At 41.9% G+C, this 72,089-nt stretch overlaps 1 long non-coding RNA gene across 1 annotated transcript; it reads left to right on the top strand.

Annotated features, from left to right (window-relative positions):
* Positions 1-39,462: 39,462 nt before the first annotated feature.
* LOC132655739 (uncharacterized) lies at positions 39,463-43,432 on the top strand. Its single transcript, XR_009593529.1, has 3 exons — positions 39,463-39,647; positions 40,002-40,087; positions 42,551-43,432. It is a non-coding gene; the product is annotated as an uncharacterized LOC132655739 (long non-coding RNA).
* The last annotated feature ends 28,657 nt before the right edge of the window (positions 43,433-72,089 follow it).

The raw sequence follows: 72,089 nt of genomic DNA, 5'->3' as shown, positions 1-72,089 counted from the left end.
GTAAATGTTCATTTACTCTTCGCAGGATCCTTATGGCAGGGGCACTGCAAGCTGATCATCCATACTGGCAAAACTTGAAATCTGAAATGATCTAAAACCAGAAGTTTTCTGAGCAGTGACATGACATAGAAATGGGAATTGGACATCAGACCCCAGGTGATAGGTTCGAGCAAATCTCAGACTTTCTGAAAATAATTTATACAATTACCCAATTACTATGTGTATAAATTATTTATGAAATGTAAATGAATTTTATGCTTAGATGTGAGTCTCATTCCAAGATCTTTCATTATTGGAAAAGGTTCCAACCCCCCCATCCCAAATCTAGGTTCCATAATTTCAGATAAAGTATGTTCAACCTAGTTATTATTTCCACTTAGCCAAGGTTGATGAGTGAGATTCCTAGGTTCATGATGCTATTGATACCAGATAACACATCCTGTTCTCTAAATTAGACTCAGTAGCTCCAGAGCCAGCACATCAGAAAAGGCCCAGAGAGACGCTCAACTGTGGACCACATGGGATCTTAATTGGCAAGAATGGCAGGCACCTATAGTCCAGACGCCTTCGGGCTGGAGCCTTTGTGTTTTTAGGGGAACAGGAAGATTTCTCCTGAGATTCTTGAGCATGCCTATTTGCAGACTCAGCAGCTACATCTTTTAATGTATGTATCATCACTGCTAAGCTTGAAGGTTTTATTAAGTTGGATCTGCATGAACATGATCTGGATGTTCACAACAGTCATTCTCCCACTTTACACACAACAGAACACTTCCCACAATGACCAAAAGGCTTACTCCAATCTTGCTCCCAGTTGCAGTGCTTCCGGGGAATGAGCAAAGAGATTTGATTAACTATGGCACCACAAGCCTGAGAACATTTTATCTGAGGAAGGGGCACATTTCCATGTGAGCATCTCTGAAAAAAAAAAAAAAAGAGTCTGAAAGGTATAAAGAAAGGCTCATATATCTACTATTTCAAACTAGTTAATGATTGGTTTGAGGGAAGCTATCTCTTGAGTTGTGGAAAACAAATTTTAAACTTAGGATTAAAAAGGAAAGGGTAAGTTTTGACAAGTAGGAGTGGAGAGGGAATTTCAGTTAGGAGGAAGGTACTTTGGAAAGTTTAGGATATGAATTTCATTTTAGTGACCCATAGATTTTGCCAGCATAGGTCTAGTCTTGGTGAGAAAATAAGCTATTTTGATGACAGCAAAGGGACTTCAAACCTATCCTTGAGGAGACATAAAGCTGCAGTAAAATTCTAAACAAAAGACTCCCTAGTGTTTTTGCATCGGAAAAGAGGGAGAGTGTGTGTGTGCTCTGAAAGAGAATATATTGAAGAGCCTATAGCAGTAATTTAAGGGTGACATAAAAGTGTCTTGATTAAATAGAGGCTACAGAATTGGACGAAGAAAGAGCAGGTCTGAAACGAGTTTCTGAGGAAATAATCAACAGAACTTGCAATAAATACAAAAAGAAGATCAAATGTAGGCCCTGGATTCTGAGCGGGGTGACTTTGAAAAGGAACTGGTGGGAAGGCAGAGCTCCACTTCTTAAACACAAGTAGTAGTTACTGGGAAAACACTCTGCCAATTGCTGAGCTACATGATGACTACACAGGAGGGAACAAAACAGACTTTGTTGTCACTCTTCATTGATCCAGCAAACAGGAAAGCATGAGTAAGACAAGTATCCAGATTTCAGATGCTTGCTGTCAAGAAAACAAACACTTAGATGATAGGAAGGCATCTTAGTAACTGTTCTATTGCTCTGAAGGGACACCAGAACCAAGGCGACTCTCAGAAAAGAGAGTGTTTAATTTAGGGTTTACAGTTTCACAGGTTTAGCCCATGTTCATCACGTTAGGGAACAAGGGATCATGCAGGACTCGGTAGCAGAAGCTGAGAGCTACGTTCTGATCCACAGGCCAAGAATGAAACACTTCAACAGGCCACGTCTCCTAATTCTTCTAATCCTTCCAAATAGTCCCACTCCCTGGTGACTAAGCATTCAAATATACGAGCTGATGGGGGACATTCTTTTATATATGTGTGTGTATATATATATATATATATATATATATATATATGATAAAATATAATGAGATAAAGCAAAGAGCTAACACAGTGGAATAAGACAAAACAAAAAGAAGGAGAAGGAGAAGAAGGAGGAAGGAGGAAGGAGGAGGAAAAGGAGGAGGAAGAGGAGGAGAAGATTCTAAGAGAGAGCACAAGGAACAGAGACCCACTTATTTGCACAGTCAGGAATTTCATAAAAACAGTAAGCTGGAAGCCATAACGTACACACAAAAGAACCTGTAAAAATATAAAAGACAAAAATATATAAGTAAAATAAAAATACAAACTCGTAAGGTATTTTTTTTTAAAGATGAGATCAGATGAGTTCAGGGTGGAGTGGCCATAGTAAGATACCTTGGAGTTTAGTTTGAGTTGAGTTTATTTTCTGTTGGCCATTTGCTTCTGGGCATGCAGCCTACCCTTAGAATTAGTTTGTTTCTCCAGGGAGACTTCCTTGGAGGAAAGTAAATTTTCATTTGCAAGCAGGTATTAATTGGAGAGAGCTTCTGGGTTAGGGATGTGGGTATGTGTCCACTTCTCTTTTCAGCGGTAGGGCCCCACCTGGTCCAGACCTTTGTAGAGCCTGTGCTTGCTGCCTTAGTCTCTGAGTACGTATGTGTGTTGGTCTTGTTGATACAGAAGGCCTTGTTTCTTTGGTGACCCCCATTCCATCTGGCCCTTCCATCCTTTCTACCTCCTTTTCCTAAGGGTTCCCTGTGTCATGAGAAGAGATAGATGAAGGAGTCGTTCCTTTTCAGGATGAGTATTCTACGATCTCTCACTCTTTGGATGCTATCTGGCTGAGAGTTTCTGTATTTGTTCCTATCTGCTGCAGGATAAAGCTTCTGGGATGGCTGAGCAGTGTGTTGATCTGAGTATAGCAAGACGTTGTTAGGAGCCATTTTATTGTTGTTGTTATTATCATTATATAATATATAATATTATGTAAATTATTATTATTATTATTATTTAGAACAGTGGTATTTTGTCCATGGCTATCTAGTTTCAGGTTCTTGGTCACCCAAACAATGTTGGGTATGAGTTCTATCTTGTGGAGTGGATCTTCTGTCAAATTGGATATTGGTTGGTTACTCTCACAAGTTTTTGCTGTCATTGTACTAACATATCTTTTAAGCAGGACACCATTGTAGAGAAGAGGATTTGTGGCTGGGTTGGTGTTTATAATTCACCTTTGGTAGAGTGAAAGAGTACGTTCATATAACAAAAAAGCTATCACATAGGGGTAAATGTTCTATGTAGCACTATCTTGAGTTCTGCATGTTCAACAGATGTAGGCATTGTCTTCAGCAATGGGCCTTGCTGTCAGTTTGTGGAGAGCAACCTACAAGCTTGCCAACAGCCTGAGTTGCTTGGGGATTCCCACAGTACACCGTTGGCCAACAACTCAATTACATGTAACCCAATTCTGGTACTGAAAACTTCATTTGGTGGAAAGAGATGGCCACTTGGGACTGTTTCCTCCAAGTATTTGGTGATTTCATTTAGATTGCCTTCCAATATGTATATATTTTAGGAAGCTTCTGTTATACCCCTCAAATAGCTCTTAATTTTAGCTGTCTTTCCCCATATTCCCTCCCTCATTCCCTTCCTCTCTCCCCTTCTCCACTTGATCCTCCCATTCTAATCCCTCTTCACGTGCATGCATGAGCACCTGCTCGCAAACACACACACACACACACCACACACACACACACACACACACACACACACACACACACACACTACATCTATCCATAACTGTCTATTCTATTGCCCTTTCCTAGGGTCATCTATTTGTCCCCTCCAAGTTTCTTACTCTATCATTAACTTCTGAGGTTCTACAGATTATAGTTTGGTCATTATTGATTTAACAGCTAATATCCACATATAAAGCAATCCAAACCATATTTAACTTTCTGGGTCTGGGTTACCTCACTCAGAATGATTTTTTTTCTAGTTCTATCCATTTACCTGTGATTTTTTTAATGTCTAAGTAATACTCCGTTGTGTAAATGTACCACATTTTCTTTATCCATTCATCTCTTGTGGGATAGCTAGGTTGTTTCCAAATTCTAGATATTATGAACTGTGTTCATCAATAAACACAGTTGAGCAAAAAAGTATCTCTATGGTAGAATGAAGCCTCCTTTGAGTATACGCTCAAGAGTAGTGCAGCTGGATCTTGAAGTAGATCAATTCCTTTCTGTGGAACTGCCGTATTGATTTACACAGTGACTGTACAAGTTTGCATTCCTACCAGCAATGAAGGAGGGTCCTATTACTCCACATTTTCTCCAGCATGAGCTGTCAGTTGTTTTATTGAACTTAGCCATTCTGACAGTATAAGATGAAATCTCAAAGTAGTTTTGGTTTACAGTTCCCTGAAGACTAAGGAGGTTGAATATTTAAGTGTTTCTCAGACATTTGAGTTTCCTGTTTTGGAGAATTTTCTGTTTGGATCTACACTTCATTTTTAATTGGGTTTTAATGTGTCTTCTTGATATATAGTTTTTAATATTTTGGATATTAGTCCTCTGTTAGATATGGAGCTGGTAAAAAATCTTTTCCCATTCTGTAGAATGCTGCTTTGTCTACATGATGGTGTCCTTTTCCTTAAGAAGCTTTTTTGTTTCTTGAGTTCCCAGTTATTATTTGCTGATCTTCGTGCTTGCACTAACGGTGTTCTGTTCAGGAAATCTTCTCTTGTGCAAATTAGTTCAAGGCTTTCTCCCACTTTCACTCCTATCAGGTTCAGGTTATCTGGTTTTATGTTGAGGTCTCTGATCCATTTAGAGTTGAGTTTTGTGCACACTGAGAAGTATGGCTATATTTGCATTCTTCTACCTATAGCCGCGCAGTTTGACCAGCACCATTTGTTGAGAATGTCTTTTTTTCCAATGTGTATTTCTGGCATCTTTATAAAAATTCAGGTGTCCATGGCTGGGCTGTTTTATGTCTGGATCTGTCTTAGTTTTCTTGCGTGAACAGACACCATGACCAAGGCAACTCTTACAAAGGAAAACATATAGTTGGGGCTGGCTTACAGTTTCACAGGTTTAGTCCATTATCATCAGGGTGGGAAGCATGGCAGCATCCAGGCAGACACGGAGCTGAAGGAGCCGAGAGTTCTCTATCTTCATCCACAGAGAGCAGAAGGAGACTGTACGCCACACTGGGCATGGCTTGAGCATAGGAGACCTCAAGGTTCATCCCAATAGTGACACACTCTTTCCAACAAGGCCACACCTACTCCAAAAGGCCACACCTCCTGATAGTGACACTCCCTCTGGGCCAAGCATTCAAACACATGACTCTATGGGGGCTGTACCTATTAAAACTTCCCCAGGGTCTTCAGTTTCATTCCACTGATCAAAATGTCTCTTTTGTGCCAAGAACATGCTGTTTTTATTACTATAGCTTGGTGGTACAACTTGAGGTCAGGATTTGTTTTAGCTATCCTGAGTTTTTGTGATTCCACATGAATATGAAAAGTATCTTTTCAAGATCTGTGAAGAATTATTTTAGAAATCTGATGGGAATTGTATTGAATCTGTAGATAGATTTTTGGTAGTATGGCATTTTTACTATATTAATCCTACTGATCCATGAGCATGGGAGAGCATTCTATCTTCTGATATCTTTTTCAATGTTTTTCTTCAGCATCTTAAAGTTATTTTTTAACATATAAGTCTTTTATTTTATATTTTATATTATTTGAGACTCATAACAAAAGTGTTTTTTTCCCCTGATTTTTTCTTTCTTAGACTGTTTATCATTAGGTGTGCTTGTGTGTGTGTGTGTGTGTGTGTGTGTGTGTGTGTGTGTGTGTACGGGCTGCTGATTTGGAGAAATTAGTTTTAAATCCAGATATTTTGTTGAAAGTGTTATTAGCTCTGGGATTTTTTTCAGTGGAGTTTTTAGGGTCGCTTATATATACTATTATATCATATGCAAATAAATATACTTTGACTTCTTCGTTTCCAATTTGTCCTCCCTTGATCTTTTTCAGATGTCTTAATGTTCCAGTTAAGACTTCAGGTACTATATTAAATGTGTATGGAGAGAGTGGACAACCCTGTTTTATTACTGATTTTAATGTAATTTCTTTAAGTTTCTCTCCATTTAAGTTGATGCTTGCTACGGGCTTACTGTAATCTGCCTTTATCATGTTGAGGTATGTACCTTGTATCCATAATGTCTTCTAGACTTTCATCATGGAGTGATACTTGGTTTTGTCAAAGGCCTTCTCTGCATGTAATGAGATAATGAGAAGATATTGTGCTTTTTTTCTTTCAGATTGTTTATATGGTGGTTTATATTTATTGATTTTCATATATTGAACCATCCATGCATCTCTAGGATGAAGCCTACTTGATCATAATGGATGATTCTTTTTTTTTTTTTTTTTACATGTTCTTGGATTTGGTTTGTAAGTATTTTATTGAGAATTTTTTTTTTTTTTTGCAAGAAATATGTTCACAAGGGAAATTGGCCTGAAGTTCTCTTTCTTTTTTGGGTCTTTATGGTGTTAAGGTAACTGTGGCCTTAACACCATAAATGAATTTGGCAATGTTACTTCTGTTTCTATTTTATGGAATAATGTGAGTAGTGGTGGCATTAACTCTTCTTTGAAAGTCTGGTAAAATTCTGCACTAAAACCATCTGGCCCTAGACTTTTTTTTTTGGAGGGGGGAGACTAAATGATTGCTTTTATTTCACTAGGAGTTATATAGGTCTATTTAAATTGCTTATATGATTCTGATTTAACTTTGGTAAGTGGTATGTATGAAGAAAATTATTCATTTCTTTTCAATCTTCCAATTTGGTGGAGTACAGGTTTTTAGAGTATGTTTATATGATTTTCTGAATTTCCTCAGTGTCTGTTGTTAAGTCCCTTTTAATTTGTTATTTGTTGGTTTGAATCTTAAGTTAATTTGAATAAGCGTTTATCAATCATCTTGATTTTTCTCAAAGAACCAGCTCTTCGTTTCATTGATCTTTCTTTTTTGTTTCTGTTTTGTTGCTTTCAGCCCTGATTTGATTATTTCTTGACAGTTGCTCATTTGGGGCATGATTTCTTCTTTTTATTCTAGATTGGGTGGGGCTATTAAATTATTAGTGTAAGATTTCTACAATTTTTAAGGTAGACACTCAGTGCTATAAACTTTCCTCTCAGAACCACTTTTACTGTGTCCCATAAGTTTGAGTATGTTCTGTATTCATTGAAATTTATTTCTAGAAAGTCTTTATTTTTCCTGATTTCAGTTTTAACCTATCTTTCATTCAATAGTGAACTGTTTTAAACAACAGTTTAATAGACTGAACTTTTAAAACTTTCTGTTGTTTTTGTTGTTGATGATGTTCAGTTTTAATCCATTGTGGTCATATATGATCCAGGGTGTTATTGCAATTTTCTTGTCTGTTGAGACTTGCTTTGTGTCTTATTTTGTGGTCAGTTTTGAAGAAAGTTTTCTGAGGTGCTGAGACGAAGGTATATTCTTTTGTGTTTGTGTGAAATGTTCTGTAAATATCCATTAGGTCCATTTGGTTTATATATATATCCAGCATTTCTTTGTCTGGATGACTTCTCTATTGTTAAGTATTGAAGTCTCCCACTATCAGTGTGTGAGGGTCCGTATGTGGTTATCCTTGTGTTTAGTGTATAGATGTTAATATTACAATGTCCTCTTGGTGGATTTTTTCCTTTGGTGAGTATGTAGTGTCCTTCCCTATGTCTTCTGATTAGTTTTGACTAGAAGTCTGTTTCACCAGATATTAAAATGGCTACAGCAGCTTAGGTCCATTGGCTTGGACTATCTTTCTTCATTGTTTTACTCTGAAGTGTTGTCTAGACTTGATGGTAAGCTGTGTTTCTTAGATGCAGCAAAAGAGATGGATCCTGTTTTCACATCCATTCTGCTGTCAGTCTGCATCTTTTTTTTGGGGGGGGGGGAATTGATACCTTTGATGTTGAGAACTATCAATGAGCAGTGTTTGTTGATTCCTGTTATCTGTTGTTGTGGTGTGTGTGTGGTGTGTGTGTGTTTTCATCTTTTGATTTTCTGGTCTGAGATTATTTATTCCTTGTGTTTTCTTGGTTGTTGTTAAATTTAAATTTAAATTTGTATTTTCCTTCTAGCACCTTCTGTAGGGCTAGCTTTGTAGAAAAATATTGCTTACCTTTGGTTTTATTATGGAATGTTAAAATTTTATTCATCTATTGTTATTGAAAGTTTCGCTGCAAATAGTCTGGGCTGGCATCTGTGGTCTCTTAGAATGTGTAGAACATCTGTCTAGTCTTTCTTTTTGTTGAGAAGTCGTGAGTGATTCTAATAGGTCTAATTTTATGTGCTATTTAGTCTTTCTTCATTATAACTTTTAAAAATTTTTGTTTTGCACATTTAGTGTTTTGATTGTTAAGTGTTAAAGGAACATTCTTTTCTGGTTCAGTCTATTTGTTGTTCTGTAGGCATCTCCTTCCTTATATTAGGAAAAATTTTCTTCTATGATTTGATTGAAAACATTTTTGTACCTTTCTATTATTCTTAAATTTAGTCTTTTCATAGTGTCTCAGATTTCCTGGTTATTTTGTACCAGGGTGGGGCTTTTTTTTTTTTTTTTTTTTTTTGGCTGAGGTATCTATTTATTCTATCATATCTCTCTTCCATCTTTTGTATTCTGTTAGTGAGGCTTTCCTCTGAGGTTTCTGTTTTCAAGCTCCTAAACTTTTTATTTTCAGAGTTCCCTCCGTTTATATTTTCTTTATCTATTCTATTTCTACTTTCAGGGATTGAAGTGTTTTGCTCATTTCCTTCCACTGTTTGCATTTTCATAGATTTCTTAAAGAGATTTATTCATTTCCTCTTTAAGGATCTCTACCATATTTATAAAGGCCATTTGGGGGTCTTTGTCTTCAGCTGTGGTAGAATTCTCAGGACCCACTGTAGTAGGGTGGCTGGACTCTGGTGGAGACACATTATCCTGCCTGTTACTGTCTAGGCACCTGTGTTTAGGAAGACTTTAATTCGAGGCTCTGGTCTTGTCTTTGGGTGAGCATTTTATTCTTTGGTTTTTGTTACTCTCTCTGGTTTGTAAGAGAGTGTGGTAGCTGTGTGCTGCCTGGTAGAAAATTCTTCAGAGATCCTAACAGGTGTGGCCACTAGGGTCCCATGTAAAATGTGTTTCCAAGTAGTGGGAACTGACACTTAGGGGTGGGAATGGGCTAGGAGGTAGAGCTGAGGGGGTCCCACAAGAGGGAGGAAAGCAGGGTGATCTACCAGGATATGCTTAGTCTCCTGGAAATGGGGGAGAGAATGAAAGAGGCCATAACAGGTAGTCTGTGACAGAGTCAGGGATTAGACTGAGGACTGGCTATAGAGGAGAGGAGAGAGAGCTCATCTACCTGTTTCCCTGAGCTGACATACTTGCCTCTATGTCATTCTTAACTGGTGGGTTCCCAGAGAAAGCCTACTTGAGTTAGTTGCTGGAATAACAAGGTGAATAGGGGGAGGGTTGGAAGGTAAGATCTGCTTGATCTACTGGTATTGGATTTAGAGGAGGAGAAGGAGATGTTAGTCTACCTGCTTTCCTGGTTGGAGTGGCCTCCAGGTTCCCAGGGAATGCTTGCTGGAGTTGCGGGCTGAGGTAAAGCAATGAGTAGAGGGAAGGAAGTTTGGAGGGGAAGAGCCTTGGAGATGGGAGCAGAGGAGTGGGGAGACAGGCTGCAGTAGGTGGTCTGCTCTAGAACTGAGGAGAAGACTTGGGAATGAGGGCTGGAGAGATGGCTCAGCACCAGAGGACTTGGGTTCAATTCACAGCACCCACATGACAACTCACAACTATATGTAGCTCCAGTTCCAGAGGATCTGACACCCCACACACACACAGACACACATGCAGGCAAAAACATCAATGCACATTAGAAAAAGACTGGAGGAATGGATTTGGAGAAGATGAGGGAATGGGCAAGTAACTGCTGTTAGCCTACCTGCTTCTTTGTCTAGAAGAAACCCTCATAGAAGAGGTTTCTTTTAAGAGTAAGTGGTCAAGTGAAACCTATTAAATGTGAGATGAAAATATCTGAAGGCTAAGCCTAGTGTCTCACTTTCTGTCCAAAGAGGATGGGGAGGAGGAAGCAGTAATGTTGAGACCTACGGACACTGGGAGATTAGCACTCTTATTACAGCGCTCTCCTTTGTAAAATCAGAAAAGCTTGGCCAAGGTGAGTAGCCTGAAGCATGAGTGTGCTTCTGTCAGCACCTAATGAGCACTTCCAAGGACAATGAACCATCAAAGAGGACAGTCCAGCAAAAATCTGGACCTGATATTGGCAAGAGAATCAGAACTAGAGAATGAGGGAGTATGACCACATCCAAGGAGTTCAAGTCTCTGGACTGAGACATGTTCTAGCTTAGAAGGAGATTGGGGTCCTAATGTAGAGACACCATCAGAAACCTCTAGGAAAGCCTTGGAAACACATTAAAGAGAAGAAAAGGTGTCCCCTTTTAAACAGAGATAAAGAGGTTACTTATGAAAGTAACAGGGCCATAGAATTGACACAGATGTGCTAAGTTCTGGACCAGCATGCCACCAGGATGCTTATAAGCCTAAGCCTTTGTGTCAGGCAGATCCCACTCCCCGCAGATTCCCAGCCGTGGGAGTGCCTTCCTTCACCTCCCCGAGCCTGGGGTCCTTCATTTGCAAACAGATGATAAAGATCACTTTATAGAACTGGGATAAAGGCGCAACAGGCTCCTGTATATCAAGCAAGCGTTCAGTCCAGCCCACAGTAGACAGAAATCTCTCAATAAACTATAATCATTATAGTTACAAATTCTCAACTATGTTATCAGGAAGAGCTTAAAGGGAAGTGGCAATAGTCAGTCAGCCCCTTATTCTACAAATACACTGAGTGCTCACTAAGGGTTTTCCTTAGAAAGGAAAGAGAAGGTGTAGAAGAGAATTGAGGCTTACATTCTGTCTGAAAAGAAAAAAAAAAGCTGGTTTATTCATTACCTATCCCGAGTTCCCATTGCTGATTTCCCTGTACATGGCTCTTTCTGCTCTATCTGGCAGGAGGTTGGAATTCTGCATTTTTGTGTGTGGTATTGCTGCAATCTATCTGTTGCCATGGAGAGATAAAGGGGAAAAAAACCCACAGACCCTGGCTTCAGCACAAACAGTACCAACGAACAAATATAGAAGAAAAGTATATGACAAAAACCAATGGAAAAGGCACAAATGGCTTTCTGCTTGAACATGTATGCGAACATATATGTGGCAGCATGAAATTCTGCTGGCATGAGGGGGCAGAATCAGTGCCTCGTCTTGTAAATATGGATTTGAGTTCAAATTTGTAAATGTATTAACACTAACAAGGAAGATAGTAAAGCATAATGCATGTTATATTAAGAATACATCTCTTCTATATGTCATTTTCCAAATGGTTAGAATCCATTTTAAAGGCATAACATTTTTTTTCAGTTGTGTTCCCAACACCTGGATTGTTTGTTTGCATTGCAAAAAAAAAAAAAAAAAGAAAAAGAAAAAGAAAGAAAGAAAAAGAAATGATGCTAGCACTATATAGCTTCTTTTCACTCAGATTTGAAAAAAGAAAAAAGAAACCAGAAATGTTATTGGCTATGAATGGATTCTGAGAAGCCATTGTCTTCATTTGTGTAACCACTGACCAATTTACACCAGGCCTCTAAGAATAACTCCAAGTCCATGGTTACACAAAAACCCTGGTTAAACTCAGTGGGTCACAAAACAAAAAGTCAAAAATATGGAAAAAGAACCTGCAGGAATGAGGGTGGGTGTAACAGAGATTGGAGGGAGATAAAAGCAGGCAGAAGTGATATAATCTGAATGCACTGTATATGTGTGTGACATTGCCAAAGAACAGCTTTAATAAGGAAATAAAAAGTATTTTAATTATATTACTTAATTTCATAGAAGCAGTCCAAATCCTTATCCTTATGAGGGAAAGCTTTATTCAAGGGATAGCACAAGACACACACGAGGCAGTCTCTGCTCATTAACCACCCATTACAGTCTGTACATTCTCCTATACATTACTTCACAGAGCAAACCAACAGGTCTGCAGGATACTTTCCACTTCACTGTAAGATGCAATAAATCACCTCCGACTCCTTGTCCAAACCATTTCCTTCTTAGAAGTGGGACATGCTCCAAGCATGAGTCCCTCTGGAGGCTGCTGCCTTGTCCTTGTTAGAGTCATGTTGATCTGAAGTAGACGAAAGCCTGCAGATTACACAAGGGCCCTGCGTTCGTCCCCATTCTTCTTCCTGTGATCCTGTCTGCCATCTTCATCTCTGCCTTGTCATCCAGTTCCAAAGGTCTTGAACGGCCAGATGTTCAGTTTCCATGGTGACTAAGCTCAGCAAGGCTGCAGTGAAGTTCTGTGACTGAGTCACTCACTGCCTGTGTGTTAGTCACCTTTGCATCAGTACAATAAAATCCTCGAGGCAGGCCACTTATGCAGTAAAAGGTTCATTTTGTCTCCTGTTTCTGTTAGTTCCCAGTGTAAGATTAGGGCAGCGCAGTCATTTAAGACTTCTGGTAAGGGCAGTACATCATGGTGGAAGTATGTGTCAGAGTGAGCTGTCAGATCTTGAGGCAGTAAGTGAAGGGAAGAGGGTAGGAATTTAAGAGAGAGGAGGGGAAAGAGTACGTATGAGAGAGAGGGGAGCTTGGAAGGAGATTCTACGATCCTTTTAGAGCTCGTGTGTCCAATGGCCTAAAGACCTCCCATTATTTTCAATGCTCACCACTTCCCAATAACATCACCCTGGGGCTGGGGGTGGGGGGCAAGGTTGAGCCTTTAAAGAAGCAGTTCTCAACCTGTGGGTCACAACTCCTTTGAGAGTCGTTTGTATATTAGATATTCTGCATATCAGATATATTTTCTATTACGATTCCTAAAAGTAGCAGAGTTTTTGTTACGAAGTGGTCATTAAATAGTTTTATGGCTAGAGGTTGCCAAAATATGAGGAACCGTATTACAGGATTTCGGCATTAGGAAGGTTGAGAACCACTGCTTTAAAGCAGGGACCTTGGGAGATTTTATTTATATTCAAACTGTAGCACTTTTTCCCCTCTGTGGAGACTGGAGCTGTCCAACAGAACTTCCCTCTGTGTTGGAAGCTTTCCTTGTCAGTACTGTCTGAAGTGGGAGCCAGTGGTCATTGCAGCTTTTATTTTATTAAAATTTAATTTTAATAGGCTCATGTGGCTACTGGCTCCTGCATTGAGCAGCACAACTCTAGGCCTTACACTTCATAAAGTTCAACCTGTAGATCAGTCTACGTAACAGGTTGTTAGAACAGGAATAAGCATATTGTGAATGAGAAAAAAAAATCATTAGTACCCAGACTTTCTATAAACACTTAAAAACTGATTGCTTTGCCCTTGTTCTATAATTGATATTAAACTGAATGGAAACTTTTTTATTAAGTGTCCACTAAGTGCCAAGTATACACACACACTCGGGACCATTAGAATATTGTGTAGGGACAAATTGAGAATGGCTGTCAGCTTGTCATGGAGGAGAACAGACAGAGACACAGGCACTGTATCTGAATTCTGGGACAGAGACACAGGCACTGTATCTGAATTTGGGACAGAGACACGGGCACTGTATCTGAATTCTGGGACAGAGACACAGGCACTGTATCTGAATTTGGGACAGAGACACGGGCACTGTATCTGAATTCTGGGACAGAGACACAGGCACTGTATCTGAATTCTGGGACAGAGACACAGGCACTGTATCTGAATTCTGGGACAGAGACACAGGCACTGTATCTGAATTCTGGACAGAGACACGGGTACTGTATCTGAATTCTGGACAGAGACACGGGCACTGTATCTGAATTCTGGACAGAGACACGGGTACTGTATCTGAATTCTGGACAGAGACACGGGCACTGTATCTGAATTCTGGACAGAGACACGGGTACTGTATCTGAATTCTGGACAGAGACACGGGCACTGTATCTGAATTCTGCTGATGCCGTCAACACACATGAACACACCTCTAAGAATCAAGGCAGAGGATACACATTCTCTCTCAGCTGCTCCACGTCTTGTCATTTCTGCTCCTAAGAAATAGATGCCACTGTTATCTTCCTTTTATAGCTGGACACTGAGGCACAGAGATGACCTCAGTAGCCTGCTCCAGGACACATCATCAATAATTTGAGGATCCAAGATAGGAACTCAGGCCATCTCTACTGAAGTCCATGATATAAGCACACATATACTGCTGTTTCTAAGTCCCATTTGTCATCTTTAAAGAGATGTGAGTGTACATACACATATATACATACATATGTATACATGTATATTTATATATGTGTATATACACATATACATACATAAACGTATACATATATGTGTGTGTTTATATATAAATATATATGTATATAACATATATGTGTGTTATATATATTTCAGTGTAATCTGGGAGTTTTGATATCCTAGCTCAGGCGGGATTGGGGGAAAGACCCATATTGGTTTGAGGTTCATACATGGTTCCCCAAGCTCCAAGAGGTTGAATGACTTAACGGAAATGATGCCACAAGATTTGAATAAATAATATTGGACTCACACATTTTTTTTTTAATATTCCAGTGTTTTCAGTCTCTACGATTACCCTTAGAAACTTAATTTAGGGGAAAGGTTACCATGGTTTTTTTACCCACACACTCAGTAAGACAATACTGAGGCATGACAGGATGGCTGAGAGTGACAACTTTCATCACCCCACTTCCTGGAGCAGGCAGCATTGGCCAAGCTACTCCACGTTAATTATGAGGATTAGATCCCAAAAGCAGGAATAGCAATGTGAAGTCAGATTGGAGGGAAAGTAGGATTTATGAGCAGAAGCCAAAGAAGCTAGACTTTAGTCAGGTCTCTTCATTCTTCCTACATAAAAATGGTTAAAAAACAAAACAAAACAAAACAAAAAATAAATAAAACAAAACAGGTGCCTTGGGCGTAAGTCAAATATTTTAATCAATAGGTCTAAAAATTTTCCCCTAAACTCTGGCCTGGACACAGGGCAGGGAAGGGGCTGCTATGCATGTAGCAGCTCAGCTGGGGGTATTTCATGGCATGTCCATGGCAGAGGCACTTTGGGACACTGTGAAACACTTTGGTCAAATGCCAGCTCTCATCCTTTTTAGCCATAGGTTAGCTGACCGAGCTTTAATCTTAGTATCCTGAAGATTTATTTCAGATGAAATACTTTCCTATTATTTTTTTAAGGATTTCTTTTTACATTTATGTGTGTGTGTGTGTGTGTGTGTGTGTGTGTGTGTGTGTGTGTGTGTTCCTGCCTGAGTTTGCATGTGCTACACATGCTGGCAGAAGCCGGAGGATTGCAGACTCCCCCGGAACTGGAGTCGCATGCAGTTATAAGCCACCCAGTGTGGGTGCTGGGAACTAGACTTGGGTCCTCTGCAAAAGCAGCGAGTCGGCTCTGTATCCCCCATGAATATTGTATTTTGCTCCTGTGCTGCTGTCTGGTGTGGGAAATTCGGTTTGAGGATTATTTCGAATGATTGCCAAGGTAACCTGGCACATAGCAGGCACTTAGTGATTTGGGCAAAACTGATGTAAGGATAGAGATGGAAGAGCATTTGGAATGTATCTCCTGTAAGACACGGAGACGTGCGCCAATCAGAATTAGTGCGTGCACTCTGAAGACTGAAAATAATTTGTGATTTTTCCTGGCACCCTGTGCCAATACTTTAGAGTTGCCTATAATTGAACAAATTGGCCGTGGAAGTATTGTCTGATTGAAAAAAAAAATCAGTTATAAGGCATACCTTTCATTTTTTATAGGGAGTTTTCATCAATAGTACACTTTTATCAATGAATAATTATTATTTTAATTGCTCAAATGTCCATTAAGCAGGATCTTTTCCAAAAGCTACGAAAGCTCTGAGCATTTCCTGGAAAGTCTGCCGTGCCTTAAACGGCTGCTATGGAAATTCTTTTAAAGGCCAAGTAAAAACCAGACCTACCCTAAAGTGGTTTAGAAGTATCAACAGAAGAACTAATTAATTCTCTTCAAAGACGTTAAAATAGTTTGGAGCAATAGCTGAAGCACTGAAGGAAATGAATGACTGTCGTAGTGGCAAATAACTATTCTCCTCACGAACAAAAAGTAAAGTTATGGAGTGTTAATCCTCCAACCCATGAAGCAAAAATGCCAACACCTGCATGGGGCCACAGACCTTCCTGGGTTTCATCCCCAGAAGAAGGGGGGAAGATTCTAAGGGGGAGCAGTTGTCTGTCCTGGTCTTTTGGAGTATAGTCACCAGTGTCTGTGAGTGACCATGGGGAAATTTGCCTGTTTTGTCCTCAAGTTTTACAGGAAACCGAGGAGACCCTTTTCCAATGGAAAAATGAATTTAATAGGTCCTGGGTGTAATAGGTCCTGGGCTGGGGATTCCCCAGAGCCCATTGCATGGCTGAGATTGTTGTTAATCATCTTCAGCCAGCAGAGGCCAGCTAACAATCTCTGTGTGCTTCTCTCTCTCTCTCTCTCTCTCTCTCTCTCTCTCTCTCTCTCTCTTTCTCTCTCTCTCTCAAAAGGGGCAGATAGGGTTCTGCTTCTTGATGAGCCTGCTCAGCTGCCTCAGTTTCCTTCAAGTTTACAAAACCATATTGTTATAGATTGAGCGTTTAGTAGAGGACTGGTTGGTAGAGGCAGAGATTGGCCTTCTTTGTGGGTCTCCATTCAAGGGCTTTCACAGCAAATCCTGGACCCAGACCACAAGATAGTTTCCTTTTATCATCTGGGTCACATTATTAGCAGTGTTCTGCATTTCTCCGGCCCACCCCCGGGGCAAGTGCTACTTTGCTGACAGGACATCAAGTTTGGGAGAACTACATTTTGATGTTAGGAGAGCAGACATTGGCAGAGCTCACAGTGTGTGTGCAGTGAGAGATGTGTAACGTGAAGAGTGTAAGGGTTAAATGAGATGATTTATCCCCTGCTTCTAGCATGTAGCAGGCTGACCTTGGGTTGGAAATATAATTTTGAAAAATTGATTCTCCTCGCTTTTCATCCACCCGTAGCTACTTGTTTAGTAAATGGTGTAATAAATCAAAAGAAGTTAAGAGAGTGTAATATGGGGAAACTTGTATTTCGAGACAAATCACCGAACCATACCAAAGCCATAATAATTAATTTCTTAGAAAATGGCATAATAAAATGGTGTGTTTTTCTTGTGCATTTTATAAAGGCGCATGCATATACACATTTGTATTAATGGAAAAAGAAAGCATGCAATAACAAGTTATCAACAGTTCACTGCGTGTGTGGGGAGAATTTTATCCTTTTGCATAAATAGCTTTTGTATTTTCTTCAGCAGATATAAATTGCAAAACTCAGATCCATTTCTAAAAGTGCTTTGTCGCCCTGAATGGTGCTGCATATTTAAAAGGCACTGTTTGCTCGGTGCCTTATTTGTCGTGAGGACACTGGCACAGTGATACAGGAGCAGCATGTGCCTAGGCTCATGCCCTAACCTCCTGGACCAAAGGATGTTGTCTGTCTGTTGTCCTTGCTTCTTTCCTCCCTTTCTTCTTTTTGTTTGTTTGTCTTTCTTTCTTGTACTGCTGGGGATTGAACCTAGGATCAGTTGCATAGTAGAGAAATATTCTACTCTTGAGCTATATTCCCCACCTTTTTAGGTTTTACTTTGCAATAGAGTCTTACAAAGGAGCTTGGGCTAGCCTTAAACTATCTCTGTAGCCAGGTAGCTCCTGAGTTTGCACTTTTCCTCCCTCTTCCTCCTGATTATCTGGGATTCTAGTCCTGTACCAGCAGGCCCAGCTACACTTTTGGATCTTTGTTTATCAATCAAAGTTCAGATCCTGTGTTCAACAGCTGTTCGGAAAGTCTAGCTACTATTCTTGGTATAGATTAAAGGAAGTAAACAGCCAGAGGCCCCTTTTGGGAATTTGGTAGGGGTGAGTCCAGTGTATGTCTGCTGTGATAATGTTGGGCCTTTTGCCTTGTGATCTTCTTCAGCCAATAGGAATTGGTGTCTGAAAGTGAGTTCTAATACTACAAATTGGCAAGGCCATCTTGACAGTTTTTGGGAACAACTGTCCTCAGCCTCTTGCTCATCTTTGTTGGCTGGCTATCTATTTTGTTCTTAGGAGTGCCGAGTCGTACTCTGTTTTCACAGTTATCTCTGACCTAGGCTCTCCTGGCTGTAGTGTATTCTTCTTTGTCATGGTCATTGTTACCACTCATCTTCTGGTGATTTGATATCATTCTAGCCTCAGTTGGTGCAGCTCAATATCTGCATTGCTCTCAGTGGGCTAAGCTCTGTGGCAGACCTTTCTATTGTCAGCTGTAGCCCCAGGAAGTACCACTGAGCCACACAGTGACGCTAGATGTACCACTGTCACCAGCACATTGCCAGTGGCCTTGGTAGAGTGTATCTTTTGAATAGCCTTTGGCCTCAAATCATACACCCATTTCTGCAAACCTATTTCCCCAAATCTTTAATTTCTTCTTCTCTGGCTTCCACGGCAATCAGACAATTCAGTCTCTCAGTGGGAGCCATTCCTTTCTCCAGGCTTCTAGGAGTTACCATGGCAGCAAATTCACATTATTTCCTGGGCTGTCAAATCCTGTTTCTCAATAGGGTGACCCTAAGTAGAAAGCAGCAAACCAAACCAAGCAAACATCTCATCCAGACTCATGTCCTGGTCCCCATAATCAGGCACCTCGATCCCCGTTTGCACTTTTATGGCATCTTGTTATCTTTTAGTTAGGCCCACTTTCTTTATCAGATGAAGCATGTTCCTGGCCAGACCATGCTGACTCAGTCCTGACTGCAGGCCTGAGATTCAGGAGGAAAGAGAGGAACCATCTGTTGTCTTTGGAGAAAAGACCCTTGTGTCAACTTCCTGGCGGGTTGGTAAAATGCTTGCTCTTCACAGGGAGAGGTGGGCTACCTCTGAAGAATCAGGGTTCAGAGGAAACCAAGGAGCATCCAGCCAAATTGCCAAATCCCATGTGTCAGCAGACTAGATTTTGCAAACTAGGACCCTTAATTTGGTTAATATCCCTGCTCTCCATTTGAATATTCAGTATAAGGTTTAGTAACTGTTAAATCTAGTGACTTATTTTCAATTCAATCACAGTTTTAAAAAAATGTACTGTAGAGACTTTTCATGTTGTCTGATTGACTGCAAATTCTCTTGTTTTTTTTTTTTTCTTATCTTCCTATAGGGCATAAACATACTTAGTAATAGTCGTTAAGTACCACTACTCTTATTGTTATAAATCCCCTTCTATACTTCAAATGCTTCAGTGTATCCCTCTCCATCCATGTGCCATCCTAGACCATCAGTGTTGAACTTTTAACCAGTGAGTCTCCAGCTCACGGTAAGGGATGTCTATATACCTAACCATCCAGGAAGAGGTCCCCAGAACAACTGTGTGGTGACAAATTCAGTCCTCAAGCATTTTCCCATCACCCGCTTTCCTGGATCATTTTTAGTACTAACTGCTACTATCAGTTGGGTTTTCTAGACAGACAGATGGAGTTAGAAACAAAAAAGATTTGTGGGGATGTAATATGCTATGGTAAAAGGGAAAAAGGCAGGAGTGTACAGAGAAAGCCGTTAATCAGTCTTGGAGATATCATGAAGTATGTCAACCCAAAAAGAGCTCCAAAGCAAAGACTTCCCATTAGCAGAGTGCAGAGCTGAGTGAAGATGAGGCCTGGAAAGTACTTCCTTCTTGGCTATGGCCTGAAGTGTAAGGTTAATGATATACAGGGTGCTGAGTTAAATTGACTTTGCAGATAAATAATGACATTTAAAGTAGAAGTAGAACTCACACAATATTGAGATAAAATAAAAATAAAAATTAAAAAAAAAAAACAGAACAGAAACAATAAAACTTTTGTTCCTTGTCTGCAAAGCAAATCCAACCAGGTGTTCTGAATTTTGGTTTGCTAAATTTGGATATTCTAGCTGGGTGTGTTTAATTTCAATGTTCAACTTGATTAGATTGAGAAATGCTGAGGGTATTAGTAAGACAAACCTTTCGGTGAGAGTGGGAATTTCTAAAAGATCAGCTGAAGAAACAGGGGCCACGCTGAGCAGGCTGGGATCCCAGGACATAGCAAAGGGGGAAGAAAGAAACCAACCCAAAGAAAGGTGTTCTCCTTTCTTTGAACCTATTCAAACGAGAAGCCTCCTACTGCCGTAGACAGGACTCCGTTCTTTCTCTGCCACTGTGGACTGTATTACCTGAAATGTAAGCCAGAATAAACCTCTCCTCTCTCAAATTTTTACTTGCTGGGTATTTGATCATGGCAACAAGAAAAATGGTGAATACACTGGCTGTCACTCTGTGATATTTCTCAGCTATTTCCAATTTCATCAGGCAATTATCGTGAAATCATCTTTAAAACACTGTGACTTGGCTTGATCCACTGAGAAAAGGTAGACTGAAATATGGTAAGTTCTGGGAACTGCCAAGAAATAAACAAGATTCTTGAGGGGAGAGCTGAGCAAGTCTCCACATTGGCCCCATCCATTGTCTGCTTAAATGTTGTCTGCCTTGCTGAGCATAAGCCCAGGGAGAATATGAGTTTTCTTGTCATATTCCCAGAGACTAACGGTGCTTGGCTCGTGGTTTCTCTCCTGTTGTTATTTATTGAATCGAATTGTACTCAACAGTTTCAAGGATCTGGCAAATATGGGTAAAAGAGAATACAGCCCTCAGTTGTTTTCTTCTCAGAATGACACTCCAGGCTTTGCTAACCCTTCAATAACTTTTTGTGCCATACTTACAAGCAAAGGTAAAGGAGGGATGGTCAGCCATAAGCTGGAGTCCAAGTTCATAAGCACTAACGTCCATGTCAGAGCTAATTGGGCATTAATCAAATCTAAGTAAACTAAGCTGGCTGGAGTTGAGGAATTTCAAAACAGATCTTGTATATGAAGATTAGCGCGAAATGCCAATATATGTACATCATCATGAGGGAACCCAGAGGGTTCAAAACCACAGGATTCCAAACAGAACTTACTTTTTTGTTCCAGCACTGACCCTTCCTCCATATCATTGCTAGCAGATAAGCCAGAAGAGCTCAGCGGTAGTATTAGTTTCCAAACTCGAGGAGAGTTCTGTGGGCTCTGCTTTTGGAGCTTTAGTCTGTATCATCTCTGACCAGGATATGAATGTGTCAATTACCTTCCTGCCTTTCCTGTTACCTTCCTTCAATCTGTCTTCTACAATGTTGTCAGGCATTTAGACTCAAACTTTAAAAGAAACTACACCAAATCTAATCAATCAAATCATATTACTCTCTTCCTTACTTAAATCCTTCCTCTTTTCAGGATCATGTACAAATTCCATCCATTACTCTGCTTGCCAGAGACACTATTAACTCCACTTTGAAATGTGCAGTCTAAGCTGGACTTAAGAGTGCAGCCCTGTAACTCCAGATGTGCAGCCCCGTGACTCCAGATGTTTGGAAGGCTGAGGCAAGAAGATTATAAACCCGCTTCAGCGGAAGTTCAGTGCTAGCCAAGGCAACTTACCAAGACTCTGTCTTCAAAAAGATTACCTCTGCACCCCCAAGGGTGCATGGAGAAAGAACATAAGAGCTAGAGGATGGCTGTGAATGAATGCTGTGAAATTCTTCTGGACATGGTGGGGCCATTACACTCCCAAACGCTCTGTAGTTATGGTTGCCTGCATAAGATCTGAAGAGCATCAAGCCAGCAAAATCAGTCACTATTCCGAGAGGCTGCACCAATAAAAGTGTGATTGAATTCAGGACCTTGGGCATGCTCAGTCCACTGTGTGTGTCACATTTGATACTGCAGCCGTCCCACTGACCACACTGAGTAACAAAGACTACCCAACATTCACTTGTCAACTGTCAGCAAAATGTTGCCCTCTCTGAAGCTTTTCCGTAACTTTCCAGGAAGACCCGGCTACTTTCTTCCTATACCTATAGTTCACAATACCTGTGTGGAGAAGTTTTGGGGTTTTTGTTGTTGTTGTTGTTTGTTTGTCGTGTCAACTTGGCGCAGTTAAAGTCATTTGGGAGGAGGGGATCTGATTGGCCAGATTGCCTCCGTCAGATGGCCTGTGGGCAAGTCTGTGGAGCGTTTTCTTGATTAATGATTGATTCGGGAGGACCCTGCTCATTATGCGCGGTGCCACCCCTGGTCAGCTGTCTTGGGTGATTTAAGAAAGCGAGCTGAGTAAGTCATGGAGAACAAATCAGCAAGCACTGTTCCTCCAGGGTCTCGACTTCAGTCGACATGTAAGCCAAGGAAGTACTTCCTCCCCAAGCTGTCTTGGTTAGAGACATTGAGAATTCTGTCAGAACAAAGGACAGAAAAGTTAAATGTCCTTTATCCGGAACACTAAACCTTTTATTGCTGTTTTTCTCTGTTGTTTCTGTTTTCCATTTCTAGACTGAAAGCTACGTCAGGGAGGGACTTTATTCCTATTTTAGGGTTGTAAGCCCTCACCACAGCAGCTTCCCTAGAGTAGACACTCAGCGATGCCTATTGGATGGATGAGTGCAGAGTTATCCTTGGAAAGCAGTGAAGCACGCATCCACGCTGAACTCTCTTTTGCTGCTTTCTGTGGTAAGATCACTATCTTATGTTAACATTTCTTTGATTCCTTTGATTGTAAATATTGGTGGATTTGCCCTCTGTGAGGGATTGAAATAGCTGAGAAGGATCCCGAGAAGCTCATACAACTGAACTAGTGAGCATCCAGCCTTTGAGGCAGGGTTCAGAGCCCCAGCCAATTCCCAAGCCTTCTCTTAGGAGGTGCCATGACTGACTCAGCCTGAGCTGTCTTCTGTTTCCTCTCCTGTCTGCCTTTAGATCTTCTACTAAAGACTGGCTTCTTCCAGGTGGTTGGCTATGGGGGCCTTGGTCAACCAAGCTCAGCAACATAAAATAGAGAAACTGTGTCCAGAGTTTGAGTGGTGAGAGGCTGTGTGTATGCGTGTGTGTGTGTGTGTGTGTGTGTGCATGTGTGTGCCTGTGGGGAGGATGCAGAGGAGCAAGGCTGCTTACCAGAAGTGAGAAAGAAGTCTCACCACTTTTATAAAGAATAACTTGCAATGTAAAAAAAAAAAAAAAAAAAAAAAAAATTGTCATCAACATTGAGTGGGCAAAGAGAGGCAGACAGATGGGCTGAGAGCAGAACCAATTCGAGGGAGCTAAATACATCTTGCATCTTTACTCCGCTAGTGGCAAGGGCCCGTGCTGTCGCTGGAGTGTCTGTGTGCCATGATTCCAGGCACGCCTTTATGTATGCTGTCTTCTTCTCAGAGAGGGCCATTCAAGCCACGTGCAAGGTTTCACTCGCAGCACTTGACACAGCAAGGCAAGGCTTTTGAATCATTCACCAGCTTTGGCTCTCTCCTCTATAAAGCAAGACTAACCTTAGCATCCACCTCCCAGCAGAGCTGTGAAGCTTAAACAGCAGCCTGCACGGCGCAGGGCGGGCTTTCACTCAACCGAGGCAAAGCAGGACTACCGGTCTCTTTTGAAAGGTTCCGAGGGGGTTATCCGAGAGGTGGTAGTGCTAGCGCAGGCAGCACACAGAACAGTTCGAATCTCAGTCTGTGGGATTTCTGGGCCTGTGTTCTTTGACTGGATCTGTAGCGTTCTCTTCGTGAGGGGCGGGGCTAGGGTGCAGGAGAAAGGTGCAGTATCTCCCTACTCACCGCCGCCCGTTATTGCAAAAGAGCAGTTGGACCGCAGTCCCCCTGAGAGTGGCAGGGGGTGTGGGAAGGGGTACAGTGAGGAAGGGTGCAGAGGCCCTCCATGGTAACTGTCATCAGCGTGAAGGAAACTCCAGGAGAACGTTTGTTTTCTTTTTAAAATGACAGCAGTGGTTTACCTAAAAGAAATGGTCCCCTTTGAAAGAAAATAAAGGCCGTTTCCTGCCCCGTTTCCTCCCCATCCTGCGTTCAGCGTACTTGCTTTGCCGTGGTTGCTCCCTCGCTTACAACCTGGGGAGCTGGAGTTAGCAACGCCTGCCTCGCCTGTGACCTCACCCCGATTTCCTGGCCGCCTCGGGAAGTGCACACTAACTTTAACATTGGCATGAGCAAAGCAAACAAAAACAAACAGAGCAAGGTAACTGGCTGCCGAGAAAAAAATAGAAAACACGTGCTCAGACAGATGAGGAAATCAGAGGGAATTGTGCTCCTGTTTCTATCTCCCCAGCGCCTCCCCTCCCCCTCCCTGAACGCAGGACTTTCTTTCCTTCTGCAGAGCAGTAACCTGCCGCTTTGGTAGTGCTTTTATTGCTTGTGTCTGTCAAGGATCTTGGAGCTGGAAGAGCACGAAAAGTGCACTATAGTCCTCTCATTTTTGTCATTTGCTTTAAGGTGTAAACAACCAGAGCAACTCCCTCCTCCCCAAAAGCCTCACCAAGCAAAATTCAGAGACAGTGAGGCAAAGCGAGGGAACAATTTTCTTTCTCTCTTGAAGTCTGTTTTATGGTTACTTTCATACTTTGCAATTGTTCTGACTTTACCATTATTTCTCTCAGTGGCCGTCAAGGAAAGTGTCGAAAATGGGCACATTATCTAGTCCCCGACAGCCATACTCAGAACTCTGGAATCGTCCTTAGAGGAGCACCGTGGCACTGTCAGTCAGACTGCAGAGCGAGGAGACTGTCACTGTCACTGTCCAGAGAGACAGCCAGGGGAGCTGCTGCAGCCTGGGCACTCAGAGGCCCAGAAAAAAAGCTTTGTATCCTTTAGTTCCTCTGAGGCAAACAACAGGTCTATTAGGTAAGGCTTTCTGTAGAGGAGGAAATCCAGGCCCACGTCCTCTTACCCAACTCATAAATGGGGAAGTGTTACTTCAGTCCATACACCCGCAGCCAAACAATAGCCAACACTTATTAAGCATTTGACGCTCTCTAGGAAATCTTACAGGCTTGGGTGTTTTAGCTCATTTAAGCTCCTGAGCCTCTCTAGAGACAGGGACTGTGAATTTTTCATTTACAGGTGACAACAGTGAAATACTCAAAGAGAAGTTCCCATATGTGCACTGGCTGGGGGATGGAGAATCCCCTTCTTTGTACTTTACTTTTGCTCAGGGTCTTCACTCCCTGGGACTATCGCTGTTCCCCTGGGTTTCAGAGGCTGGTTGTGTGGGCTCTGCAGTGGCCTCTTCTGGCAAATTATATTAGCAAGCAATTATACTATACTCATTTGTAGAGAGTGTTATTCTGGAAGTTGAGTCAGGGGCCATTTTTCTAGATAGAGGAAATACACCATACTCAATATTTCCTTTTAAAACTTGATTCTCGATCTTTTCCTGCCTGAGGGTTACATTGTTGAGAGAAAATTATTGAGGCTGTATCTGTCTCTAGGGATTTACAATGTTGCTGACTTGGCTGGGGCAATTTTGGGTTCGGAGAAGTAGCAGAGACCAATCCCTGAACTGAGTGCCAGGCCAAGAGATCTCCAAGGTCATCTGCAAGAGGGAAAATCAATAGGTCTGGGAGGAATGCAATCCAGCCCAGAAAGTTGAGTCAAGACTGGGCCAGCATAGGCATCTCTCTTGCTGTTACAGGATGCCATTGAACCCTGTGAATGTTAAAGGTCAGTGCATATCAGTGCAGGTTATATTTACACAGAGGGCTAAAATTAGCTGGCTTGCTCTCTTGGCAACAGAGACATAAGGTTCCCAATTTATCTAGCAATGCTAATTTTGGCAAACCCCAAAATGGTTCTTCTGTTCTCGATGGATAGGCATTCGACTAGAATAACATCCCTTTCCTTCCTCTTCCTCTTCTGTACATTATAGGAAATTTCAAATATAAACCCTGGCTGACTGTGATTCAGCACAAATTCTTACAAATATGGAAGTCTTAACCAGAGTCTTGTAAACTCCAAGGGTTTAGCAACTCCACAATCTAGAACAAACCACAAAATTAATATGTTGCACTGTTTTCAGCAAACACCCAGGAAGAGTCAACTACAAAGGAGGGCGCCAACTGGAACACTTGCATTTTCGTCGTGTTCCTGGGACATTCAGAGGAGAGTAGACCAAGGCCAGCTGGCTGCTCACGGTGGAGGCAGATCTAACAGGCTCAACCACCTTTGAGCCTGTCCTGAAGAAGAGGGATGTTCTGTGTATATGGATTCAATGTGATAGACTGATGAGATTACCAGTATCTACAAAAGAGTCGTGTCAGGACCCATGCCAGTCATTCATGCACGATACAGCCAATAGAGAGCAGACTAATAAGTATTTAGATGGGTTTTAAACCTGGTTCGAGCTACCTGGTCTCCTTGGATAAGCAGGGAGTTGACTTGGACCTTACCGATCAACTCTTGGCCTGCCCTTAAAGAGACACCAGAGATAGTAAAACTTAAAGTGCCTGATGTCTGAAGATTGCTAAAAGAATAAACAAGGGAGATATGGGAGAAATATCGTCTGGAAAGATTAGGAAAATTTCAATAATGGAGAACAACTGTTATAATAAGGTGCGGGAGCAGCATACTGGAAAATGAAAGAACCGTCTGTTTAATGAGATTTAAAGATACATGTCTGAAAAAGAAGACATTCCCACTTTTCTCTTTTCATCCTATGTGAATTTGCGCTTACTAATACTAAGCCACAACTCTAATTTTGACTAAATATGATTTTCTTTTTTTCTTCCACTTCACTTATTTACATGACAGCTTTAGGGGTGTATCCTTTGATATGTAAATATGCATGCAAAAACCTACTCTTTAGAGTTAATTTATTAACCTAGTGTTTTAAAGTTGAGTTTTACATCATAGTTACAGGGGTCTAGCTTTCCAATACTTTTGTAAATTCGTTTTCTCATTCATATCTTTGATTTCTCTTTGACTAATTTTATGTGCAACTTTACCTCTAACAGTCAGGACATTCATTTGTTTGAACAGCATGTATTGGATAAATAATATCCCCCCAATGAATTTGAAATGTCAATTTACAGACTGTCTAAATGTATTTGGGTATGTGCTGTATTTCAATTAGAACACATTTGTTTAATTAAGTTATTGCCACAGACAGTACTTAAATTATTGTGGTTTTATAATGTGTGTTAATATCTACCATGCATTTTAAATTTTAGAGTGTTTTTAGCAATTTGAAAATTTTCCCACAAAAACTTTGAATTAGCTTCTATAATTTCAAATGGTCTCTACTGGTAAATTTTAAGTTGAATTTTACTTGTGTAGATATTTTGCTTGCATGTGTGTCTGTGAACCCTGGGAGTACCTTGTATCCACAGAAGACAGGAGAGGGCATCAGATCCCTTGGAATTGGTGTTATAGATGGTTGTGAGCTGCCATGGGTTGTAAGAATTGAATCTAGGTCCTCTGGAAGAACAATAATTCTCTTAGCCACTGAGCCATCTTTCTACCCTCCAGCTGGTAATTTTATGTAGGTATTTCAAAATTTTATGTCAACTTTGAAAGATTGACAATTTTATGATCTGAGCATTTCCTTTCCAGCAACAAAGCAACTCTTCCTTTTGCTTACATGTTTTGGTGTCTCTATAAAATGCTCTTTATTTCTAAGGATTGCCAGGGCCCCAAGCACATTAAATGAGAGGGCTACCACTGAGCTACGCTCTGAGCCCCAAAAAGCTCTTACAAAGAACATTAGGAAGAGGATCTAGATGGAGAAAATGAATCACTGGGGACAGGTGCTCAGAGGCCATATTGTGTCCCAGACCTTTTTCATTTTCTCTAATCTGATCCCCGACCACCACCAGGTAATCAGCCTGCCCCTACTCCACTCTCTTTGAGTGTTGTTGAGTGGTATTTTACTCCTAGATTGAAGCAATCCGTCCGCTAGGAAAGTTCCTGAAGACAAAAAAATAAGTAACTCGAAATAGCTCCAGGAAGTCCCTGAAACTGACCAAATTTGCTAGCCCCCTTTCACTCTGTGAGTAAACAGTAAAGACCCCTGAGAGGTGCCTTCAAAGAAGCCAAGCTGCAAAGAATACTCAGAGACCAGCCGAGCTGCCCAGAAGAGGTTTGGGTCAATTGAGCTGCTTGGCAAGGACATCGTCCAAATTGTTGAGCTGCCTGCAAGCTGTGTAGTGTGCTCCAGGTTTCCAGCTGGGCTTTGGTGATGCAGCTGCCTTTGACTCATTTCTGCTCCTGTAGATAACCCCTAACCCACATTCCTGTAATTAACTCCACTAAACCTCATTGTTTACCAAGTTGGACTTTGCTGGTATCTTACTTTGGTCTGTTGTGGGCTTCCTATCTGGGATGAGCAGAGAAGTGTGCGTTTCTTTGCCCCAGGAAGTCTGTCACACAACACATGTGCACGGATTTGGGATCATTTACTTGATTTTGTGCAATGTACCAGTAGCTACATCACAGAAGAAAAATCACTCGCACATTCAGAGGCCATTGACTTCCGATAGCTTCTTAGCTAGGCACCGGAACTCACGATTGAAGGGACCCTGGCCAGCGCGAGCACGCCTCTGGCAGGCCTTGCCCTTCTCCCCATTCCCTCCACCTTACTAAAAACCATTAGATTACGTTCCTAAAGCTAGCCACCAAGGTCTGTTCCTTACTTGGCTGCTTCCTCCTCCTGAGGCTGACTACCAAGGTCCAGTTATCAAAGGATTGAAGTCCAGCAAGCAAAAGCTGCCTTTGTCTCACCTAATTAACATGCCCAGTTAAAATTAAACACCTCATCCTAACATAGGGTCTCCCCTTTTACCTTTATAAACTGCCATTTTATAAACTGCCATTTTCTAGAAGTGTGACTCTTCTGTCTCCTCTCTGTCCAAAGGCAGTCCTTTGTTCTCTGGGAAAAATACTCCCCCACCCCCTCTCTAGTTCCCTTCCCCTTCTCCTTCATCCTCCCTCTCCTGTCTCTGTCTCTTATTCCCCGCCATCGTCCCCCTGGGGTGAATAAATCTTTTTGTGCTGAGAACTAAGTCTTGGAGGTCCTGAGCCCATACTTCTCCTTTCAATATTTCCCTCCCCCGTATGTGCTGGAATCTTGATGGGCTCTGACTTGTGCTGGCCTTGTGTGGGTAACGTAACATCCATGTCTAGAAGAGAATATTTCACAGCACTCTTCTCCACTCTCACATTCTTTCAGATCTCTCTTCTGCTACCTCTCTTATTTTTTTATCTTCTAGCTCAGTTCTCTTGCTTTTTATAAACTGTTAATTCCTTCTAGCCCATTCTAGTACTGCACTTGCAAGTTCAGCTAATTTACAGACTACATTCCCTCCAGTACTTCCTATGTCCTGTAAATTGCTGCTTGAACTATCTGCAGATTGTTTTCAGTATCTTAGAAAATTATACAGAATATAGTTCCTTACTTATAATTTGAGAGGCAATTGAATTTTATGGTATTGTAACTTCTTTGTTGCTTATTAATTATAATTCCAGCTGATTGTAGTAATTTAATTAGGGTTCGTAGGACTTTAACTTACCTTATTTTGCAGCTGAATGATATGTAATACCAATTTATGCTTGCCGTATAAACTTTGCAACAACATGCTTCCATTTCTTTTCTCTCAGACTTTAGGACATAGTCGTCTTTCATTATAATTGCAGGCAGATCTAGTTCAGGGCTTGGGTAAAGAAAGAGAAGTGAAAAGAAAACCAGTCTTTTGAAGAACAGTGTGATCCTCTCCAGATTCTGTAGAAGGGAGTTGCTAAAAATGTTGGGGATATAAAGGTTTAATCTCCAATCCCAGGGGAGCTGTAAATGTTCTAACTGAGAAGCTTATGAATGTGTGCTGAATAAATGAATGAATGAATAAAAGTGTGCACATTATAAATCTGTTGCTGTAATGCTTTTGTTTAAATAATTATGTGTGTGTGTGTGTGTGTGTGTGTGTGTGTGCATCACTCTTACTCCATCATTATCCCTACACTACTTGTAGGCAGGACAAATTTGGGGTGGAAGGTTTTATGGGTGGGTTGGTGTCCCCCTCCCTCCACTGGAAGTCCCACCTGCCTGTAGGAGGTGGCATCTTCAGGCTCCATGTTCCCTGTTGCCAGGGGTATCAGCTAGAGTCACCCCCATGGACTCCGGCCCCCGAGCTGCTCCCTCCACACATTTATGTTCACTCCCTCAGACCTCCCCCCACCTGATCCCCATCCGGAATTTCCTCCCCACTCCCTCTCCCACCCAGGTCCTTCCTTGCATCTACTTCAGATGTCTATCTCATTTCCCTTTCTAGGTGAGATTTAAGCATTCTCCCTTGGGTCCTCCTTGTCCCTTAGTTTCTTTGGGTCTGTGGATTGTAGCATGGCTCTCTTGTACTTTGGGGCTAATATCCACTTATAAGTGAATCTATGCCATGTGTATCTTTCTGGGTCTGGGTCTCACTCAGGATGATATTTTCTAGCTCCATCCATTTGCCTGCAAATTTCATGTTGTCCTTGTTTTTAATAGCTGAGTAGTACTCCATTGTGTAAATCTACCACATTTTCTTTATCCCTTCTTCAGTTGAGGGACATCTAGGTTGTTTCCAGCTTCTGACTATTACAAATAAAGCTGCTATGAACATAGATGAGCAAGTATTCTTGGGGTATGGTGGAGTGACTTTTGGGTATGTGCCAGGAGCGGTATAGCTGGGTCTTGAAATAGATCTATTCCTAATGTCCTAAGAAACCACCAAATTTCTTTCATTCTGTGTCTCTCATTTTCCTCAGTTCTTACTGTTCTCAGAGGCAGTCATCTTTTCTTCCTCCATGCCTGATCTAGTATGTTGATCTTATCCCAAGTGTATTTCATCTCGTGCATTGTAGTTTTCATCTCTAGATGCTGATTTGGGGTGATTTTCTTAATTTCTACGAGCCTATTTAATTTTTAATATAAAGAATTTAGTTATAATAGTTTTCTTAGTGGCTTTGCTAATTTTTATGATCATGGGGGCTTTCGGTTAGCTTTAATTATTTTTCTTCTTATGGGTTGTATTTTCCTCCATTGTGTGGTTTACGACTTTGGAGCAGACCTTTGACATTGCAAAACATTCTTTCTGGTGGTCAGTGGTGTTATTTGGAAATGCTTTTGAATGATCCTTTTGAATCCTGATTGTAATACATGGTAAGCAGGACTGGGAGAATATTTTAGTGGGACGCTATCTTTTTCCCACTACTGAAATCTCTTCTGTGTGTTTACCCCATGCTTCATGAATCTGTTCTGGCTGGTGGTGCTGTTACCTACCTCCCATCTTGTCTGCGATTCTCTCAGCAGCCTCATGCAGGTCCTTCTCATGCATGCGCTGGCCAGCGTTTAGCTGAATGCTCAAGAGGAAGTCTCTTCAGGTTTCCTGTGTACTATCTTTTTCCTCCTTAGTGATATATAATACAAACTCTAATTGCTTTGGGCTCACACTCTCAATCCCGTTCCCTTCGCTCTGTGGGAGGACCATATCCACCGCCTGTTTCCTTCCTTGTGGAGCCTTGATTCCAGAAGTTTCTGAGACTGATACTCCAACCAAGGACTATGCATGGAGATAAGCTAGAACCCCTGAACAGATGTAGCCCATGGCAGCTCAGTCTCCAAATGAGTTCCCTAGTAAGAGGAACAGGGACTGTCTCTGACATGAACTCAGTGGCTGGCTCTTTGATCACCTCCCCTGAGGGGTGAGCAGCCTTACCAGGCCACAGAAGAAGACAATGCAGCCAGTCCTGATGAGACCTGATAGACTAGGGTCAGAGGGAAGGGAAGGAGGACCTCTCTTACCAATGGACTTGGAGAGGGGCATGGGAAGAGAAGAAGGAGGGAGGGTGGGATTTGGAGGGAATGAGGGAGGAGTCTACAGCTGGGATTCAAAGTAAATTGTAATTAATATATAGAAAAGAAAGATCTGAAAAAAAGAGAAAGTTCTGACCAAAAAAGAAAAAAAACAAGTTGAGGCACTGACTAGGCTCATCATTTTCATAACCTCTTGGATCTCTTATTGACTGATGTTTTGTGTCTTGAAACTGATATTTCATACATTTTGTCCATTTCTCTCACTATGGGAAAACAAATATGCATGTTACTCCATGCATACTCCCAAGAGGGAGTCATCACAGAGTGTGTGTGGCTGAGCTGTCTCAGGTACAGGGCCAGAAGGAGGCCTTGTAGCTAATGGTCCCGGAGCCTTCTTCCCAAGGACTCACTTTCCCACACAAGCTATGGCTCTGTTGTGCTCATTCTTAGCTCTGCTTACATGAAGATGATGCCCCAGCTGGGCTGTTCCTGTGTTTATCAGAGGCAGATTTACAGAGATGTTCCCTGCCACCTCTGTGGGAACTAAGAGGGGTGATAAGCTCGTCAGCTGACCTCCATCAGCAAAGCTTCCAGGCAGTACATACATAAACTCTGAGTTTATGAGAGCTGGAAATTCCAAAGGCTTTGGAGCCAAACTGCAACTCACGTTTGAAGTAAATAAGAATTAGTTTGTGACTCTTCACATTTGTTTCCCAGCCCAGCACCTCCTGTAAAAATAGAAATATCAGTGCCTGGTTGGTATTGGAGCCTGCCAACTGATATTGTGACCAGGAGGACTATGCTAGCTGGCAGGCTGCCAGTGCCGACGGGGACATCATTCCTGTGTGATAAGACAACAACAAATGGTTTCCCAGTGGCTGAGATTAAAGTGGACTCTGCCTTGTGACAACAGTGCTTCGATCTTCACATAGCAGTCATTTTTGCTAAATATTCGTATGCTTACTTATACTCTCTTGGGCCTCATCTGAAATCAGAGGGTTTAGAATTTAAGGCACAAACCATTTCCCATTTACTGAAGTAAAATTAGTAGACTCTGGCAGGGTACTTCAGGGGTTGAGGGAAGGATGATCGAAGGAAAGACAAATGAATCTGTAATCGATCCATCTTTAGAGGAACACTGTGCGTTCCGTTGGAGGAAGCTGCTAACATCTAAGGGATGTATCAGTTTAAGCCCTGATTTGCGGTGTGGGGCTACATTCCTCCTATTCTAATAGGGCATAATGGGTGTTGAAGGAGTACACAGATGAATGAAGGTTGATTTTTAAAAATGAGGCAGAGTGAGGACTGAGGAGGTGGGTGTGAAGAATCCTTATGCTCTGAGCTGGTCTGTGATATCCTGAGGCTAGCTGACCCTAGCTGGGGATGCTGAGTGTGTATTCGACAGCAAGAGGGGAAGGAGAAAAAGGATGGTGGGGAGAGAAGAGAAGGAGATGGGAGAGGGAAGAGGGAAGAGGACAGGATGACAGAGCGGTACTGGAAACTGGATGGGAGTTGAGTCTCCGGCGAGTCCTCTAGAAGCCTGCCTGACAGTTCCCTTAACCTCTGCCCTCCTTTCTACATTCTCATGGAGTCCTGTTTCTGCTTATGTCAACTGAAGAGCTTATGAGGTTTAAAGCTTCAAGGCAAAACGGGTACTGGCGATTTATGGCTCTTTGACAGGACCGTGGAAAGGGAATGGAGACATTGTAATTGACTCCAGCAGAACCACCTGGTGAAGGTCTCTTTAGAGTCTTTGTGGAGCAGTCTAGGGACCGGCTGAAGATAGGACACTTCAGTCCCCACCACATCTCTGCCCCAACCTGGATGTGAGCAGATGTGTCTTTCCTAAGGACTGGCTGACTGGAAGGCTATGTTGTAAGATCTTGGAGTCGTCTGGGCCAGAGCTCCTCTGTGATTCTTTTTTTTTTTTTTTTTCTATTTTTAAAGTTTATTTATTTTATTTATTTTTTTTTTCAATGCAGTTTATTCAGGAACCTTGAACAATCCTCGGACCCTGGGGAAAGCCAGCCCACAGCTTAAATAGCCTCTGGGTAGCCAACCCAGGCGTGCCACGTGGGCAATGCAGATAGGTCCACATACATGGAAGCAAGCCAGATCCTCAGCCTTAGCCAAATGTGGAATTGTTCGTGACAGAGAGCACTCACCATAGGGAAGGTGGAAGGCGGAAACCAGCTCCATCTTTAAGGCATAGCATTCCGCAGCTCTCTACAGTTCCCCCTTTCTGTTTAAACGCATCAGGCAAGAGTAGAGGTCTGATCTCTGATATTAGAAATAAATTGGGACTTTGTACCAATGTTCATTTAGGTGTCATCCACCCAAAGAGCATCAGACCCGTCCGATACCTTTTTCTCAGAGGCGGGACCTGGGGCATCAACCCGCATGCAATCAGACATGCTCTTCTCTGGGTCGAAAGCGGCTGACCCTGAGTGCAGTGCTTAGCCTCGCATCCTGAGCGTATCATTTTAGCTTTTTATGGTATCCAACCATGCTTGGGGAGAATGTCCTGCTTCAATGGCTGTAAAGGCCTGAATGGTCATGGCTGCATCATCCTCTGTGATTCTAAAGAACAACTGACCACTCCCAGTCCTGAGGTGATCCAGAAACCTAGGAACTCGCTGCTCCAGGGGGATTCTGAGACAGAGGACATGCTGAGTCCCCAGGGTGGCCCAATTAGATCCTCTGAAGCCCCGCCCATTCCACTGAGAGAAAAGTAACCTGACAAACATCAGACACACAAGAATTAAGGAAACTACTGGCACTGGAGACCTTGTCTTTTGAAAGTGCCATGTCTCCTGCCCTGCTTTTTCTGGTTTTCCTCACCAGAGACACAGATACTTTAGTCCTTTATCAAGGCAGAGTTACTGTTATCAGGGTTAGTAGGGCTGGAACGTTGTCCTTTCTAACCCTAACATGCTAGGTTTGGCCACCCATCCCCAACAGGCCAATAACAAAACAACAGTAATACTTGTTATGAGGTCTCACCTTAATGTCTAGGCAAATGGAGTTCTAGTCAGAAAGATTCTTACAACTAACTGTATCCCATAGGGTTCTGCCTATGTTTTCTTCTAGTTGTTTTAGCATTTCAGGCTTTACATTGAGGTCTTCTGTCTGTTTGGGGTTGGTTTCTTGGTTCAGGGCAAGAGATAGGGCATGTGGCTTTCTTCTTCTATACATAGATGCCCAGTTTGAGAGCTACAGACAATTAACAATTGCAGAGAGATGAGAATTAGTCAGAGATGAGCCCCCTAAATGGTTATCCAATGTCAAGAAGTCAGTCCTAAAGATATAACACAAGCAACACTAGAAACACAAGCAACACAAGAAAGTCAAAAGGCTGCACTTGTACATTTATTCACAGCAGTAACTAAAGGAAAAGAGGACATGAATTTGAAAGGGGGTGTGCAGGACACACAGGAGAGTTTGGAAGGGGAGGGATGTGATTATAATTTTATAAATGGAAGAGGTGATAGTAGTTCAACGTGGCCACACTGGGAAGAAAAACAAAGAGACCCAGTGTACCCCTGCAGGGCTACCCTCCGGATCCTGACATGAGTCTGAAGTCAGAACAGAAGGTGTGCAGAGCTAAACTGTCATCCAGCCAAGGGGTGGTCCTCATTGTTGTCTGCGCTTCAGTCTCTTCAGGGTAGCCTGACAGGCCGTCAGGACTGTGTGAAACCTTCTTCCAGCAGACACGTTCCTGCTTTGGCTGGCACTAGGCTTCAGCCTTTTTCTGGTATGCCGCGCCTGGGGAGATTCCAAATTCTTCTTGTTTCAATAGTCCTGGAACCAAGGAGAAGGGAGTGTCACCATTCCAGCCAGCATGGTTGTGTTATCCGGGCACAGGCACACTCTGGTGTGACTTGGGTAAATAATAAAAGTAAAGACGGTATTTTAAATGGAATCTACACCCACAAACTTTAGAGAGCCAGAAATATTTAGGGTTTTTTTTTATTTGTTTTTTTTTTTTAATGTTAAGTATATTTCAGGCTCCATCCTGCCAAGCTAACAGAAAATCCATCTCAATTATTAGTGAGCCTCCACACTGATTCCTATTGGGTAAAACAGCAGATCATTGGCCTGACTGTTTTGCTAATTAATTGTTTGGTTGCAGCTATTCTGTGACAAGTCCTGGAGCTAATTACCAGGATCCAAGTTTCTTTCCCTCTGAAACACAAGAGATACCACCTACTGGGACTCTTCCAGAGAGTAGGGTGAGGGTCCTAGAGGAAGCCCTAGGGTGGGGGTGGGGGAGATGCTGTAAGTTGCGTGTGACGCTTATGTCAGTTCTCAGCTTGAGGGGATTTGAAACCAGTGAAGAGATGTGACTCTAGGTGAGTCAGTGAGAGCAAGTTCTTAGCCTCTGCCACATGCAGAAGGCTGTCGCTCAACTACCTAGCTCCTACTATGTAAGCCAATCTAGTGAGCTCTGTATAAATATTCTATCAGTGCTCTTCTTCTAGGGAACTCTGTCTAATTCACTGGGCGGGATGGTTCATCCTTGTAATCAAATATGGAGGCTGAAGCAGGAGGATGAAGAAGTATTTCAGGCCAGCCTGCAGCTAGATAGTCAGGTCCTATCTCAAAATAGAGGCAGGCAGGCAGGCAGGCAGGTGTGTGTGTGTGTGTGTGTGTGTGTGTGTGTGTGTGTGTGTGTGTTTAGGAAATAAGGATATCTACCTAAAATATGAGGGGAACTGTAAGGATGAGAAATTATAAATGGATATTTTATCAGATGGTCATCTCATCTACAGGCTTGTCATTTTCTCATCGTTGAGGATCATCTGTGTATCCATCCCTATCAGACGTGCAAAGTGGTGGCTCTAGCCCTTTACAATAACTCAGCAAGGAGAACACAGTCCTGTGTCATCTGGCACTCTGTGATGGCATTTTACTGTGTACATTTAGAGAGAGAAAATGACTCCTCAGTATAATTAGTATGATTATGGATTAGGGCTGGCCACAGGAGGAATTTGGAAGACAGAAATACAGCAGCTCCGTTTCTATGCCAAACACAGTGGCAACTTGCTCATATGTCACTGACCTGTTACCTCTGCTTGCCTGGTGGGGCAGCATTTTGGCTCCTAGCTTCTCATTTTCTCAAGGGATATTTTCCCGAAGCTTCTCTGAGGCCTGGGCTGGTTGCACGTGCAGCTTCATGGCCAAGAGTACTGCTTTCTTCCAGAAATCATTCTTATTGTCAGGATGGGAATTGTTTGTCTTGTGTTCCTGTTCGTTCTTATGAGTTCCTCACACCCTCGTGGGTCCTGTTCTGATTCTTAGCATGATTCCTTCCTTCCTGCTACCCTGGCTAATCTACCATGGCTCAAGTCTGAAATTAGATACAGAAGCAACGCACTTTCATAGACCTCACTACACATTGTGTGACCATGGAAGGTGAAGATCCTATAAGAAGGCCTTTCATGTACAACACTCATATAGTTCTCTTTCTCTGAGAAAACCCTGAGCAAGACTCTGGTGTCAAGGAATAAATCATCTTCACGTTGCCCCAGCATAGAAAGGGAGTTTTAGGGGCTTGGGAATGTCTAATGGCATTCAAACAGGGGAACACAATGGATAACAGGGAGGGAGAAGATCTATATTAAAGCCAATGAATACACACACACAAAAAAAAAATCCTTCTTTTTCTCATGTCCTGCTTTTCAGTCTATAGCATGATTCTGAGGTCCCCTTAAAAAGCAAGAGCCATCAGCACACCTTGCATTTCCTTACTTCATGAAAACTGGGTTCTAGGCCCCATAACGTTACCTTCTCAAGTGCAACGCATAGTTTGATTTCCTGTTTACCTAAGTGTTCCTCACTGTGGGCAGTTTGCTTGCTAGAGGCTTTGTTATACACACAAACTCCACCCACGGAAGGGCTTGTTGTCTTAGCTACTGTTAAGTGAAGAGGGCAGAGCCTTCAGCTGCAAGAATGAGTTGTCACCCTCAAAATCCACTAGGCACTGTGCACCTTTCTTGGTGGCCGGTGGAGCTAGATTGCTGCTCCACACTCCTGAACTCAGCAATTTTGGTGAGGTAGAAGGTCCTTGAATGTCAGTGGGGTTGACACACTCTCCCACCCTCTGAGGTGCCAATGCCTTAAAAACAAATTCAGAATGGTGGATTTCAGGAAACTTCAGGCAGCCCTGTGGCCTGCCAGGCAATGTAGGGGTTTGTGGAGCTCGATCATCAATGGGGTTTTAGTCTGCCTGATTCACAGTGGAGCCAGTGGGTCCCTGAGTTCATCCTGTGGTTATTGCTTCAGGACTTGAATGTGTAATAGGGATAGGTATATACCTAGGAGTTAACAGAATACTTAAATTGGTTCCCTGATCCACAGAGGGAAGACTATTGTGTTTTGAAAGGCCTCGGAAGTCACTGACTTGCTTCCAAGAAAAATAGTGGAACAAACCAGTATCATATTCCTGGAAGGACCATAGATTTGAAAGATATGGGGCGGGGAAGGGGCTACCACCTCTCCATTTGACTGGATTTGGCTTGTGCAGAAGATAGACAGATCTTGGAGAGGGAAGCTGACTGTTGTAATTATAACCAAGTGTCAGCTTCAATTGCAGCTGCTGTACAAGATGTAGTTTCCTTGTTTGGATGGATTGACACATCTCCTGGTTCCTGATTTTCAGATGTTGTTCTCACAACTGCTTTGTTCTCTATACCTATTCATGAGGCCCATCAGGGCAATTTGGTTTGGGGCTGGCAAGGTCAGCCGTACACCTTTACTATCCTCTCTCAGGGGTATGTTACTCTCCAGTCCTGTGTCAGAACTTAACTTGCAAAAATCTTGATCATTTGGGCTTTTCTTACCTACAAAGTATCACAACAGCTTGTTACATTAATGACATGATGATTAAATTAATGAGTGAGTGGCTGGGTGTCAAGTTGGTGACAAGGTGATATGAATTATCAGTTTGATAGGATTTAGATTCAACTAGAAGATGCACTTCTCCGGATGTCTGTAAGGGCTTTCCAGAGATGATTAACTGACAGGATAAAGCCCACCCTCGAAGTGAGCATTTTCCAACAAGTGTCGCAAATACGGGAGTGACCTGTACGGAAGAAGCAGCAGGTGCAGCATATTTCTACCTGCCTTCGTGTCTTTATTGCTGCTGCTCTCATCCTCTGTTGGCCACATAGTCTAGCCTTTTAAGATTTCCAACCCAGACTCAATATCAATGACTCTCCAGGGAGCTTTGGGGTTCTCAGTACTGTATCAGCAAGAAGTATCTATGTTTGTGGGATAGACAGCTCCATTGTCTGCTTTTCCAGTGTATAGATGACCACTGTTAGACTAACCAGATCCTAACTAAACAAATTTCTCTGAGCAGTTTATACGCATTATAAGCCAGATGCTTTTCCTCTAGAGACTCATGCCTACTTTTCTTCTTCGACTCTGCTTTCTTCACCAGTGTTTTCCAGCTCAGTAAAGTACATCTACTACCATGGTCAAGTCAGACACCCAACTCCATCTCTGATTCAGTCAGGCTTTTGTCCACTGAAATCTTTTGACAAGCCTTGTTTTTTTTTTTTTTTTTTTTCTTCTCACCTCCAGTTGGAATCATGAAGCTGTTGCAAAGGCTCCGGGATTGCTTTAGACCTTTGGTGTCTTGATTCCGCTCTAATACAAGCAGAACACAGGTCTGGAAGCAATGTGGTGCTGAACAATTAACCATGCACACAGCCTGGGAACAGCTTCCAAAGAGCTCTTCAAAGCCTCTAACAAAGGGCTCAAGGCAATGCAACAGGTCCGAGGACCCTTAAAGCACTCTTATTATTTTGATAATAAAGCTGTGGTCTTTATTCCAGAAGGTTGCCTAGGAATTGTGATCAGTTCTACTAGTTGTGCCTATAAATATTCAATATATAGATCTAGATATATAGATATAGATATGCATACTAATGTGGACAGAGTATATATATATATCTGTTGGTCCTAGCCAGTGATGCTTTATTTATTCATAGTCCTTATTTCTTGGGAATGCTAAAAAAGGAAAATACTAGAGATTTACAGAATCACAGCAAGCAAACAAAACTACAGTGCAAATATCTATAAACAGCGTACTCATTCTAATATTTACTGAACTCTCATTTTATTCCAGACACTGCTAAGATCTGCCAAGGAGCTCACTGATGAATAAGACGTGGTTCCTGTGTTTTCACAAAACTGTTGAGAAAACAAAACACAGTAAGTGAACATTAAGTATTGAGACTGTTTATACAAAGTAACACAGAGGAAATTATATATTGGGATTGCTTCTAAACAGCATTCTGCAAGTGATTATAAGCACAAGGACTGAGCAATGTGAAAAGATCCTTCAATTGTTTTTGGCCCAGTGGAGAATGTATCTTAGTAAACATCAGCATCTCAATTACTCATTTCCATAGTAACCAAACAGTCTAGGGAAGTGGTAACATTAATACATATCAGGGTAATTAAAATAATGATAGCATATGCTGAAATGGACTATAATTTGGGCAAAGGTAGTATGATTTTGCTGATAATATCTCATTTAAGCCTCATGGTAATACAATTATTACTAAGGGCTCAGAGAGAGCAGACAACATTCCATCCTGTGAGTGACAAGAACTATTTGGCCACAGCGCATGCTTCTATGAAGTAGATGACGTGTCAGGATGGGAGCATGCCGCATCCTTGTACTTCTTTTTGAGAACAAAGAATGCAGAAAATCTGAGTTGATTTATGTAGGGAAACAGGTTGTCTGGAAATGGGGAATCAGAATAAATCCTCCTACATACATGCACATTCCACCATCATGTGGAATGGGGAAGGAATATTTGTAAGCGTGTGTTTACATAAAGATTGCTAGAAAGTCAACCTCTCATTCAAATAACACTTCTGAGTAGAGGGCTAATACATGCTGTATACAGTAGATGGATGATGAATCGCAAAGGTTCTTATTTTTGACCTTTGTAAAGAGAATGTGTACAGGTGGTTTTAAGTTTTAAACATTAAACTCACAAATTCAGTATAGAGTTCAAAAAATTAAATTTTTGTTTGAAAAAGATAGGCGGATTTCTCCCCAAGAATCCGCTATCGCTCCAGCAGAAAATCTTGGGAATTCCTGGGATCTGTGATGTTCTGTAGCTGACTTCTACTGGGTTTAGGGAAGCTCACTGTTAAATTGCTAAGAATTTCTGCCCACTCCAAACAGTGGTTGGGAGTATATTGGCACCATGGAAAACAGTGACTGTTCTACATCATTCTGAGAGCTAGTTGCTGCCTGGAAGCATCAAGTGCCTTAGCTAGAATCACACTGGCAGTCTTGGGACAGTGAATATGGTTAACATGAAGAAGGGTGAGTGGAGAGGAGGAAGGTGAAGAATGTGCAAACTGAGTTAGAGCAAGAGACAAATGTAGATTGCGATGCCAGCGTCAGGTTGCATTTGAGAAACAGTTGGGGAACTTAAAAAGAAAAAAAAAACCTTTCAGATCCATAGACACATCTTATAAAATAAGCTATAGAGATAAACTGTAGAAGTCAGAGTCTCCAGGGCAGTATCCAGTGCAATAGTACACACTTTGTGATTAAAATCACCTTGTTGTACAACACCTCAGAATAACTTGTGCTGTGTATCTTTATGTCAACTTGACATAGGTTAAAATCATCTCAGCGGAGGAAACCCCAATCAAGAAAATGCCTCTATAAGATTGGGCTGTACACAAGCTTGTAGGGCATTGTCTTAGTTAGTGATTGATGGGGAAGAACCCAGCCCATTGTGGGTGGTGCCAACCCTGGCCTGGTGGTCCTGTGTTTTATAAGAAAGCAGGATAAGCAAGCTAGTAAGAGCAAGCCAGTAAGCATCACGCCTCCATGACCTCTGCATCAGCTCCTGCCTCCAGGTTCCTGCCCTGCTTGAGTTCTGCTCTTAACTTCCTTTGATGATGAACTGTGAAACAGAAGTGTAGGCTGAATAAACCATTTCCTCCGCAAGTTGCTCATGGTGTTTCATCACACATTAGTGACCTAAAACATAAGTGCTGATGATACTCACATTTTTCGTAATCTGCTGTTTAAGCATGGAGAAGTCTGGTGCCATGGATGCTGAGGAGACACGTTAAATCCAAAGCAAACTTTACATTCAGCTACTGTTAGAAACTTTGTTATGATCAAAGTTCATATGATGAGATGGAATATCAAAATATCCTGGACTGACAATAACCAAGTTTTCCAGATTAGGTTCTATTTTTTAAATATTTATTTATTTATTATGTATACAGAGTTCTGCCTGCATGTACACCTGCACGACAGAATAGGAAACCAGATCTCATTATAGATGGTTGTGAGCCACCATGTGGTTGCTGGGAATTGAACTCAGGACCTTTGGAAGAGCAACCAGTGCTCTTAACCTCTGAGCCATCTCTCCAGGTTCTATGTAGACTAGGATGCCTAGTAAAAAAATATATATATAGTAACATATGTTGAAAGTAATGTCTGTTATTTTGGCTCAAAGAACTAAGACAAAGAAAGAACTTTTGTTGTTTGTTTATAATTGTCAATGCATAGTGATAAGAAAAAGAGACTGCTGATTCTGTTAACTGTTTCTTTAACTCTTGGAGACAAAGCACTCACTTGCCCGCCCTTAACTCTCTGTTCCTATTCTGCTGCCCCTGGCACATCACGACCAGTCCCCACCCTGACCAGGCCATTAAGAATTTATCTGGAGCAGAGAGCTGCTGTCTACTTTTGGGAAGAGCTTTTCACCTGAATTTGAATGATCAGTCAGGTTCGAGAGCTACAAATTCAGGAACAGCGAACAATGGGGACAGAAATGTTTATGGCTGAAAATGGAGGATAGTCTGAAGTACTATCCAAACTGGAAAAGCCTCCTCCTTCACAGTGAGAGGACCTTCAGGAAAGAGCAACTGTATTCAACCTCCAGGACACCTGGGGAAAGAGCAACTGTTGCATCATGGACGTATTTAACACAGATGTTTAGAAGTTACTACAGGAAAACATTGTGATGGTGACCTTTAATTATCAACTTGAGACAGTCTAGAGTCACTCAGGAAGGATTGTGTAGATCTGGTTGGACTGTGGGCATTTGTTGGGGATCATCTAGAACAGCGCTTCTCAACCCTCTTCATGTTGCTACCCTTTAGTGCAGTTCCTCATGTTGTGGTGACCCCTCCCCCCAACCATAAAATTATTTCTTTGCTACTTCATAACTAATTTTGCTACTGCTATGAGTCATAATGTAAATATCTGATATGCAGAATATGTGGCATGCAACCCCCAATGGGTCACGACCCACATGTTGAGAGCCACTGTTTTATGTTTTGTTAGTCAAGGTAAGGGATCCTGAACTATGGAGTGTGGACAAAGTGAGCTGAGTACAGCAAGCATTCATGCATTACTCTGTGTTCATGATTATGAGTGCCTTGTGACCAAGTCCTCCAAGTTCCTGGCAGTGTGACTTCCCCACTTGGACGGACAGTAACCTGAATCTAGAGCTAAAATACTTTTCTCCCATAAGCTGCTTTTATTTTATCACACTAGTGGAAAACAACTCAGACTCATACCATTTTGTTTAATGATAAATGATTTTAATACATTAATTTCTTTTTTGTTGTTGTTCTTTTTTTCGTTTTGTTTTTGTTTCATTGTTTGGTTTGTTTTGAGACAGGGTTTCTCTGTGTAACAGCCCTGGGTTACACAGAGAACCTGGAACCCACTTTGTAGACCAGACTGGCCTTGAACTCACAGAGATCCACCTGCCTCTGCCTCCTAAGTGCTGGGATTAGAGGTGTGTGCAGCACCACACCCAGCCAATCACTTCATTTCTAATCTAACAATTCTTACCAACTGGATCTCTGTCCTCATTGGGCCCTTTGCTCCCTCCCCTGACCACCTCAGAAAGATTATTCTCAAAAAGTGGGAATTTCTTCTGTCAAATGTTATTTCTTTGGCTACATCCTTTCAGTGGACTTGACACTTTATTTAGACTACAAGGAAGAGCTGCCAATCCTTTATCTTACAGCCTCCGCCTGCCCCCAGTTCCGCAGCCTCTATTTCTGGGAATGTGTTTCCTCATTCAGTCCATTTCTACCCCCACCCCCGGCTTCCCTTGGTTCTAAACTCACTGGGCATTTCCACCTTAGGGCCTTTGCACTGGAAGACCCTCTGCTTGAACTCACTGCCTTCAGGAAGCCATGTGGCTCTTTCATTCACCTTCTTCACATCTGTGTTCAAAACTGTTCATTGGCATGCAAGAACTTCAGTTTTCACAATTGCATGCATCACTAACAGAAATACCTGTATTGTGTTTGTTTGTTCCTTTTAGACTTTTTAATGTAATATTTTAAATAAATATTTGGTGCTGTATCTCCAGGGCCTAGCCTCTTCCCTGAATACAGTCGGCACATAATCACAATACTTGCTGAATGAGAAAATTAATTAAAATATACATGACCATAATTCAAATAATAATGATATAATAATAACAATGACAAAAGATATATGAAAAGCTGTCTTAACCCTTCATACTTGATTGCATTTCTGGCAACAACTTAAAATTAGAAAAAAAAAGAAATTATTCCATTTATAGTTAATGAATATGCAGTTTTGTGGAGCTGGCTAACATTGGTTCTATCTTTTCACCTCTTCATGGGTTCTGAAGGGTCAAGTTCAGCTCCTTGGGTGTATGCAGCAAGTACTTTACCTGCTGAGCCATCTTACTAGGTCAAATAACAACCACTGAACAACTAAAGCTGCCTTCCCCTGGGTTCCCCTAGATCTCTGAACAGCTTGTCTTTATTAACTTTTTTGTTTGTTTGTTTTATTGATCACCCCTCTGCTTTGATATGTCTGTATTTGGTTTGTTTACTTTTGTTTGTTTGCTTGTTTTGAGACAGCGTTTCTCTGTATAGCCCTGGCTGTCCTGGAACTTGCTCTGTAGACCAGGCTTGGCTTGAATTCAGAGATCCACCTGCCTCTGCTTCCCAGGTGTTGGGATTAAAGGTGTGTGCCAGCACTTCCCAGCTTGTTTACAGATTGTAAGTTGTTGTAGTACAGTTATTATGACTACTTTTAGAATTTTTAAATCATATTTGAGATTAACATTCTGCTACATTGATTTCTGATTCTTTGAAATGCTGCCCACTGCCTCCTCAGATTCTGAGATTCCACCATCTCTCTTCTCCCTGTTTTTTTCCATGTAACAGCCCTGGCTGTCCTGGAACACAGTTTGTAGACCAGGCTGACCTCCAACTCACAAAGATCCACCTGCCTCTGCCTATCTAGTGCCTGGATTAAAGGAGTGTGCCTTCGCCTTGCCAATCACTTCATTTCTGATCTAACAATTCTTATCAACTAGATCTGCTTCCTTATTTTTACTGTCTTTTCTGATCAACTAGGCTTTTTAATATTTTTATTTATTTTTTGACAATTTTATACATGTATATACTGTATCTTGATAATGTCCAACCTAAATTCCTCTCCCTGGTATACCCCTGTACTTTTCACTTCAACCTTCATGACATTTCTCTTAAAGTGACCTACTGAGTTCAGTTACTGCTGCCATCAGGGGCATGGAAGTGGGGTCATCTATCAGAGCAGAGGCAACCTGCCAAAATATCCACAGCCCCCAAAAATGGCTTCCCCTTCCCCAGTACCTATCAATTGCTTGTCAATAGCTCCTTTACTGGCCGTGAAGAGTCTGGCCTATCAATTTTATCCACACAGTATGGCTTGGACTCCAAGCGTCTTCTCTGTCCTCTTCAAAGGACCCTTTGGGAGGGTAGTTGGTACAAGTTAACACATTCCTATTCCCTGTTCTTCACTTTGGAAAGGAAAAAGTTGGTGTGGTGGCGAAAGACTTGTAATCTCAGAATTCCAGAGGCTGATGCAGGATTTCACGTTTAAGGACAACTTACACTACATAACTTCTGTCAGAAACAGCCTAGAGAAAGCCTATATGCCATAAAATTTGAAAATCTAAATGAAATGGACAATTTTCTTGATAGATTCCATTTTCCAAAATTAAATCAAGATTGGGGATTATATAGTCCTATATCTCCCCCCATGGAAATAGAAACAGTTATCAAAAGTCTGCCCTCCAAAAAAAGCCCAGGGTTTCAGCTCAGAACTCTACCAGACCTTCAAAGAATAGCTAACACCAATACTCTTCAAACTATTCTGAAAAATAGAAACAGAAGGAACATTAACAAACTCATTCTATGAGGCCGCAGTTACCTTGATACCTAAACCACACAAAGACCTAACAAAAAAGAGAACTTTAGACCTATCTCTCTTATGAATGTTGATGCAAAAATATTCAATAAAATACTCACAAACTGAATCTAAGAATACATAAAAGATATCATCCACCATGACCAAGTAGGCTTCATCCCAAGCATGCAGGCGTAGTTCAATATACAAAAATCCATCAATGCAATCCACCATGCAAACAAACTGAAGGAGAAAAACCACATGATCATCTCCTTAGATGCCAAAAAAGCATTTGACAAAATCCAACACCCATTCATGTTTAAAGTTTGGGAGAGATCAGGGATACAGGCACATATCTAAACATAATAAAGACAATATACAGCAAGCCTATAGCCATCATCAAACTAAATGGAGAGAAACTTAAATCAATCCCACTGAAATCAGGGACAAGGCAAGGCTGCCCAATCTCTCTGTAGCTCTTCAACATAGTACTTGAAATCCTAGCTATAGCAGTAAGACAACTAAAGGAGATCAAGGGGATACAAATCAGAAAGGAAGAAGTAAAGGGATCATTATTTGCAGATGATATAATAGTATACATGAGTGACCCCAAAAATTTACCAGAGAACTCCTGCAGCGGATAAACACCTTCAGCAAAGTGCCTGGATACAAAATTAGCTAAAAAAACATCAGTCTTTTTTATATAAGAGGGCTGAGAGAGAGATTAGGGAAAGAACACCCATCACAATAGCCACAAATAACATTAAGTACCTTGGTGTGACTCTAACCAAGCAAATGAAAGACCTGTTTGAAAAAAATCTTCAATTCTCTGAAGAAAAAAGTTGAAGAAGATATCAGAAGACAGAAAGATCTCCCATGTATGTGGCTCAGTAGGATTAACATAATGAATGTGGCCATCCTGCCAAAAGCAATCTACAGATTCAATGCAATTCCCATCAAAATACTAACACAATTCTTTATAGAACTTGAAAGAACAATTCTCAATTTCATATGAAAAAACAAACAAACAAACAACCTAGAATTGCTAAAACAATCCTGTACAATAAAAGATCTTCTGGAGGTATCTCCATCCCTGATGTCAAGCTGTACTATAGAGCAACAGTAATAAAAACTGCATGGTATTGGCATAGAAACAGAATAGTGGATCAATGGAATCAAATAGAAGACCCAAAAATAAACCCACACAACTACGGATACTTGAATTTTGACAAAGAAGCCAAAACCATAAAATGGAAAAAAGACAGCATCTTTAACAAATGGTACTGGTCTAACGGGATGTCTACATGTAGGAAAATGCAAATAGATCCATATTTATCACCCTGCACAAAACTAAAGTCCAAGTGGATCAAAGACTTCAACATAAAACCAGACACACTAGACCTGTTAGAAGAAAAAGTGGGGCAGAGATTTGAATTCATTGGCACAGAAGACACTTCCTGAACAGAAGATCAACAGCACAGACTCTAAGATCCACAATCAATAAATGGGATCTCAAGAAAGGGAAAAGCTTCTGTAAAGCAAAGGACACTGTCATCAGAACAAAACACCAGGCTACAGACAGGGAAAGGATCTTCACCAACCCTTTATCTGACAGAGGGCTAATATCCAGACTATACAAGGAACTCAAAAAGTTAAGCACCAACAAATCAAGCGTTCCAATTAAAAAATGGGGAACAGAGGTAAACAGATAATTCTCAACAGAGGAATATCAAATGGCAGAGAAACACTTAAAGAAATGCTCAATATCCTGAGTCATCAGGGAGATGCAAATCAAAAAGAACTTGATGTTCACCTTACACCCATCAGAATGGCTAAGGTCAAAAACTCAAGTGACAACACATGCTAGAGAGGATGTGGAGAAAGGGGAACCCTCCTCCACTGCTGGTGGGAATGTAAACTTATACAACCACTTTGGAAATCAATCTGGCGCTTTCTCAGACAACTAGGAATAGCGCTTCCTCAAGATCCAGCTCTACCACTCCTAGGCATATATCCAAAATATGTTCAAGTATACAACAAGGACATTTGCTCAACCATGTTCATAGCAGCTTTATGTGTAATAGCCAAAATCTGGAAACAACCTGGATGTCCCTCAATGGAGGAATGGATACAGAAATTGTGGTACAGTTATATTATGGAATACTACTCAACAATTAAAAACAAGGAAATCATGGAATTTTCAGGGAAATGATGGGAAGTGGAAACAATCATTTGAGTGAGGTAACCTAGAAGCAGAAAGACACACATATATACTCACTTATAAGTGGATATTAGTCATATAATACCAGATAAATATACTAAAATCTATACTCCTAATGAAGCTAAACAAGAAGGAGGACCCTAGGGAAGTTGCTTAATCCTCACTCAGAAAGCAAATGGGATTGATATCGGAAGAGGGAGAAATCAGGGAACAGGACAGGAGCCTACCACAGAGGGCCTCTGAAAGACTCTACCCAGCAGGGTATCAAAGCAGATGCTGAGACTCATACCCAAATTTTGGGCAGAGTTCAGGGAATCTTATAAACAGAGAAGGAGATAGAAAGATGTGGAGGGGCCTGGAGCTCCACAAGGAGAGCAACAGAACCAAAAAATCTGAGCATTGGGGACATTGCAAGGAATGATACTCCAACCAAGGGCCATGCATGGAAATCACCTAGACCCCTTGTTCAGATGTAGCCCAAGGCTGCTCAGTCTCTGAGTGGGTCCCTAGTAAGGGGAGCAGAGGCTGTCTCTGACATGAACTCAGTGACTGGCTCTTTGATCATCTCCCCCGGAGAGGATTATAGCTATACCAGGCTACAGAGGAAGACAATGCAGCTAGACTTGGTAGGCTAGGGTCAGATGGAAGGGGAAGAGAACCTCCTCTATCAGTGGGCTTAGAGAGGGGCATGGGAGGAGTTGAGGGAAGGAGGGTGGAATTGGGAGGGGTGAAGGAGAGGTTAAAGCTGGGATACAAAGTGGATCAATTGCAATAATCAAACTAAATAAATAAGTAGATAGGAAAAAAAGCCAAAAAACAAAACAACAACAACAACAAAAAAACCACACAAACACACAAAACAAAACTGAGCCCTGGGGAACCTGCAGAGATTGATACCTCAACCAAGGACAATGCATGAAGAAGACCTAAAACCCAGTTGTAGCCCATAGACTCAGTGTCCAAGTGGGTACCCTAGTAAGGGGAGCAGGGGCTGTCTCTGACATGAACCCAATGGCTGGTTCTTTGATCACCTTCCCACCACCACCAGAGGACAACAATGCAACCAGTCCTGATGAGACCTGATAGGCTAGGGTGACATAGAAGGGGAGGAGGACCTCCCTTATCAGTGGACTAGGGGAGGGGCATAGGGAGAGAAGAGGGAGGAGGGTGGGATTGGGAGGAGACAAGGGAGGGGGCCACCGCCAGGATACAAAGTGAATAAATTGTAACAATCGAAAAGAAAGAAAAAGAAACAGCCTAGAGGAAGGTTGGGATTTGCCAGGAGAAGCTAGAGGGAGGGTAGTGTCCCTGAGGAAACACAGGCTGCTGGTGGCCTCTGTGGTGGACGTTCTGCTTCCTGATGGCCTGAGCTGTATGTGTCAACATCTGACTCTGCCCACATAAGTGGCATTGCTTTGGGGACGGGTTTAGGTTAACCATGTTTGTAAGGCTGATGTGCCAGTGCCTTGAAGGCTGAATGTCAAATAGACACAGGTAGCATGATAACTCTTTCCCACGGGAGTGAACATTTTGCTAATGTGGCCATAATTCTTCATGTTCTTCCTGTTTATATCCCATTGCTCATCTGCACCCCCCCATGACTAACATATATTTAAAAATCTTCTACAGTCTTCATTACAATCAAGTCTAATTGTTCAGCAAGCCATCTTTCTGAAGGCCAATCAGCTCATTTGTGTCAAAATAATTCCCAGAGAATCCTCTTATCCTCCCAGATTCCTGGCTCCAGCTAGATGCATCACTGCTCCCTTCAGGTAAGAATGAAATGCCTATTTTCTCTTGATTGAAGACATCGTGAAGGATTCAGTGTCTCCTAACTACAGGTGGGTGAGCATTGTGTTTCTGCAGCAGGCATATTTCTGAAATGGATGGAGGTGTTTCTGTGACAGCCAGATACCGGGTGAATGCCAGACCAGGTTCATGCTGGGCCTCAACCTATTCACAGCTGCTGTGACTTAATGATTCACCACCAGAAGGTCTGTCAGGTCTTAAGGGGAGGAGAGCAAGGAACACTGGGATTAACCAATGCTGCACTGGGCAACGGTCCCCCTGCCCTTCTCACACCATGAGAAGAATCACAACATGGTACAGGTTGTGACACAGCAAAATAGGAGGAGGGGAAGGCTCACACACACAAAACCCAAGTGAAACTATGTCAGCGGCATGCATTCACTTAGGGAACGTGTAATTAACGTGGAGTGACCATCTAGCGTGAGGGGAGTTCTGCACAGACATGTAGGGATGCAGCACAGTAATGATCGAGGAAGATTAATTACCGTCTGACCTCAGGGACCTAAAGATCTCCAAATCACAATGGAGCTTGGATAACCATCGCAGCGTCTCAGGCACTGAATTTCTGCTGTGGTCTTGGTGAGGCTGGTACACCAAATGCCACGGCCAGGCGTAGAAAAGTGTGTCTAATACACATTCACATACAGTGCACACCACTTGACAATAAATACTTGACTGTTGCTGGTCTGTATTTACTACATGCATTTTATTATTATTTTTAGAATAAACTTTTACTGAGGAAAATAAGGTGGCTCAGTGGGTAAAGGCGCTTGCTGCCAAGCCCAAAGACCTGAGTTCGAGCCCTGGAAACCACATGGTGGCACTTACAGTCCGTGGTGTTACATCCGCAGAAGACATGCATTTCATGCTTACCAAGTTGTTTAATTACATCGTATTCTGTTGTGTTTGACTTAACCCCATTTTTGAAATCCATATTGGCCCTGGGAGTAATGGGCCTTTGTGTGTATCATACAACCTAGGGGTGTGGGAATATAACTTTGCTTTGTGATTTTCACACAAAGTGTGAAAAAAATCCGCCAAGCATGCAGTCTTAGTTTTCCTATTGCAGTGCTAAAACACTGACCCAAAACTACCGAGGGAGGAAAGGGTTTTTTTTTTTTCCAGCTAACACTCCAGGCAACGGTTCCTTGACTGGGTGAAATCAGGAAAACCTGGAGGCAGGAACTGAAGCAGAAGTCACAGTTGCCACTTACTGGCTTGCTCCTCGTGGCTAGCCCGGCTCTCTTTCTTATACAGCCTAGAACTGTCTGCCCAGGAGTGGCATTGCCCAGAGTGGGCTGGTAACTCCCACACCAGTCATTAATCAAAATGCTGTCCACAGACCAGCCTGATGGAGGCGTTCTCTCAGCCGAGGTTCCGTCTTTTCAGATGACTCCAGCCCAGACGGGTGTCTCAGAACGACACATGACCACTTCTTCCTAGGTGGGGATCTTCTTAGTAGTTTAGATGCATGAAATTGTTCCGCAAGCCAGAAGCCAATATTGTAGCCCATGGAACAGTAAACCTTTTAGGTAAACTACTATTTCCAATAGCTGTGCCTTCATCTGTTCCACCTCATATAATTTTAATAACTTTGAAATAAATGCCACTGTAAACCAGACGGCTACACTCTGTCTGAGGGATCGGTTATCAGTTAGAGAGCTTGGACAAACACCCACGTCTTTCATTTGGAGTTCTTGGTTACGAGGCCTGTTCTTAATGGTTTGAGTCTGCCTTAGGACAACGTGTGTCATTTACAAGACCTTTTGTTTAAATATTAAGATATCAAGGAAACAAAACTACTGGCAATCTCAGGGCACTTCCTTGACTTCTTTTGGATTCAGTCCTAAGGTTGTCCGATGCCTGGAGTTCACTTCTCAGCGCCACGTGGAATATAGCCTAATCTGACTTTGTTAGCCAGCACTGTGTTCTTTCTAGGTCAACCTTTCTGTGCTGACCCACATACAATTTCAAGTTTCAATTTTTAAGTATCTTTTGATAAAAGTGAGCACCATGCAATGTGCGCTAAGTTGTGTCTATATGTGTGTTCCTGGGAGATGGGAGCATCTCATTATGCACAAGTGCAAACCCTTTATGTAAATGAGTGTTTCTTTACGGTTCCAACAGGCTTTAAAGGAGTCACATCCCCAATCCAGAAATCCCACAAAAGTGACAGTCGCGCTTTATAGTAATTGCTTTTCTCACAGGAGTAATATAAACACTCCAGCATTTTTTTTTTTCACAGAAAGTGAGGAAGGAGCAAGGTGCTTGATGGCCAGAAGTTGAGATGGAATGCTGTCAAGGCCCATTAATAATTTTCATCTACCATATATAAATTGTAACACATAAATTGAGCTGTATGGTGTTTCAGCAATGAGATAACTTCAGTTCCTAGTTAGCCTCGTTGCCAATAATCTTTTGAAGGTCTGAGCTCATAGATTCTTATTAGATAATGAGACGATGGCTTACGCAAGTGAGTAAAAAAAAAATCATTTTTCTTGTTCTTCAGTAACCTGGTTCTGTGAAGCAAATAATCAGGGCTTAGAAAATTGGTTTCCTTCCAGGGTTGAGGCCAATACACGTAAAAGGGCAACTTGGGCTTCTCTATTGCTTTGATAAATACCACGCCCAAAAACAACTTGGGAAGGAAAAGGTGCACTTGGCTTATATGTCCTGGTTACAGTCTGCCATTGGGAGACATCAGCGCAGGAGCTCACGCAGGGGCAGAGGCAGGACCATGGAAGAAAGCTGCTTCCTGGCTTGTTCTCCACGGCTTGTTCATCTGACTTTCACGTGCCAGCCTGGGCCATCTGACCAGAGGTGGTACTGCTAGGAAAGGTCCTCTCACACCCATCATTAATCAAGAAAATATCCACGCAGCCCTGCCTGTAGGCAATCTGATGGAGGCAGTCCCTCGAGTATCATTTCTTTTTGCTTGACGATTCTTGCTTACAACAAGTTGACAAAATGGAGCCATCACCAGGCTATAGGCTAACATTTTATTTTAGTTAGTTAAAGAAAGAGATACAGCCTCACGTCCCAAGGCCCCAATGGAATGAAGAATCCTGGCCGCACACTGGAGGTGCCTGGAGACCGTGAGGGAAAACCCTCTCCCTCCCTTGCTTTCACTGGGACTCCTGGGGACATTGACTGAGTATGGTCTGGACCCTGGCAGTTTTAAAAGTTGAAAGGCTCTGGAAAAGTGCCCTGGTTTACAGGCAGGTGGTGAGTCCTTCCCTACAGTTTCCTTCAGATCCTCAGAGGCACACCTACCTTCTGCTTGGCTGTGAACTTGGAAGGTCTGGGGCTGATTCACGTCGGATAAAATTTTCATTTCGGAATTTTTCTCCAATTGTAATCTGCTGGGCACCGGAATGCCATTCGTGAGAGAAGAAGGAGTGTGGTTTTTGTGTGCAACAAATTCCTTCTGAGCCTTTTGGGGTTCCGTGTTTTTCACGGGGATCCCCCTACTTAGAAACTTTTGAACCTCTCCTGAAGATTTCGATTCAAATCTACAGTAAAAAGCAATAGTAATTATTAGGATAAGTCATCAAGCAGAATGTGGGAGCCCGAACAGAGACCCTGGTCTGACTGCCCTTCATGAGGGTTTGAGTCTTACATATCGCTACGTTCAGGATTCATTTATTAATTCTATGCCGTTGGGCATCATGCACTCATTTATATTTTCATCCACCAGCCATCTGCTGAGTGTCTTCTCGGGCTTGGCAACAAATAGCGAGTAGATTACACAGGCCCTGATAGGAGACAGAGAAGGAAGTGAGCAGTTGGGTGCCGTGGGAATGTGTGGTAACAAGAAAAGAGCAGGGTGCTGAGAGAGATAAGGCTGGGACATCCAACCCCAGGCCTCGCAGCCGGGTTGGAGGGTGGTAATACAGAAAGCCTCGTGGAAATAAAAAAAAAAATAAATAAATAAAAAAAAAACACATCTCTTTGGGGAGGGAGTCAGCTGCGGTTTTTGGCTCTTTGGACTTTAACTATAGAAAAAAAAAAAATCTTGCTATTTAAGATGAGTGCAGTTATCTGGTAACATCCAGATGTTGGGCTCTCAGGACTTATGTCAGCTTTCAGGTCGCAGCTGCTGTGTCCCTTCTGCATCACTGTGCAGAGAACAGAGTAAACTATAGAAAGAAAGGGAGAAGTTTAGAAAAGTCTGTGACCCAGATCATGAGAGACAACCATCATCAGAACACTGGCTTCTACTCAAAGTGACATGGGTTTAAAAATACACACACACACACACACACACACACACACACACACACACACACACAGTGGCCAATGACTTGGAACAATTGTGTTTTGGTATCTGTGGCCCTCAGCTTTGCTACTGCTCCCTAGCTAATGATGCACAGACCCTCTAGAGGACTGGCATCTAGCAAAGCAATACTCCAGCTCGGTGACTCCTGGCCTGGCAATGTTGGGCAGTTTCTGTGATTCAGGAGTTCCCAAGAATCTGAAGATTTCATCTGTGACTTCAACAGCACTAAGTCTTCAAGGATGAGACTATGTGGATTTTTGTGCCCCATGGTTTTGGAAGTCGATGAGCTTTAAGGTTAGGAAGTCTGGTGGAGGAAATGCCAGAGACTTAGAAGAGTTGGTGGGGAGAAGAGAGTTTGATACTCAAATGAAGACACATTGCTACTTACAGTGAGAGTTATGACTGCCTTCCCTGGCTTGCTTCCTCAGTGAGGCAATTATCAGTGAGGTTGGCATAAGTCATGGAAAGGCCCTGGCTGGTGTGCATCCCCAGATCTGAAGCACTGGCATTTATTTCCTAGTCTCTGTCTCCTAAAGATTTCCATGCCAAAAGACAAGCTGATCCTAGATATAGAAGTTCATAAAAGGGGTGTTTTATTTAAAGGAAAAGTAATTCCTCTTTAGAGGAATAATTTTCTGTTCATAAATTTCAAAGATTCTGGTTTTCAACTAAGTATTCTTTCTAGGAGTTAATTCCTAGAATGTCTTGACAAGGCCTATACTTGGTAGCCTTCTTATTTAGTTGCAGACCCTATATCAGGCCCGTCTGTGCTTGAAAGTCTACTTCTATAGATGTGGACTTTGTAGCACAGAGACATCCTTATCAATATCACGTGGGCCCTCAGAACACCAACACCCATGAAAAGAACACTGCTCTAGTCTTCATCTCTTCCCTATTCAAGTCTCTAAGCTACATACCCTTCATCATTCTTGGTCCCAAGTTCATGGTGAAGGCAGTGACATTACCAATACCAATGAGAAGACCCGACAAATTACAAATGGTAATGATGAATACACGTATAAGAATAGTTAGCATTACTACTAAAAAGCAGGGAGACAACACAGAAGAAAATGGTCAAAACTGTTAGCAGTTGAAGTGGCCCACAATAATGAACCAGTTGATGAAATCTGAATGTAATGGGGCTATGTGTCTCAAAAAAAAGTATCCGCATCATAAAAAGCCTCAGATCAATATATCAAAGGCATATAGCACTGCCTGTCACCCCACGACAACAGAGGTCGAGTCAAAAGGATCTTGAGTTGGAGGCTAGCCTTGGCTACATAGAAAGTTCCAGGCTGGCCTGGGCTACCTAGGCCTGGCATCAAACAAAACAAAACATAATGAATAAACGAATATAAAAACTGTGTAGCATACAAAGTGAATAAAGTGTAATTAATAAAATAAAATAAAATAAACTATGTACCTTGGCACAGTGGAGAACTCCTGAAATTTTAGCACTTGGGGAGGCAGATGGATTTCTGTGAGTTTGAGGCCAGCCTAGTCTACACGGCAAGTCCAGGACAGCCAAGGCTGCACAGAGAAACCTGGCTCAAAACAAAACAAAAATGACTATCTATGTAAATATGCTCTTATTTTTGAAAATGAAAGCATTTATAAAAGATAAAATATAGTAGAAATATCAACACTATTCATTTTTGACAGTATAACAGTAGCTAATTTTAATTTCCTACAAATATTTTTCTGTATTTGCTCTATTTCTGTATTTGCTCCTATTTTTCCAGACTGAGAATGTAATCAGGAATGCCAAGTAAAAGCAAGTTTTAAGAAAAATAAATAAAAATGATGTTAAAATAAAAAAGTTTTTTCCTATAGTATAATTTTCCCAGAGAAAATTTTTTGAGAAAAATAAATTTAGAAGGTCACCTCGTATTGGTGTTGGCTTTTCTTTGTGAGAGTATGGTATGCTGTCAATAAAACATTGCTCATGGAATTATGACTTAAATAACTAAACGAGTCATAGTTAACCTTAGAATGGGGCCTATAAGCTTAATGATATTGTCTTTTCTGGTCACCATGACTACAACTGTATAAGCACAGCCAATTTAACTCCTTGGTATAAGCTGGCACATTTATAGGACCCAGATCTGGTCTCTTGCGGCAACTTTTTTATTGCAAAATGGGGATGGTAGTGGGATAAGAATCATTTTGTTAAGGAGATAGAAAAGACAAAAAGAAAGAGGTGAGGGGAATCTTAGGACTGAGGCACTGAGAAAATGGTAGAAATGATTAGAGATTCCTCCTCTGTCTTTTATAAACGGGACACCTACAAGATGTTCAGACATATCCACATTTCTAAATTAATTAATTTATTCACTTTACATCCCAATTGTAGCTTCCTCCCTTTTTTCTCTTCCCTATCCCTTACTTCCTCCCTCTCCTCCCAGTCCCTCCTCCCGGATCCCTCAGAAAAGGGGACCTCCCTCATTAACCCACCCTAGTACAGCAGGTCGCATAAGGACCGAGCACATACTCTTCCACGGTGGCCAGGCAAGGCAGCCCTACCAAGGGGAAGTGATAAAAAAGCATGCAGCTGAGTCCATGTCAGAGACAGCTCCTGCTCTCCTTACTTGGGGACCCACATTCACATTTAATCTTAATATTTTAAGTCTTTGTGGGTGTTTATAATTGTTTTCTCTACATCCTTTTTCCTTCTTTATTAATGATAGTAGGCATTTTATGTGTTTATTCACTACTCTTTGAGCCATCATTTCTGTAAGTCTGAGCACAGTCTCTAGTGTGATTAATTCACTCTACAGATAAGGAAACAAGCATGGAGAACTAATTTGCCTGAGACTGATCACACTGCAAATTATGGAACTACCTTCATAAGTGATTCTGAAAACATGTCTCCATATCTTTGGAGGTACATCCGAGTGACACTGACTGCTTTGTCCATAGTGTTTCCCCACTCAGTCACTAAAGAGTGAGAGGCCAAGTGATTTATTGCTAACCATGGAGATAGAACGAGAACACAAACCACTTGGTCCACAATCTAAGTACATTAACTGTGACTTATGTTGGAGAACTCATGTTATCAGAGTAGAAGGTGTGAAACAGTGCAGGTTTGGGCATGTGCAGACTTTATGGGAAAGGAGAATGATGGGAAGCAAGAGTAAGAATGAAAGATGTATTTCTGAGGACCTGGTTCAAGGGAAAACTTAAGAATATGTTGGCAAAGGGGTGTCCACACCCAAGAGTCCTGAGGAACTCTGGCTCCCTATTTCCCAGGGCATCTGGGAGGTTCCCTGAAGGCCAGGGCAGAGCAGAAAGTCATACCACCCCAGGACAAGGAGAACAGAGATGATGTGGTACTGTTACTGACACACTTGTAGGGAGAGAATAGGAAAGAACAGAGCAAAGGTGCTGCCCAGGATCGTGGTGTCATGGTGGGTCTCTGGCCTTATTCCACAGCTCCTGATGCTTCGTCTCAAGGCTTAGACCTCAATGTGGAAGCACTCCAATGTGGCTAATGAAGCAGCATCACAGGGAATACTCTCCAGGGAAGCTAGCTAATGATTCAGATCGATACATTTGAATCTTATGACCTAGTGAGCCCTTGTCCTTTGAACTTTTCAAGAGAGTGACTTCACAGAGGCAGTGTCTATGTTTAATCTACCTGTGAGTCTCCGTAGACACTAATGTGGTCATTTGCTCACAAATACAAGGTAAATGAAAGATGACTTTCCGGGATTACACTGGAAAACCTAAAAGATTATCATTTTACAATCATACTTGGGCTTAATTCTCACTGGCTACTTTTCCTGGACTTGCCACAGTGGACATCCTCAGTCCTCAGTTTGCCTCTTACTGATAAATTTTATTTTGGTCAAATTTTTAGTGATTTTTTTTTGAGATTATAATAGAGTTATAACATCCTTCCTTTCCATTTCCTCTTTCCAAACCCTTCCACATACCCTTCCATACTCTCCTTCAAATTTGGTCTATTTTTTTTTTTACCAATTTATTGCATGTATGTTATATATATGTTTTCCTAAAAATAACTGATTCTGTCTATGTGCTGTTATTTGTATGTATGTTTTCAAGGCAGACCCTGTTCAAGGCACAACTAATTGGTGTGCGGTTCCCTAGAGAGGACCACTTCTTTTGCTCCCAGTGTTAATCAACTGCCTGTGGATCTTTGTGTATGGTTGAGGCCTTGTGGGCTTTTCCTCATCTTTTGAACAACTTTTATAATCTGGTTATGAGAGAAATTCAGTACGTTGTCTGATCTCTGTCTGTTGCAAGATGTTTGAGAAGCTGGCTGAAGTGGGCACCTGATTGCAGAAATAATCTAGCTGTAAGTAAGCCTAAAGCTGATGACTTGCTACTTTAGTATGTTGTTTCCTTTTAGAGTCCATACTTCCTGTGTTTCCTCAGTGGGATGTACATCTTAAGTATCTTTCGCACTTAGTCCATAGAAAGGACTACTGACCTTTCTAGCCAGCCTTTTATATTTCTTGTTTGTTTCTTTCAAGTAGTAATGTAGACTAAAACCTACTTATACTTTAAAAATCAGCATCAGAAGTTTCAATCACTGCTAACCTGTGACCAGATATTGTCTTTTGACTTCAACTGTTTGCCCCATCATCCTTCCATTTTACAGCAGAAGAACTTTATGTTTTTTAAGTTCAGAGGTAGATTTATTGGAAACCAAATCACTCTTAAGTAGTAGAATTTGAACACAAGTCTGTTTAAAGTTCAGCTTCTGCTTTCTTTTTTCTCCACTGCAGTCCTGCAGTGTCCCTCCTAGTGAGATAAGAAGACTCTGCCGTGTGGACCCTCGACCCTAGGTGGACTTGTGAAAGGCTTGCACAAAAATCTAAATAAGTCATGATAACTTCAATCTCTTTTTAGAAATCTTTATTTTATAATTGAAAACCTTTTTTTTTTTACAGTTCATTCTGATCACAGTTTTCTCTCCACCCCAGCTCCACCCCATTTCCTTTATTCCACTCCTCAGAGCCACCTCAAAAACTCCATAAAGCCAAAAACATTATCAGTGCAAGCCTGTGGTCATCTGAACCCATCTCCACTCTAGTCAGAAGCAAGGGCAAGGCGCTTCGAGGGGGATTTGCAGAAGGTTGATTTTCCAGAAAAGTTAAATGTCAATGAATTATGTATTTTCACAGTTGATGAGGCTTTTTCTAGGAGCTCTTTAAAATCTTTCCAGAAATATGAATCCAACAGAGCACAGTAAGGAAGGCTGAGCAAGACACTAATCTATTTTGAACATTAAGAATTATTTTTGGAGCCAGACAGTGGTGGTGTGTGCCTTTAATCCCAGCACTTGGGAGGCAGAGGACGGCAGAGCTCTGTGAGTTCAAGTCCAGCTTGGTCTTCAGAGCTAATTCCTAGACAGCCAGGGCTACATGAAGAACCCCTGTCTCGAAAAGAAGAAAAAAAAAAAAGATTTTTGGTCTGGTGTGATAGTATACACCTTTACTCTCAGCAGAAGAGGAGGCAAAAGCAGTTGGTTCTCTCTGAATTTGAGGCTATCTTGGTCTCTATAGGGAGCTCCAGGCCAGCCAGGGCTACAAAGTAAGACCCTGTATCAAAAATAAATTAATTAATATAATATTTTAAAGTTATTAAAATGCATGTATTGTAAGACATTAAAGCAAACAGAGGTACATAAAAATAAGAATTACTATTCTTGGGCTGGCACAGTGGCTCACTGGATAAAGTACTTGCTTATGTGAGCAAGAGGGCTTGAGGTCAAAACCAATATAAATCCAAATGTGGTGGTGTGCACCTGTAATCCCAGTGCTTCTGTTGCAAAGCAGGGTTAGAGGCAAGAGAACCCACAGAAGCCTATGGGCCAGCTAGCCTGGCATATGTGGCTGAAAATAACCAAAATCCCTGTTTCACTCAAGAAGAAAAATGAGTACTAATACCTGAGGTCATAGTCCTATGACCTCTACATGTGTGCCATGACATGTGCATGTCCAAGCATGTGTACACACACATCACAAAAACACACAAAGGTTGAAAATCTCTCTGTGATAGATTGCCTTTACCTCATCCACATTTAGTTAGGGTAAGTGTGCATGTGTACACTTTTACGTGACTTATTTTTGAAATGAGAGCAGATCTTGTGTTTCATTCCATAGTTTACAGCACATGCTGCAGATAGACTTTTGTGTCCAGCAGTCAGAGTTCTGTCACTAATGGGATGAACGCTGCTTCTGTCTTATTGTTATAAGGATTGTAAAGGGTTGCCATGACAATTACTCCTTTGTTGAAAACATTCAAGTATAGTTTTACTTTAAAATAATAATAATAAAAAAAGTTACTCAAAGTTTTGATACAAATGCTGGTGTATTGATGGACAAAGAGATGATAGTCAAATCACATGGTGTGTTTCAAAGAACTTAAGGACAGGGAAGTGGCTTCTCATGATCCGCATATTATAAGGAACATGAAAGTGAGGTCAGGCTTGGCAGGAAAATTGCTGGCTACAAGCTTTTAGGACAATTAAGAAACAACAGGATCACTCTGGCACAAGCTTTAGCCAGTTGGCAGAAAAATGTCTCTCCTGCTGCTCTTCTGGTGACTGGTAATTCAATGTAAGAAGCTAATATTGCCTTTCATGTCTGTGGACAACTTCTTTCCTGAAGCCTGCGAGTCTTGTTGAATTGTCATTGATAATGGAGCATCTTCCCCATTAGTGTAAGTTTGGCATCTATAGTGATTTGTTTCAACACCCACAGAACAAACATTGACTTGTGTCTGCAGTTAGAAATCCCTGAAAACTTGCTCTAGTCTAGAAATTAAATTTATGCCCCGCCCCCCCAAAAAAGACTTTTCTTCTTTCAGCCTTTGTTACTGTATCCAGAGGCTAGGGCCATGTTCTATATGATTAGTGACATTCTAATGGGCAATTCTGAAACATTAAAAATAGCTCACAGTCCCTTGTTATTATCACTGCTGAAAGTCCAAGGACTTGGAAGTCCAGTTAGGATATTATTAACTTAAAATATCCATACTCACTGAAATTATAAGCTGTCAATAAATACTACTTCCAGCTTTCACTTACAGTTTCTCCTCAAGCTTCATTGTTGACCGTTTTCCTGCTGCTCACCAGGGCAGTGCCAGGAACTGCTTTTTGGTTTGCCTCTAAGAGCCTGAAGCTGGGACACTGAACTGTCAGTACCCAATACCCAAGAACTCTGCTTCCACAGACCCAACCAGACACAGATGGCAATTTAGGCAAAAAAAAAAAACAAAAACAACAAAAACAAAAAAACTCATCTGTACTGGACAAGAACAGCCTTTTTTCTTTTCATGTGTACTTCAACAATATGACAGTTATTCATAACTGTTTTATTAGGTATTACAAATAATCTAAAAGTGACTCAGGGTTTTATTAGGTATTACAAATAATCTAAAAGTGACTCAGACTATGCCCCAGCACGTGTGTAAATTATATACAACCATACCATTTTATATGAGAGATTGAGCAGTCAGAGCATTTGGTGTTTTCTGGGGCCCTGGAGTCAACTGTCCATCCTTTGGTGCAGTGGAGTTCTCGGTAGCCATCATGCAGGGAAGTCTAACAGCTTTTCGCATGACATTCACCTGGAGCCTCCAAACAGTGTAGGAACATAACTCAGGAGGCTGATGAAACAGGTGACCACTGCATGCATTAAAAGACACTTTCAACATTTCCCAAAACACAAAGTGTCCACGAACCCTAAATCTTTTCTATCTAAGGCAGTTGTCTTTGGCTTCTCTTGTTACAAAGAGGTCGGTAACTGTTTGCGCAACTGAGAGAAGAAACCGTCTCCTGCTGTTCCCTGTGTCATGACAGAAGCAAAGAGGGAAAAGATCATGCAATTTTAGCTCCTCTGCCCTCCCCATATTAGCAGCTTTTCTGAAACAGGCTGCCTGGAAGACCACGCAAGCTTGTACCATGAGCAAGCTTCCTGACACCTTTAAGCCTTGGTCTCTGTATCTGTATAAAGGGGATGACAACTGTCCTTGATTACAAGGCTGCTGAGCCATCTAAAGCAACATGGATGGAGGGCGGGTGGCTGTTGAGCAAACTCAAATGCAGCCATTTGAGCTGACTTCTGTTGAACAGCTCCTGTATGTTCACCCTGTGTAGAACGTTCTCTAACAGTAGACCCCTAGAAGCACTCAGTCTTTGCTTATCTGGTAAGGTGATTAGGGTTTTGACATATTTAATGAGACTGTAGTCATTCTCAGTGTCAGAGGTGAGATGACTGAGTGTTAGACTGAGATGGACCCAGGTCCCAGGCTAGTGTTCTTTTTCCTTGTGGAGCTGTGTCTATCTTAAAATCCTGAGGGTTCTGGGGATCAGTTAGAAAGTAAGGGAGAGGGACTGTTAGTCTTTGCCTTTCACTTTTAGAAGCCTTTTAAATTTTAATTTTATAACCAGCACTTAGGTAAATATACATTTTAACAACGAATCAATATAGGATGATTTTGCTCATATTCATACTCTGATTTCATGGACTTCCAAGAAAGTCTAAAGGCTTCTGATGGTTTGCAAACCAGGGGCTTTCCTCCCTCTTTTCCTTTGATTCTAAAGCAGCAGGTTGACTCCTCTTCCTCCGGGAAGCCTCATTACAAGTAGCATTCCTGGTGCTCCTCCAGGGACCTTTCCAGAAGCTTTTCTTTCTTCTTCCTGGGGATGGGTTCTGACTGACATCATTCTCTGGGAACACAAAGGGCTCCCTGAGATTGATTCATCATGCGGAGAGTCTGCAAAGTGTCTCTTCTTTGCTGACTGTGTCTTAATTCAGCAACTCATCGCAGGGATGCATGCTGCTCCTCTGTTCTACTTTTCCTCGCGGTTGGCTTTTGAAAAACTCAGCTATTTCAGCAGCTTCTTGGAAAACTTTATTATCCCCATTCACAAATGTGGTTTTGTATCTTTTAGCCAATCATTTCTTATCTCTCGTTACTTCTGCTCCTTTTTTATTCAAATCAACTAGCATCTGTTCCAGGACTCGGTGCCAAGGTGCCGCCCAGCTTAGAGGAATGAATCTTTGATCTTTTTCTTTCACTTCATCTTGGTACCAACACACTGGTTACCGCCTAAATCCCTCCACATTCTCACGCTCCTCTTTGCAGATTCACTCGGGAATTTTTACAAAGAAAGGAAAAATTTTAAATGGAAAGCTATGAGGCTTATTCATATAGACGCTGAATGAAGACAACCCTAAACTATGTGATTGTGTTCTGTGTGGGTCTGCTTAATGGGCAGAGATCATGCCAATTTAGAAGGGTGCAGGAGTGGTTTGGGCTTAAGCTCCTCCCCTGTGGTGGGTCTCTGCTAAATTTCTTAGCCTTTTTCTATTCGGGTAGCTTTTTTCACACCCTGAGCAAAGTGGTAGCAGCTACTTCTGCAGGCTGAATGGAACGCAGCTAATGCCATAGGAGAGGGCATAGGATGTTTACTTACCCAGCCCAGCTGTGATGTTTGCAGTGACTTCATGTTACCTCTGGGTGCATACAGGTTCTCTTTTCAATTGCACTAGGAATGGTTTTTACAGTTTGCCACGGACTGAAATAGGGTTGTCGTCATTTGCGTGTTTATGGTATTTTTCTGATGTCACGAGCATGCGGGTCTTCTGGAGTCTAAATCCCCATTTCAGACATTTGTTAAGTTTCAGGAGTTGTTGCAGAAGAGTTCTTAAGGTGCTGAAAAGAGCTTTTCAACCATTCGGTTTTTCAATCAGTAAGCACAGATTATGACCTGGCCTGTGTCAGGTAGCGACTTTATGTGGCCCAACAGTACAGCCTCAGGAAAAACAGACACAGGCCTTCTTCTCAGGCATCAGAGCCCATCAGATGGCTTTTGCCACAGCAGTCGCTTGAATGTAGTTATAAAGCTACTCATTTGCCTAGAAGTTGTGGGGAAAGCTCTAGACCACTGGAAGTGGAAGAGATTAAGAAAGATTCTGAGATTCTCATGGCCACTTCCTCTCCCAGGTACTTCCCCCGGGCACCTGGCCCTTTAACCCATAGCCAGGAACCCGATAAACCCATCCATCCTGTCATGCAGACATCTGCATCCAGTGTAAAATAAGGCCCAACTGCTGCCTATGGGCAAATCTTATCTCCTGCCTGTGTCATATGGCCTCTGTGCATTTGAAAATGCTTGGGGGTGGGGGAAGCAAAATAGTGAAAATCGTTTGGGAGACAAGAAAATTATGAGAAATTCAGATCTCAGTTTTCGTGAATAAAGTTTTATTGGCACACAGCCTGGTCTAGTTCGGATGTCCTATGCACGGCTATTCTTGAGCTGACAGCAATCCACAGAGGCTATAGGGACAGCAAGGCCTAAAACACTCCTTTTCTAGCCTTCTGAAGAAGAGTTTCCTAACCTCTGGTCTAGAAGGTGTTATGACTTCATAGCGTTTGCCAGGCCATCTGTTGTTTCATTGAGAAGCAGAGTGACCTCAGTGAGCTGCCTCTCACACCCAGCATTCAAAGTGGAGCCATTCAGTGCCTAGGAAATGCAGAGAGTGCTCATGTATAGACTTGTCTGAACTTTCTTCAGCCACAGAGTATGCAAAAAATGCACAGTGTTCTTTTCCGTAATGCAACGTAATTCATTTTCTACAATGGAACTTCAGTCATTTCTGGAAAGCAGTGCTTTCTTTCCTTTTTACCTTAAAATATAGGTGACCTTAGTGGCTGTAGAGGTGGCCCAGTTGTTAAGAGCACATGCGGCTCTTACAGAGGAACAGAAATCAGTTCTTGGTACTTACATCAAGAGGCCCACAGCCTCCTGTAATTCCATCTCCAGAGAAGCTGACACCTTTTTCTGACCTTCGTGGCTAACACTAACCCTAACCGTAACCCTAACGCTAAGCCTGTACTCATCACACATACACAGGTAATGAAAAGTAAGTGTCATTTTGAGAATACAGTTACCTAAAATACAGCTTTCTTTGTTGTCTTCCTTCTCCCCTGGTAGTGTCTTTGTGGAGGCTTCCATGGTATTCTGACAAGGGCTGCCTCTCCTGAGATGCATCCTGCCTCTGGTCACTGGGATCCAGAGTGCTGTGTTTCTGCCCGCTCTTGCTGCTTTTCAGTGTGAAGACGCTTTGTTGCTTCTCATAGACACCCGGACCTCTCTGCGTTGCATTGCCCTTGAACTCATCAGATGTGTGGAAGCTGCACTGATCTTCTGTGTTTTCTCAAGGGCCTCTGAATTCGAGTAGAGAAGCCTACTTCCCTGCTTCATCATCTCCAGACCTAGGCTGAGGAGCAGAGCTGCCTGGCACCTCCCTTGTGATTCATGATGCCAACTAGAGTCTGAAACTGGGACATACGCAGCTCTCCTTTAACCATAGAGGCATCTTGTCTCTTGAGTTAAGAACAGCATGTTTTCTCTTTGGGGGCTGTGGTCTGAGGAGCTGGGAGCTAGCTGGCTTCTGCTCCACTGGCCTTTCACAAAGGGGACAACTTGACATTTCCATTTCTGTGCAAGCTCCAGGCAGCGCCAGTCCAACCTATTGGTGCTGTTTGTATTCAGCAACCCCAGGCTCTGGTTAGACCAGATAGGAAAAGCAGCCCTGGAAAACCAAAAACCTGAAAAACCCAAGACAGAGAAAGCCATTACCCAACCCCCACCCACCCCCAGAACTCTAAGTACACTAAACCTATTGAAGGACTTGCCAGGAAAATGCAATTTTCAGTTTTCTCTGTGGTTCAATTTATCTTCAGTGCTCAGTAGTCAGCTTGAATTAGATCCAGAAGCAGATACAATTCAACCCTTTCTCTTTGAAGACAGCAACCCCCACTTTCCTGTCTGTGGCCTTACTGTCCTGTCCCAAGCACTGGCATTTCCCATGTCAGGAACTGCTGTGCCTCTTCCCGTGAGACATCTGAACTGGGTGCTACTTGTTTCCCTCCTCCGATACATGAGTGATTGCTACTTTTCTGCCATGCTTCACTGGAGATGAAGGGAAGCTACTTGGGACTGCATTTTACTTCTCTGAGTTTGCGTTTTGAAGACGGCAATTTGTCTGCAGCTCATGATCGACCTTGGCCTGAAGCACTGTCTCATCTATCATAGCAACCATTCCAGTTTGGCTTTCTGGAAGATAAGGGATGGAGCAAAGTGCAAGGAAGGACGCGGCCATCTAGACAGCTGAATGACCAAGGATGTGTTTGGAACAGGCACCAAAATACCCACACATGATTATGTGTGAAATAAAAGAGACAGAACATGTCCTGTGTTTCTATTGGGAAGAATCAGGGTATCTAGCCCCAAAAGATAGGAATGAGATGGAAGAGTTCATGTGTAGTCACATCCAAATGATAAAATAGATCCTGATTTCTAGTTTTCATATGGAAATGACTTGTTTTCCCACATTGTCCAAATGAGGGCAGGTGTCTAATGGCAGAGCTTTTCGAGCTAGTGTGAGGGAAATCTTTCTTTAAACTCTCTCAGGCAGCCAATGTTTAATTAAAATTTCTCATGTGCCTCCTCAAAGAGAGTCGGCAGGCATAATTCTCTTTCTCTTAAGTGGAAGCTAGACCTGGCAAATTTATTTCTAATAAATCGAATGTAGCAGAGGTATAGGCCAGTTGGAGCACTTCCCTAGCAGGCATGGAACTGTGTGTTGGAGCTGCAACACCAGGCAAAACCGATGATGTAACGTAAGCTCAGTGCTTGGGAGGGGGAGACAGGACATTAGAAGTGTGTCACCTCTGGACAAGTTCCCGCCTCCCACCCTTTAGCTAGAATACAGATAAAGTACACAGGACAAGCTATCACCTAAAAGACTAGGTCTGAATGTACCAATAGCTTCCTGTTCACTTTCATTAGCATCACTCACTCGGTAAGAAGCTAGTGTTGTGTCATAAAAACCTTTGAGCATTGCTATGATGAAGCCTGTGTTGAAGACCCGGGTCCTCTATCCATTAGCAGTGTGGATGGCCAATGTTCAATGAAGACCTCTCAGCACAGCCAATCCTTTAGCTACTGTGATCTCTCCCTATCAGTAGCCTTGAGAGAAAGCCACCAAGTACCTTTACTCACACATTCCTGGCCTCAGAAACTTCAAGGAAAAGTAATTTTTGTTTGTTTGTTTTAAGCTACTAACCTATTGTCTTAGTTAGAGTTTCATTGCTGTGAAGAGACACCACGATCACTGCAACTCTTATAAAGGAAAACATTTAATTGGAGCTGGCTTACAGTTTCAGAGGTTTAGTCCATTATCATCAAGGTGGGAAGCATGACAGCGTGCCTACAGATATTATGCTGGAGAAGAAGCTAAGAATTCTCCATCTTGATCCAGAGACAGCAGAAGGAGACTATGTATGTTACCCTGAGCATAGCTTGAGCATATATGACCTCGAAGCCCACCTCCACAGTGATTCATGTTCTCCAACAAGACCACACCTACTCCAGCAAGGCAACACCTCCTAGTGGTGCCATTTCTTATGAGCCAAGCATTCAAACACATGAGTCCATAGGAGCCATTCCTATTCAAACCATTACACCTATGGAGTGATTTTTCTATGCGCCAATAAATAATAAAGTTCTCTTTGGAGAATGCATCATGTGTAGTCTAAATTTTATTTTACGTATCATTTGTGCTATGTGCCTTTATGTTTAATGGTCATTAAAACCACTAGTAAGTTTTCACAATGAGTGAGGAGGGTAAGTGACCACATTAATGTACTCCTGGGCTATTTGAATGTAACCAGAAACATTCTTAGACACTTAAGGGGACACATTCTGGGGTTTCCCCACATGGGTCACTTGAGAAGATAAAGAGGAAGTAAAGTCTAATTTACTAATCTCACTTCATTGTAGCTGCAGCATTAAGGGGACATTGTAATGGCTCATATCAGCAAATTCTTCCTATGGAGAGCTGAAGTCTTGGGTACCAACCCTAGAATCTGAACCACTGTAATTACTTGTTTATAGCCATTATATGGTGTGGTAAAAACTGTCAGATGCGGTATCACCCAACAGCCAGTACCAGTTGCCAGATAGCTGAGTTAAGACAGCTACTTTTACCCCAAATATCAAGTGACTTCCAGTTGTCAAGTGACCCCAGCTCAAGTCTTCTCATGTGAAGTCTCAAATGTCAGAGACAAATACCCCAATTCGATCCTGTCTAAATTCTTGGCCCACAGCACCTATGACCACAATACCATCATTGTTTAATGCCACAAAGATTTGCATAGTTCATTATATAGCATCAGCAAGAAGAAGACATATAAAAAGCAGTTTTATCCACCTTTTAGATTATTTGACAGCAATTAGTTCGGGAATAAGAACTAATTAACCAACTGACCCTTAAAAGACAATTTCATTCAGTAAAGGGTGGCAACATGAGGGACCAGGAGACCCTTTGATGTTTTGTTTTTAAAGTTTTTCAAGACAGGGTTTCTCTGTGTTGCCCTGGCTGTCCTGGAGCTCACTCTGTAGACCAAGCTGACCCTGAACTCAGAGTTTCTCCTGTCTCTGCCTCCCGAGTGCTGGGATTAAAGGTATGTACCATCCCTGCCTGGCTTACACTATAGTTTTTCTTAGTGTTGTTTCATGTTATAAATTTTATATCTTTTAAAGAGATCATTGAATAACTATCCCATTAGTCTCATTGAATAACTTGTTCAGATGAATAAATGTATATTTTATCCTTGACTATTTCCCCAGATACACTTTTAAAATATTTAAATTTTTTATGTGCACATCTGTCTGTGTACCATATGCATGCTGCCAGAAGACGTCAGCATATTCCCTAGAGTTGGAGTTATAGATGGTTGTAAGCCAGCAGGTGGGTGCTGGGAATCCAACCAGGGTCTTCTGCAGGAGCAGCCAGGGCTCTTACCCAGCCATCGAGCTGGCTCTTCAGCACTTCCACTCCCTGCCGTCAATGTACCTTTTAAATTCGCAGTTTTTGAAAAGGAAAATCAGAGAAACAGAAAATAATGAAATAACTAAATATTTACTTTACCGCCTATAATTAAACCAAAGTTAACATTTTTGGCTATTTTTTCCTTTATAAACTAAGGAACAAGGTACGGAATCCAATCAGAGCCTCTACCCCCCATAACCACTTAATAGTCATCTTATTCCGGGGTTGGGGTGAGGGTACAAATTGACATCCTGACGTTAATGTTTCTCTCTGCCCTTTGCCTTTTCATTGTTTTCAGAACAAATAGCTCTGCAAGTTATCTTACAATTTCATTTATTAAGTAGTTATTTTAATTATATTGCTATAAATAAGTGATTTGATTTGATCTTCAGCAACTTGCGTTTGTTCTCGCTGCCTAACGGGCCAACACTTCTAGGATACATGTTCTCCACCTGGTGACAGAAGCAGGATATCTGTAGGAGGGCTTGTGTCAGATGTGGAGGACTGATCCTGAAGAAAGCCACTTCAGAGAGAACTCCCGTCTCCAAGCCGGAGACACAGATAAACAACAGCAGACGGTGGCTTCGGGATGCTGCAGTCCACAGGGTTTTTATCATGTTCTCAGAAACCACAGAAACTCAGAGAAGATAACACACTTGTCCAGGCTACACAGTTAGTGATTGACAAAGCAACAACCCAAACTCTCATCTTTTTTACTTTGAAGCTTAGTCTGTAGCTCTTGAAAGCATTATTTTTATATTGAGATCAATATACTTCAGTGAAGGCCACACATCCAAGAGGATGTATGAGCAGCACAAACTGTACTTTATGGGTTAAAAAATAAAAAGAGGACACAATGTTGGGTGAGGAGGAGAGGGGTACAGATCCAGGACAAAGTGAGGGAAGGGGTAAGTATGATCAAAACACATTGTATGAAATTCTCGAAGAACAAATAAAAATGGAACAAAAGAAGAAAATATACAGATTTCTTACGAAGCAAAAATGTAAACATCGATGAACTGTAAGAAGAGTGTTCACTAAGCTGAATTTGTTCCTTAGGGTGTCTTTCAACTTTAATTCCAGAAATTTCTGTATTCTGGGGGGGCTCTGAGATCACTAGAGAATCAAAAGAAGTTTTCTTGGGGTTAGCATTCTAGCATAGAGCAAAGGAGGGCTCTGAAGGAGGACTGTAGCGTTAGAAACAGAACAAAAACCAACCAACCAAACAAAACCATTGGCAGTCATGACAGAAAAAGTGTTTCCATCTGGATCAGCTGGGCTCCACCTAATCAGACCACACAGTACACTAAGCATGTATCTTAGTCATGAGTATGCCCAGCCTTCTCTTCGTGAGAAATGTATCCTAGAAAGCACCCACAGGAAGGCAAGCACTTAAAAATCCATCTACTAAAGATACCTTTAAGGTATCCCAAACCTGCTCTTTCATGTTCTGGTCTTCGTTAATCTCCCAAATTAGAAACCTTAGTGTTTTCATCCATTTGCTTTCTGTGTTGGACTAGAATCCCATCTTGGGTGCCACTTCTTGTCTTATTGGTCCTCTGGTCTTAGTTTGAGGGAAGAAGAAGTAGGTATGTATGCCATAAAAAAAAAAACCCAAAAGGCATGTGCCCATTGGGAAGGGAACTCTCTAGATGGAAGCACACACATAGCTAATTTGGGAGTGGTTTGGGCATGGTTTAGACAAAACAGGAAGAGAAAATGGTGAGGTGACAGGGAGAGCAAAGGGATAGAAGGTCAGAGAAGAAATGGAGGCTACAAAAGGACCATAGAAAACCTGTTAGATAGCTAATATTTTGTGCTAAGGACAATTGGGAGTTGACTGAAGGTTTTATTTAGGGTCATACGACAAGGTATGGTACCATTTTCAGAAGATTCTTCTGGCTGTGAAGATGTATTCTGAGCTGGAAAGAATGGGAGCGTGCTGGGCTGCCAGGCACTTCCATTGCTGAGGAGGAGAAATGTAGTGGTTTAGATGGTGGTAACAGAGACAAGATGAGAGGCTTAGAATAGTCCGTTCATAGAGTCCACGGGGCCCAAGTCTGTTAGGATCTTCTAATATACCTACCCAGTCCAACTTCCTCAAACCACAGATAAGAAAACTGAGCTTCAGAGAGCAATGTTAAGTTAAGACCTGTGGACCACCAGTCTGACGTGGGCTCTTGTTTCCTGTTGGACTACACTACTTTCAATATTTTTCATGTGTGTGCCTTTATCTCTGCTGTCAGTAAATGACAGCAGAGAAGTTGTCTTACACAACTTCTTTTTACAAAGAAGACTTCCATTTTACAAAGGCTTTTGCCAAGTTGTGTGGAGGAGGACTCAGTTCTCCAGACTTGGGATCCCTCCACCCCAGGTACATAGAGAGAATTCCCAAGCACTTATTCGATTAAAGTTGGATATGGAAGAATTCCAAGTGACATAAAGCAAAAAACCATTGAGATTCAGACTCTGAAGGGAAGTTTAGAAGTTGCTTAAGAAAAGGGGAAATTACTGGAGGACATCCACATTAGCTCTTTTTGGAGGGAAAGACTACAGCCCTGGCTAGGCCTGTCCTACATGGCCCCAAAGCCTTCTCTGAGCTCTAATTAGGAGAGAAAGTGACTTAGCTAAATGCCCACATTCCATTCAAGGGCAACAGAGACTAGTGGAAAGGGTAATGGGAGGCCGGACAGCCCTTAAAAACTCTAGGTAAAATGTCATTGGTTGAGCCTTCTTTTTTAGGATCTGGTTTTATTCAGAGGAAGATGCAGTACCACATGGCAGCTTAGGTAAAAGCAAATCAAGGGACTGGC

The sequence above is a fragment of the Meriones unguiculatus genome, chromosome 1 (assembly GCF_030254825.1).
Source record: "Meriones unguiculatus strain TT.TT164.6M chromosome 1, Bangor_MerUng_6.1, whole genome shotgun sequence".
NCBI lineage: Eukaryota > Metazoa > Chordata > Mammalia > Rodentia > Muridae > Meriones > Meriones unguiculatus.
Note: the sequence above shows the minus strand (reverse complement) of the source record. Positions and strands in the feature narration are given on the sequence as shown.